We start from the raw sequence: 72089 nt of genomic DNA, 5'->3' as shown, positions 1-72089 counted from the left end.
CTACTTTGTGTCAGCTTACAAAAACAATACTTCCTTTACAGGATGATTTTTGCAACCTATAGAGGGCCACTGTAGTAGTGGCACGCTTGTTTTAAAAACATTTACTCACACAAAGCAAGAAACACTGTGGAAAATTCATTCAGAAGCTTAGCTTGATAAACTTCTTGTTTAAGTCTTCTTGACCAAACCATGGGCCTGAATCATTCTAGAAAGTTAAGGCAAAGTAACTAAGTCAGGCAAAACCATGTGTCATTGGAGGGGTATGTTTTAAAAATGGAGCTTGCTGTTTCTTATGGGGGTAGGAGAGGTCCTAGATCAGGGGTCAGGGAACTTTTTTACCTTTTACCCCAAAATATATTTAGAAATGGCGAAGTTACCCCCATGATTAGAAATTTAGAAATTGACAAAATATTACTAATATTAATAATAGTAATTAAGGAAATCATATATTATTAATTATTTGACTTCTAACCTGTATGGAATCAGCTTCAGCTTCAAAACTTCAGGTTTTTGAGAAATGATGTTGCTTCATTGTTGATACGAGAGCATCAATATTGGGGCATTTTGATTTCAGAGCAATTTGGATACAGTCTTCAGCGGCCAATCAATTTCTCTGCTTTGTTTTTATGTTTAATCTGCACCAACTGATCTATTGTGTACCGACCCGGCTTGTCAATTAACCCTTCTCCTGCTGAGTCCCTGGCTTATCTGTATCAACTGATCTACTGTGTACCGACCCGGCTTGTCAATTAACCCTTCTCCTGCTGAATCCCTGGCTTATCTGTATCAACTGATCTACTGTGTACCGACCCGGCTTGTCAATTAACCCTTCTCCTGCTGAATCCCTGGCTTATCTGCACCATCTGATCTACTGTGTACCGACCCGGCTTGTCAATTAACCCTTCTCCTGCTGATTCCCTGGCTTATCTGCATCAACTGATCTACTGTGTACCGACCCGGCTTGTCAGTTAACCCTTCTTCTGCTGAATCCCTGTCTTATCTGTACCAACTGATCTACTGTGTACCGACCCGGCTTGTCAATTGACCCTTCTGCTGAATCCCTGGCTTATCTGCATCAACTGATCTACTGTGTACCGACCCGGCTTGTCAATTAACCCTTCTCCTGCTGAATCCCTGGCTTATCTGCATCAACTGATCTACTGTGTACCGACCCGGCTTTTCAGTTAACCCTTCTCCTGCTGAATCCCTGGCTTATCTACATCAACTGATCTACTGTGTACCGACCCGGCTTGTCAATTAACCCTTCTCCTGCTGAGTCCCTGGCTTATCTGTATCAACTGATTTACTGTGTACCGACCCGGCTTGTCAATTAACCCTTCTCCTGCTGAATCCCTGGCTTATCTGCACCATCTGATCTACTGTGTACCGACCCGGCTTGTCAATTAACCCTTCTCCTGCTGAATCCCTGGCTTATCTACATCAACTGATCTACTGTGTACCGACCCGGCTTGTCAATTAACCCTTCTCCTGCTGAGTCCCTGGCTTATCTGTATCAACTGATCTACTGTGTACCGACCCGGCTTGTCAATTATCCCTTTCTCCTGCTGAATCCCTGGCTTATCTGCATCAACTGATCTACTGTGTACCGACCCGGCTTGTCAATTAACCCTTCTCCTGCTGAATCCCTTGCTTATGTAGACCAACTGATCTACTGTGTACCGACTCGGCTTGTCAATTAACCCTTCTCCTGCTGAATCCCTGGCTTATCTGCAGCAACTGATCTACTGTGTACCGACCCGGCTTGTCAGTTAACCCTTCTCCTGCTGAATCCCTGGCTTAACTGCATCAACTGCATATAAAACATTATTTTATATGCCATTATTTTGTTTTTCCTGATTGTACATTTACAAGTTTCTACTTTTTACCTGTTATTATTCTACTATTTATATGCCTTTATCTTGTTTTTCCTGATTTTATATTTACCAGCAACTAGTTTTACCTGTTATTATTCTTGCCTATTTCCATTGTCCTTATTACCTCTCCTTCTATTATTCTTTGCCTTCCACGCCCTAATTGGTTATTGTCCTCCATCTTGCTATTGTCTCCCTGCTTATTCTTACCTGTTATCCGCTGTCCTTATTATCTTACTTTTCTGCTATCATTCTTACCTGTCTTCATTGTCCTTATTATCTCACTGTACTGTTGTTCCATGCCCTCCACGCCCTAATTCGTTATTATCTTCCACCTTTTCATTGTCTTCCTGCCTTTGTTATTACTTGTTTTTCACTGTCCCCACTATCTCACTGTTCTGTTACTCTCTCTCCCTACTATGCCTCCCCGCTCTCACTCCATACCCATACTCTCCCCCCGCCCTACCTCTCCCGTTCCTCCCCGCCATCCCCCACGCGCTGCTCATCTTGCTAACCTCATCCCCATTTCCCCCCTCTCCTCTCCCCCTTTCTTCAGTGCCCTCTGGAACGCCAGATCCGTCCGCAACAAGCTGACTGCTATCCACGACCTCTTTCTATCCAACTCCTTTAACCTTCTTGCCGTTACTGAAACCTGGCTCTCCGATTCTGATACTACTTCCCCCGCTGCCCTCTCCTATGGTGGTCTCTCCTTCACCCACTCCGCCAGGCCTGGTGCCCGCCCTGGCGGTGGAGTTGGCCTCCTCCTCTCCTCCACCTGTACTTTTCGTGTCATTCCCCCTGAACCCTCCCTCTCCTTCTCCTCTTTTGAAGCTCACTCCATCCGCCTCTTCTACCCCATCCATCTCCGTGTCACTGTCATCTACCGCCCCCCTGGCCCCACCTCCCTCTTCCTTGACAACTTTGCTAGCTGGCTTCCTCACTACCTCTCCTCCGATCTCCCCTCGATCATTCTCGGTGACTTTAATATCCCCATCGACAACCCCACCTACCCTGCTTCCAGCAAACTGCTCACCCTCTCTTCCTCCCTTGGTCTCACCCAATGGACCTCCTCCTCTACCCACTGCCTTGGTCACTCCCTTGATCTTGTCTTCTCCTACCTATGTAATCTCTCCGACTTCTCCATCTCTCCCTTTCCTCTATCCGACCACCATCTCCTCTCCTTCTCTCTCTCCTCTTCTCCTGCTCCCCTCCCCCTGCCCAAACCTACTCTGTCCATACGCAACCTCGATGCTCTTGACCCTGCCTCTCTGTCCTCCTCTCTCAATACCCTCCTTTCTCCCCTTTCCTCCCAGGCCTGCCCCAACCAGGCGGTCTCCCTCTACAATCACACCCTCACCTCCGCTCTGGACGCGGTCGCCCCTGCCCACTCCGTCCACCCCCGCTGCTCCAAACCCCAACCCTGGCACTCCAAATTTACCCGCTTCCTCCAAAAATGCTCCCGTTCCGCCGAACGTCACTGGAGAAAATCCCGCTCCCTGGCTGACTTCCTCCACTTTAAATTCATCCTTTCATCCTACAGCTCTGCCCTCTCACTCGCTAAACAATCTTTCTTTAAATCCCTCATCTCTTCCCAGTCCTCTAACCCCCGCCGCCTCTTTGCCACCTTCAGCACTCTCCTGGCCCCCTCCCCTCCCCCCACCCCCTCCTCCCTGACTGCCTCTGATTTCGCCTCCTTCTTCTCCTCTAAAATCGAGGCCATCCGACTTGAAATCTCCTCCTCCACTCTCTCTTCCACCCCTCCCACTCTTCTGTCCTCCCCCACAACCACCTTCCCCTCCACTCCTTCCGTCCCACCACCGGCGAGGAAGTCCACTCTCTCATTTTATCCTCCCCCCCACTACCTGCCCCCTGGATCCCATCCCCTCCCACCTTCTTCGCTCCCTTTCCCCCACCACCTGCTCCCACCTCGCTCACCTCTTTAATCTCTCCCTCTCCACTGGCATCTTCCCCTCCTCCTTTAAACATGCTCTCGTATCCCCCATTCTTAAGAAACCTAATCTCGACCCCACTTCTCTCTCGAACTATCGCCCCATATCTCTTCTCCCTTTTGCCTCCAAAATTCTTGAGAGGCTCGTCTGCAGCCGTCTCACCTCCTACCTTTCTGAATATTCCCTCCTTGATCCTCTCCAGTCTGGTTTCCGCCCCCTCCACTCCACTGAAACTGCCCTGGCTAAAGTCACCAATGACCTCCTCTCTGCAAAAGCCAGGGGCCACTTCTCCCTTCTCATCCTCCTTGACCTCTCTGCAGCCTTTGACACCGTTGACCACCCCCTCCTCCTTCACACCCTCCAGTCTTTCGGCCTCTCCGGCCCAGTCCTGTCCTGGTTCACCTCTTACCTTACTCACCGTTCCTTCTCTGTCACCACCTCTGGGTCTCTCTCCCCCCCATCCACCCTTCCAGTCGGGGTCCCTCAGGGCTCTGTTTTGGGACCCTTACTCTTCTCTCTATACACCTCCTCCCTGGGTGAACTCATCAGCTCCTTCGGCTTCAGCTACCACCTTTACGCTGACGACACTCAACTATACCTCTCCTCTCCTGATCTCTCTCCCTCCCTCCTCTCTAGGGTGTCCGCCTGCCTCTCTGCCATCTCCTCCTGGATGTCCTCTCGATTCCTCAAACTTAACCTTGCCAAAACTGAGCTCATAGTTTTTCCTCCCTCTCATACCCCATCCCCTTCTGACCTCTCCATCACTGTCGACAACACCTCTATCTCCCCTGTCCCCCAACTTCGCTGCCTTGGTGTCATCCTCGACTCCTCTCTCTCCTTTGGCCCCCACATCCTCTCTCTTGCTAAATCCTGCCGCTTCCAGCTGCGCAACATCGCTCGCCTCCGGCCCTTCCTCTCCCAAGATGCCACCAAATGCCTTATCCACTCTCTGATCATCTCCCGCCTGGACTACTGCAACCTCCTCCTCACTGGCCTCCCCCACTCTCATCTCGATCCCCTTCGATCCGTCCTTAACGCTGCAGCTAGGCTTATTTTCCTCTCTCACCGCTCCTCTTTTGTCTCCCCCCTCTACCTAGCCCTTCACTGGCTCCCATTCCCCTTCAGAATCCTCTTTAAGCTCCTCACACTCACCTACAAGGCCCTCGCCAACTCCACTGCGCCCTACATCTCCACCCTCCTCTCTATTCATGCTCCATCCCGCCTCTCCGTTCTGCCTCTGACCGTCGCCTCTCTTCCCCCCTTATAACCTCCTCCCACGCGCGTATCCAAGACTTCGCCCGCGCTGCCCCCCTCCACTGGAACAAGCTCCCTCCCTCCATCAGAACTTCCCCTAATCTGTCCAGCTTCAAACGGGCCCTAAAAACCCACCTTTTTCTTAAAGCCTTTCTGTCTCCCACTTAACTTCCTACCTTATCTTCTGCCTCTGTCCCCCTACTCTCCCTCTCTCCCCTGCGTCTCTCTGTCTGTCCACCCCTCCCCTTAGATTGTACGCTCCTCTGAGCAGGGCCATCTCTCCTCCTGTTTCCACCACTTCTAACTCTGCTCTCCAGCTACTTAGCCCTCCTCCTCAAAGGTCCTCCACCCCACGTCCACTTTCGCTCCCTCCTCCCCCCTGGGGGTCTCCCTGTCTTCCGCGCCCCCCTTCTTGGACCCCGTCGTTTTCGGATCCTCCCTCCCCCTTCCCCGCCCTCTCTAGCTGTGCATTGAGCGTACTGAGTTGCTGTGTTTACTGTACTGTGCTGTCTCCCATTGTATTGTGATTTTGTTTGTCTCTGTACGGCGCTGCGGATGCCTTGTAGCGCCTTATAAATAAATATTAATAATAATAATAATAATAATGTTTGTTAAAGTTGAAAATCCTTGTTCGCAAAGGTAGGTAGTGGCAAAAGGCAGCAACTTTTTGACTGCCTCCTCATGTGCAATTTGGAATGCCTTTGCAGCAGTCGACATCCAAAAATTTGAAAGATCTGTTTTGCTTTCAAATGCAATACGTGCTTCATTATTGCATCGAAGTTCAAGAAGTTCCTCTGCCAACCCTTGAGGTTCTTCTGGTACAACATTAATTTTACATTGAAATGGGTCTACAATCCAACCTACAGCATGTGAATCAAGATCTGAAAAGTAATCAGAGAGCCGCTCTTTGAGTTTGGTAAGATGCCTTATAACTGTATCCTTGATGTCTTCAAAAGTAATATTTTCACAATCTTCCAAGAACAAAGTTAACTTTGAAAAGGTAGCTATCTTTTTCTGTTCAGCTTTCTGTCTCCAATATAAAAGCTTTGATCCAAATGCAGAAATCTTTTCTCTGGCTGAAATTATATTTATGTTTTTTCCTTGCAATTCTTTGTTCAATACATTAACATGCTCAAACATATCAGCTAAATATGCGAGATGTGCAACCCACGTGGAGTTTGTAAACTTCTCTGCGAGAACATGCTTTTGATCAACCAAAAAAGTTCAGTTTTGAGAGCCCACACTCTGTTCAGAACATTTCCACGTGAGAGCCACCTCACTTCTGTATGATAAAGTAGGTCTGTATATTCAGCCTCACCATCTTTACATAATTCACGAAATAATCGCGTGTTTAGTGCATGTCCTTTGATAAGATTGACAATCTTGATAACATCATGCATGACGTCTTCCAGTGCAGGTTCCAAATGTTTCACAAGCAGGGCCTGGCGATGGATAATACAGTGGTTTACTTCAACTTTTGGATTTTTCTCTTTCACCAAAGCCGAAAAACCATTAACATGACCCAACATAGCTGGAGCTCCATCAACAGACACAGCAACGCAGTCTTCCCACTTTAAATTGACGCCATTAAAGTATTCATTAACTTTATTGAAGATATCAATCCCACGAGATCGCAAGTTGAGAGGCGAACACAACAACAATTCCTCTTCAATGAGACGTAAACCTTTGTAGCGGACATATACCATCAGCTGCGAATTACTACTAACATCTGTAGTCTCATCAAGCTGAATAGCAAAGTATTTACTCTCTTTTATTGAGGTAATAACTTCTTGCCTCACATTTTCTGCTAAAATAGAAATTCTTCCTTTAACAACTCTTGCAGACAAGGGCACTGAATTTAGTTTCTTGGCTTCATTCTGACCACACATAATTTCTGCCATTTTCAAAGCTGCTGGTTTAACCAATTCTTCACCAATAGTATACAGTTTTTTGTTCCGAGCAATCAACCAGGCCACTTCAAAGCTAGCCTTTGATGCTGAACGTTGATTGAATGTACCTCTCAAGTTGCTGTCCAGTCTTTGTCTTTTGACAGACATTTCCAAATTTGCGAAATATTCCCGCGGTTTTGAACTCAGATGTGGGTGCAAATTATCCAAGTGCTTCTTCAATTGACTCTTTTTGAAAGATTCTGCAGTCAGTACTTTTAAACAAACACACTGTGGTTTCATTATTCCTTTGTCGTCAATTTCAGTAAACCCATAATCAAGGAACTCTTCCTGGTATATTCGTTTTCTATTTGATGTCATCTGAAGGGTAAAAAAGACAGTGATTGGAAAAGTTGTAACCCTTCAGCACACATTTAGAGAGCACAGAAAGGAGGTTCCATAACCACTGAAATTAATTGTAATGCACACTGTACCCCCAGAAATTGATGATATATCCTGCTAGTACGGTACACAGCCTGGCAGCAATTGATGACCATATCATACCACAAAATCTAAAAACGGTTTGGATGAATCTCTTCCAAGAAGTTGTATTTGTAGCTATAATTACGAGGACATTATGTTCCATATATAAAAAATTAAATGAAAATACAATGAAAATATATTTATTCCAATAAAATTCAAAAATAAGTCAGATTCCCTCAAAACAAGCAGTATGAAATTCTCTTGGACAGACACAAAAAATGATCACACTTGCTGAAAGCTGTACAAAATGAACACATGGAAATTGATTTAAGCACCAATGTAAAACAATCCAAAGAGAGAAAAAGACACTAAAGCACCTCTAATAATAATGTAATTGACTATATATATATATGCCTCCATAGTTTGTTTCCCCCTTATCTTTCCTCCCTCACCCTTTATGCCTCTGTTATTTAACTTACTTTTATATTGACTTTCTCTCTTTTCTGTTCATCAACTGTTTTCTTCTGCCGCTGCTCGTCTCTGCTCCTCACTGAAATTGACGTCGGCCGTGATGACATTCAGTGGGAGAGAGCAGGAGAGGGGACTGCTGGGAGCCATGCGGTCAGGTGATGTATTTAAAGAAAAAAAAAAACCTGCTTTGGAGCCGCGGGGCCTAGGAAAAAGAAAAACCCGCTTTGGAGCCGCGGCGTATGGTTACCCCCGGAAAAGTCATTTTTACCCCATTTGGGGTAATTTACCCCTGTTCGCCGACCACTGTCCTAGATGAACTTAACATTTCCGTGTTCAAATAAGCTAACATATATTTGTGCGCTATATTAAGATACAGACAGTATTTAACTTTAGCCAAAAAATGTGTGATAATTTACTACCCTTGCATTATTACATGGTTTCTAGCAGATTATTGTAATAATGATCCTTTGCATTTATGAACCTGAATCAATCTGGCACTTCCTTTTGGACACCACACTGAAATTAGATACTCATTCCTTAAAGAACCTTAATGATTCCGGCCGTGTGTTCGGAGTTAATATTTTGCTTATACTTGATAACAAGTATTGCGTAAAAGAAACCATAATAGATTATGTGTTAGTAAATAAAGAAACACATACTTATATTAATAAAAAAATAATAATTGTGAAATAAGAATACATATTTTTAACGCAATATATGACATAAGGTTTCTTCACCAAAAAACACGATTATTTTCGTTTTGGCTTTTTGTATAGAGTCGGAATGGACTGTGTCCGACTCCTACTTCTTGTCACATGTGATGTAGAGGAGTCAGAGGAACCAGCCAAACCTGCATGGGAAACAGATTGTGTCCGACGAGGTGAAGGTGCAGCCTCATGGACAGGGGATTGGGAAGGGACCACGACAGGGGATTGGCCAAAGCCACGGGCAAATGCTAAACACATAAGATGACAGAAGCTTGGGTCAAGGAGGGGGGACGCAACAGAACCAACAGGGAGGGGGGACGCAACAGAACCAACAGGGAGGGAGGAGTCAGACACAACAGGGAGGTTTGAGCCACCAGCCAACTGGGTATGGTGGCTGGTGAAATAAAAATCTGAACTGCGTGAAGGGAATGTGCCGGAGGTGCGTTGGGAGTGGGCATGCAAGATATCACCCAGAAGTGTTTCGATATGTGACATTGTTCTATTTAAAGTTTCCATTTGGGTGGTGTGTGTGGTCATTAAAGAGTTGTGTATGGTCATTAAAGAGGTGTGTGTGCTCATGAAAGTGGAGAGTGTGCTATTGAGACTGGTAAGTTGTTGATCCGTGTGTTGGACAGTGCTCGCTATTAGTGCCGGGTGAACATTCTGTGCTTCTGTGGCGCTGTAAAGTCTTTGGGATGTGTGTGAGAGTGACCGCTCCCATGCATCTTCAGCTGGATCCACCTGATCCCCCTCCACATCACGGTCAAGTTCTTCAACGGGTGCAGTGGCCTGCTGCTCGGAATCTGTAGAGAGAATAAATACAAACACTAAGATATTATATAAAAACATTTCGGAACAATAATGTTATTTTTACACATATTCAGGTACGCCTGATGTAGCATTGGTCAAGTCTGAAATGACATTTAATGTGCTTGCAGCCCTTCACAGTCACCAAAAGCAGACATTACCACATATTTTTTATTTTACTTACGCAAAAAACTGTATATATAGAGACATTTTTTCTTCAGTGTCTACATTACATTTCCTCCAATCTGATAGGCTAAGACATTGTGCAATCAAAGTGATCCTTCAGACACATCCTGAGAGTTTACACATTTGCTCAGACAGATAGAAACCTTTACAGACATTAACTAAGCACACTCATCATTGTACCTAGTGGACCGGAAACTCCTGTTCGGGGTGGGCTATAGCCAATGTCTATGTCGCCCACCCCAACAATCTCCACCAGAGCAATTGCTGCCCTTGCACACTCCTCAAGGGGGTTCAATGAAATATCCATTGGTGGCCCACCCCCCAGTCCCTTGGGCATGACGGTGTTGCCGAGGCAGCTTGCTTTTGAGTCTTGCTTTATAGTCTGCCCAGCTGCGGAATAGACAAACATTTGGGCGTCAAATATCTGCCTTTTTGATCCAAAAAAAAGAAAAAAACTATTATCCACAATTATTAATAGCACATTCTACACTAATGTCTTGGGATTTTCAATCATGGTTAATGTGCACAACTGATTATGTAAATGTGGGCAAGGGCCATGCTGCTTTTAAACATCACCTAAGCCCCTGATAGGGAAATACTTTATAGACACAAGGCTGGTTTAACATCACAGTTGCCTAAGTAATACTAACACACAATCTACATACATATCTATATCGAGAGAGAGAGAGAGAATCAAAAGCAAAGAAATACTACTCAACACAGTCATTCACATTCTCTAGGCCTTTTGGTCAAACATTGGCTTAGTATCGTTTCTGGACCTCATGCAGTTTTCGAACATGGGGCGAGATGTCATTTATAGCTCTTGTTATGAGCTCCCAATGGCGGTGACGCTCAGGGACAGTAATCTGGTGCTCTTCAGAGTGAAATCTCTGTAATACCTCAGACACTAAAACCTCTAGTTCTTCATTGGTGAAGTTTTTTTTGCGCATACTTGGCCGCCCGGGTGCCTGCTCGCCACTGGGGCCTGGCTCAGACATATTCCTATTGGAAAGAGAATGAGATTAGGTTTTGCCAATGCAAACAGTCAGGTGCCAATACAGATTGTATGCCCATCCACCCCCTTAAAAGGTTTAATTTGGGAAACTACTACCTAGGTATAAAACACATGGCCCTTATTCTAATCAACATTGTTGCTTCTATATTGAACCAACATTGACTTTGTCCACTGTATTTTTACATTAATGGTCGACAAATACTACTTAAACATTCAGCTACTACTACCAGTTGCCACTTTTAAAAGCCTAACCTTGGTTAACAGGTTAGCCACACACCTCAATTAATGATATCACATTAAGTTTGTCCGAGTAGCAAACCCTATATGGTGCTTGCAATATTACTTTTCAAAATCAAATCAGCCACCAACACACTTAAGTGTGTACTACAAATGCAATTTGTTATGTAAGCTTCCAAATACATTTAAACATTTTGATGCATGTGTCCCTCAATGCAATAAGTCAGTTATTAGTGTGTGGGATATGGATAATCTAACAGTAGTTAGCATAGAGTAAGCTACTAATGCATTCTTTCCCAGTTAAATGTGAGGCCAAGCCCACTTCTGGTCACACTCTCATTACAGCTATGACACACATATTTGTGCATACACAGATGGCTAAATGAGCAGATACAAATTATTGGTATATACTACAATATATCTGACCTATTTATACTTACTTTAATATATTTGCACACAAAGATCAAAAGAGGCAAATTGACAGTGTGTAATGCTTGGGGTGGGCTGCAAAACAACAAATAAAGTTAATTAAAATGCAAGGTAAGGTTATGTTATCAACAATGCTAACATTCAATTTTATTGAGTGCAAGATTGATACGGTTAAATAACTTAGCTTATTGTAGGCTAATATAGCATTATTGCCAGGTTACAATGTGATGGCAAGGCCCCTTTTTATAGCAGTTTTATTACAGCTATGACACACATATTTCATACAAAACAGAAGGCTACATTAGAAGATACAAACACATTGGATATATTAAAATCTCTGATTTACTTTTGTACTTACTGTTTGTTGTTTGCTTATTAGGCAAAGCAGTAAGGCTAAGCACAGGTGGGTTTAAATGGAGGTTTGGATGAATAAACCAGGTGTACACTCTTCTTCCTAATTGCAACGCACAGAGTACTCGTCTCATCATAGGGGGCCGCCATGTTCTTGGTGGGAAAGGCACCCATTACACACACAGGTGTGTGAAACATCCGCGTGTGACGTGAGTAACGCCCATAAGTGCTCTGAGAACCAATCGGAGCTCAGATTACTGCTGAGTTGGTTTCTGTGAGGTAAAATGAGGGCCAGCATTTTCTCGAGGCGTGAGCTCCGTGTCCTCACAGAGGCCATGGATAACGTGCCCTCAGGGCGATATGTGAGTAATGAGGGAAAACTGCAGGCATATCAAAGGGTCCGCAGACATTTCCGCCTGCGGTAAGGGATACGCAGGAGCGTCGTCCAGCTCCAGAGGCGCTGGAGCGATCTCCGGCGCCGTCAGCCCAGGCTCCTTGCTGAACTCCGGCAGGAGATTATAAGAAGTGAGTTCTCTATTAATCGCAGAAACCATGTGTACACATATATATTTGTAAATATGTTTACCCTAATTACCTGACATGGTCTACATAACAATGTGCAAGCACACTCTAAAGGACATGCCCCTTCCAGTGCACCCAAAATGCTTTGCCTCCTGTCTCCTACATGTGTCTGCTGACAATTTACTGACCTAAATGTTTTATTGTGAAAAATCTGACCATTAAGGGTGGGTTTTGGAATCAGCCATTCTAACTCTTGACCCGTGTGCTGTAACTTGCTGGTCTAACCTTATAAACATTTTGTAGTGGCAGATGTGTTTTCATTATTCGGCAAAGATTTAAAAGCCAGGTTTGAAATTCCAAACACCTTAGTGTATAGCGGCGGTTCCCAAAGTGTGCGCGGCGCTGTCACTGGGGTGCCGCGAGCCAGACATAAAAAAAGAGAAGACAGAAACTTACCAATCAGCGCGGTGCCGGGACCCAGCAGCCTCCTCAGCTTGTCACTGACGTCTATATTCAGTGACAGCTGCGGGAGAGAGGAGGCTGCTGGGTCCCGGCGCCGCGATGATTGGTAAGTTTCTGTCTTCTCTTTTTTTTATGTCTGGCATGGGGCAGAGTGAAAAGGATGGTGGCACCGGAGGGGGACAGTGTGGCAGCGGAGGGGGACAGTGTGGAAGCGGAGGGGGACAGGGTGACAGCAGAGGGGGACAGGGTGACAGCGGAGGGGGACAGGGTGACAGGTGGCAGCAGAGGGGGACAGTGTGGCAGTGGAGGGGGACAGTGTGGAAGCGGAGGGGGACAGTGTGGCAGCGGAGGGGGACAGGGTGACAGCGAAGGGGGACAGTGTGGCAGCGGAGGGGGACAGGTGGCAGCGGAGGGGGACAGTGTGGAAGCGGAGGGGGACAGGTGGCAGCAGAGGGGGACAGGTGGCAGCAGAGGGGGACAGTGTGACAGCGGAGGGGGACAGCAGGCAGCAGAGGGGGACAGTGTGACAGCGGAGAAGGACAGAGGGCAGCGGAGGGGGACAGCGGGCAGCAGAGGGGGGCAGCGTGACAGAGGGCTGCAGAGGGGGCAGCGTGCCTGGGGGTAGAGGAGGGGGACAGCGTGGCAGAGGGCAGAGGAGGGGACAGCGTGACAGAGGGCAGAGGAGGGGACAGTGTGACAGGGCAGAGGAGGGGGACAGCGTGACAGAGGGCAGAGGGGGCAGCGTGAGAGAGGGCATAGGAGGGGGGACAGCGTGACAGAGGGGGCAGAGTGCCTGGATGCAGAGGGGGCAGAGTGCCTGGATGCAGAGGGGGCAGAGTGCCTGGATACAGAGGGGGCAGAGTGCCTGGATGAAGAGGGGGCAGTGTCCCTGGCTGCAGAGGGGGCAGTGTCTCTGGATGCAGAGGGGCATTTTTGCATACAACTAAATAAGTATTTTTGTCGTGACCTAAATACTTTTTACAATTTTTTGACACAACTACTTCTAAAACAGGACTGCTCAGTAATTATTTTGGAGGGGTGCCTTGAAAAAATTTGGAGACTCTAATGGTGCCGTGAACTGCAAAATTTTGGGAACCACTGGTGTATAGAGTAATTTTTGAAAACTCCCATAAGATGCAAACAGATTACAGAGTGTACTAGATATAGCTAATCAATCTTTATTTACCTGCCTATTTAGACAATTTTAGACTGTGAGGTAGTCCCAACAAAGGGTGATTTCCAAAGTATACTCAACGTTCTAATATTTTGAGATCCATACACTAATTCAGTGGTCCTGAAAAGAGAGAACTAATTGACATCATTACCAGCCCCATGAGAGTTTGCTGACATAAATTTACCAACATTAACAAAAATACTACTGGCAATTTGTCCAAAAAACAAATTACCCGGCCAGTAGTATGTTTGGGGAGTGTGGTAGACAACACATGCAAATATGGAGCAAGCCGGCAAACTCCACACATATTAAACAATAATCAGGGACTTGAACTCATGACCCCAGTGCTGTGAGATCAAAGTGCTGACCACTAGGCCACTGCGAATTTCCACATCTCTATGTAAAAGATAAAAATTTGTGACAGGTCATGTGAAATACTTCCTGTCCATCATGTTTAGCTCCTTGCTTTTGGAGTAGCTAATATTTCTGACTCCTGCCAATTCAAAGTTGATTAAACATGTATGATCATCAGATTTTTCAAATATTATCAGTTTTTTAAGCTGGTGCTTGTGTAAACATACCCTTTTTATAAAGAATCCTTTTTTCAAACAGACCGGGAACGGCGGCGGGCATTGGTGGAGGCGCAGGCAGCGGAGGAGCCAGTGGAGGAGGAGCAGGAGGAGGCAGTGGCGGCGGTGGTGGTGGAGTCCCAGTCGGAGGCAGAGGAGGAGGAGGAGCAGGAGGAGGTTGTAGAGGCGCAGGAGCAGGAGGAGGTGTTGGAGGCAGAGGAGCAGGAGGATGACCAGCTGCGTCTGCCGGTGGTGGTGCTGGAGGAGGAGAGTCGGCAGGAGGCAGCATCGGCCAGGCAAGAGCCAGAGGCCTTTGGAGATAGTAAGTATTTGCTATAAGTGCTGGACATAATTGGATATGATTGAGATGTCCATTATCCTTAAAAAAAAAAACCTGCTTTCACACATGTGGATTTAATGGTAACCTAAATGTCATAGGTTTAAATGGCCCTACACATGTAAATGTCTTTAAGAACTCAAACCACAGACAGAGTCATCGTAACACATGGCCACGCAGGCCAGGCCAACACAAATGTGCCCGATAGCCTTGTGAACGTGTCAGTATATGAATGTTTTTGTTTTTTACTTCAAATGTAAACAAAATTACTGTAGCTTCCTGTGAGTGGTTGTGTAGATAATGGGCCACTGTAGGTAATTGCCTTGGGGCCTATAATGCTGTTAAGACCAGCCTGTCCACGGGCCTCTCCCCGGCCCACACCAGAATGTAGAACATGTACCCAAATGCAACAGCAAAGCCTTATCAATGTCTATTGTGCAGCCAAATGCATTTGTACCTAGAGGCCTAACATTTGAAAGTAATGTAACAGTACACATCTCTAGTAAATCCAGTCTGGTTGACAAAATAGGTATACATGTATGTAATGTTTATTTTCTGATTTGTTTCAGCACACATGGAGGAAGCTGACAATTGGCCTCCCCCCACCAACCTTGTCAGAGATGCGGGTCGAAATAGCTGCATCCTTTGCCAAAATAAAGCAGCTCCAAAAGGAGCAAGAAAAATTAATGGAGGAGCTGGAGCAGAAAATGGTCTATTGGGAGACCTTGTATGAATAGTTTGTTTTTTTACCTTAAGTTTATATGTAAATAGTTTGATTAATTAATGTAAATATGTTAATGTTTGTTATTATATGCCAATTTATATACATTTTCAAAAAAACAACTTTGGTGTGTGTTACTTTATTCATCTAATTCTCCTACATGTGGGTGTAAGGACAAAAGAGATTGTATATAAGAATCCAAAAAGATTAACATTTAAATAAGATGGTTTGTTTTAAAGTCCATCATCATTTCGGTAGCAGAAAAGATTGTGATTTGCTCTTTGCATGTAATCAAAAATAAACATGTGCCCTCCACGAACAAGCCACCCCTATAAGAGGTATTACATCTGTAGGCCCTGTGTGCAAGAAACATTCCAAAAAGGTCAAACGCCCTAGCTAGTTACCAATTCCCCCAAATACATATGTCATTGTAGTGATAGTCCAAGGTAACGTTCAAGTATCAGAGCAAAGCCAGTCACACATTGAAGAGAACCTCTAAAGTGTACCCAGAAGTGGCGTCAGTGGTGTAAGGCAGAAGTGCAAGCGAGGCAAAGGACCATGGTACTGGAGTGTGGAGAGCGGCCTGTTTGGATAAAGCTGAGTACAAGACATAACGTGTACGCCGTCGATCCAGATGAAAGTCTATTTGCTGACAATGTTGCATTTTACTCCAAGGAAGCTGTCACCTACAACACCCCCCCCCCCTCTTAGTCCATTCAGAATACTCAATGTCAGCATGCACCTAATAATGTGCATGTGAAGTGTAGGCCGTGAGGCTTCTCGGATTTTCCCTCCAAATAAAGATTTACTTTCAATAGAGGATAAATTAGAGGGCATATTTTACAATATGGTTGAGCGTGTATAACAAATCCCAAACCCAAAATGAAACCATTGTGTCACATTCCTGCATTTCTTGTTAGGATAATGATTCCAGTTCACACATTAGTTATGGGTATGCTTGGTATTTGAACTCATGTCTGCTGTGTTGTGAGTCCACAGTGCTAACCACTGAGCTACCTGTGAGATTGGTACTTTGTGAGTAATTAGTGTGAATAATGAAGAGTAGTATTAAGTGTGAGATGTCTGTGTAGCACGCATGCTGTATTGTTAGTGTTGTCTGTGTTTTATCACAACTGAGGTTAGGCTAGTGGGTATCTGTGCCACTTTGCATACAGTCATTCCTGATTTCTAATCCAGACAGAAACCCTTCCTCTGTGTGGTGGTTGTATACACTCTTGTGTGTATCCTTTATGGAAAAGTATGCTATGCATTTTGCAGAAAAGGCAAGATGCATTTACACCACATACATTTTAATACATTCGTAATTCATGTTTTTTTAATGTAGCCATGTCCATGCATTTTGCATACTATACGGCAACTTGAAATCCTCAACACAGAAAGATCATGAGCTATGTATTTGTTAAAAGTGTGTATTACGCTAATTAGTAGCAAAGGAAAAACAATCGTTCAGAGTGTTCCACATCATTGTTATTTGTGAGTGATTAATGAGTAACCAGCTATCTGGTTAAAAGAAGCCCCAGACTTTTGTGTTGTGTTATGTACAAACAAACTGTTGGTCCCTCCCACAGTGGGCGTGAAGTATACATTGCTTAGCTTGCCGTCAATCAGTTGAGAGCCATCGCTTATGCGTGTAGCATGTTTAAAGATCCGCAGGTGGGTGTGTTTTCTAACGTTTGCACTGCTTATTTCGTTCACTTAGTTGTAATGGACCACAAGTGGGTGTGTTTTTGCTGTTTAAGATGCTTATTTCACTCGCATATCGGTTTGCGTCACTCAAAGTATGCATAGCAGATGCGTATGCGTTTGCGCACCTTGATGAATCAGGCCCATGGTTATCAATTAAATGTTCTATTAATTTGACATCATATAAAATCCACAATGAAGACATAGAGACTTTTATTAGAAAACACGCAATTGCATTACCAGGCCTTATTTGTTCCATACTTTAGTACTTATATTGCTTGATTGCGCTGTCTTCCTTCATTTACGCCATGCAATTCATCTTATACAATTCACCTAGTTGTCATCTTATATACCAAAAATAGAGTTGACAGAGCTCTACAAATGTATAAAATGGCTTAATTGCAACCATATGTGAGCAGTAGAGACCGAGGGGAAGGTTAACGGCTGGTTATTATTTCCCTTTCCTGTGTACAGGCTCCAGGAATTTTTCACCTAGAGACGTAGATATATGACGTAATGTTAACAGTGGAACTCCATGAGATTGTGAAATGTATTAACAGCATGAGAGCAGATTTGTTTCCTCTGCGCTCTTGCTGATTTCTTAAGTATGTAAGATGACACCATCACGGATAAAATCACTCTGTCTCACAGTACTCAGTTTTGTCCTAGCTGTATAGATTTCCATGTTGCTAAAAAAAAGTTAAGTCTGGACGGCTTAGACTATCACAATTTTTGAGAGTATGATGCTTTGTGTGGGAGTCTCAAAGCATTTTAATAATATCTTGCTACGCTTGAAAAAAATGGTGCAATGATAACCTGGGGCCTGATTCATTAAGGATCTTAAATGAAGAGGTATCTTATTTCAGTCTCCTGGACAAAACCATGTTACATTGCAAGGGGTGCAAACTAGTTTTCTGTTTTGCACATAAGTTAAATACTGACTGTTTTTTCATGTAGCACACAAATACTTCATAGCTTATTTGTACACTGAAATTTAAAGTTGATAAGAGTGTTTCTCAACACTAACCCAGGGCTTAGGCAGGCCAGGGGTAAACCAATCCTTGATCTGATATAACAGGCAAGCAAGCCAGTACAAATCTAAGCTGGGAGAGGCCAGGCCACCTTTTAGCTTGGACTGTGTCATTTTTCCTTTCACGGCTCTGGGTCTTTTACCCTGCCATATTAAATTTAAGGCAACACTATAGAATTTGTTAATAAAATGGACTGAGGCAGGGGATGAACCTAAAGAGATAAGGAATTTTAGGTAGGAGCATTATTTTCACCCCAGCTATCCTGCCCAACCACAGGACTTCATAATTAGCCCACAATTTTTTCAAGGAAGAAAATTGGGTTAGAAGGGAAGTATAATTACAAACAATGGAGTCAGATGGAGTTTTGCATATGCAAATGCCTAAATAAGGTAAGGAAGAAGGTTGACAATTATATCCAAATTTCTCTTTCAATGTGTCCTGGCAGACTACAGGGTAGCAATGACGAGAACTTCAGATTTAAATGTATTAAGTTCATAGAAGGACGCCTCAGAATGGTCCTGGAGGATGAGATGGATAGCCGGCAGTTAGATCTTGGGATCTGCATGACGTCACTGCTGAAAGGGCATAATTTATGGCACGTTTCTCCAATGGTGCTACCTACAACTAAGGGAGATTGTCTAATTTTCTCCGCAAGGGATTCAATTGATAAGGCAAATATAAGTGGAGACAGGGAGCAGCCCTATCTCTTACCATTTGAGGTATCAAAACAGGAGGAAGGAAAACAATTACTAAAGATGTGCGCTGAAGGACCCAAGTATAGAGTGGTTATAGCGCTTAGGAATGAGCCAGTAATAGTGAATTTTGAAAAAACAGAAGATACATATCCCCAATGGATCCTGTCAAACGCCTTCTCCACGTCGAAAAAGAGTAGCAACAAGGGCTGTTGGTGGACAGAATAATATTCAACTATATTAAGCACCCATCGAACATTGTCTGGGGCTTGCCTGCCAAGCACAAATCCCACTCGATCAGGCTTAATCAGTTGAGGGAGGATTGGATTCAACTTTGTAGCGATGAGTTTTGTAAATATTTTCATATCAGATTTAGCAGTGCTATGGGATGGTAATTATGGCAGGATGTAGAGTCCTTTCCTGGTTTGAGAATAGTGATAATTTGGGCTTTCAGCATTTTCTTAGGAAACAAGATAGTAGTAGTGGCATGGTTAAATAATGCTGTATTGGGAAGAGTTAGCTCTGCTTGGAATTTCAGGAAAAAATATTAGTTAAGCCATCTGACCCAGGTGCCTTATCTTTCTTTAAAGTTTTAATAGCTCCGGGCATACGCATCTGCTAATTGGTTCTGCGCATGCGAGAAACGACACTTGAGAAGCGCAAAACGCCACACACGCTACGCAATCACGGCAGATACTATTCTCAAAGTCAACGCACTATAAAAGTCCAACGCAAATAGATTTGAGATGGCTGCTGACCACTTGAGAACAAAGGGGTGTGAATGGGTGGAGAGTAGGCGCGGACTGGGCGGAGATGAGACATCATTTGAGTAAAGTAGGCGTTATGCATTTTCACTTGAGAACAGTAGGCGTTCCCTCTTTCCAGTTGATTGAAACTGACGTCACTCCTGTCTCAAATCCTTCACAAAAGTTAAGAAAGGCCAGGGTCATGTTTAAATCCAAAACACCTAGCGCAAACAACTGTTAAAAGCCATTAGAAGCATACTCCGTGTATGAAAAATTAAGGAAAAAAATGCGAAACAAACACAAATATTAATATTTGGTATTTTATTCAGAAATGTTACAAATAAAAAATATATATATAGCGCACTATTGCTGCTTGCTGCCTCTTCAGTAAAGAGGCCTGGCTTTTATAGGCCTCTACACTGCAGGTTGGTATGCTAGGCAGATATATTTTCTACTATCACTCCCTGCCAAAATGGAGTGCACACTCCATTCCCCGTTCATGACAGTTTCCAAAATGGAGTGCACACTCCATTCCCCATTCATGACAGTTTCCGGAATGGAGTGCACACTCCATTCCCCATTTATTACAGTTTCCAGAATGGAGTGCACACTCCATTTGCCATTTATTACAGTTTCCAGAATGGAGTGCACACTCCATTCCCCATTCATGACAGTTTCCGGAATGGATTGCACACTCCATTCCCCATTCATGACAGTTTCCGGAATGGAGTGCACACTCCATTCCCCATTCATGACAGTTTCTGGAATGGGGTGCACACTCCATTTGCCATTCATTGTGGCTTCCGGAATGGAGTGCAGCGTGCATGATTTAAATTTTTTTTTTTTTTTATAGCACTAACAGTAAACGTTCGCATAAATATTGATGGTAATTCTCTTTACAATCACCACAACCACCATTCTAATTACTGTCAATGTGAAATGGATAATGTGACACTTGTTGGTGGTGCTTTTGCATGCAAAACCACTATGAAGCAAAAGAAAAAAAAATTCATTTTTGCAAATTACACGCATGATATATGCAACTTTAACCAGGAACACTTTCAACATCAACACAAATATGACAAGCATATTAATGATCCCTCAGAGACAAGAGCATTGGTCAGTAATATAGGACAATGAACTACCTAAGCATATCAGACTATATAGGTTCAGGACTATGCCTTGTTTGTCTGTAGTACACTGGAATGTATGTAACACAACATCAGATTTAGTTATTTGTTGAACTCACGCATGCAGGCTTGCAAGGTAGAATAGGTAACTGCTACGCCAATGTACAAGTGATGAAAACAACATGTCAAGGAAATGTCAAAGAACTACCACCTACTTCAATCATGAGTTGTTTTTCATAAAACTTTGTTAAAAGGCCAATATTTAGAAATATTAAACACATACAGATTTGGTACATGCAGAGTGAAAATGTCTGCATATTGAAATGTAGCCATGTATATTAATACAAACCCAAAGTATAATAATATTGCAAGCACTTCCAATTATTCCTTTGTCTCTAAGGTGATTTTGGACACTTAGGTTTTTCCACTTTTGCCAGTAGAGATTTCCTATGTCTTTGCAATCAAGTAATTTGCACCAACTGCTTTTCTCTGTTGTAGCTGACCACACTGTTCAACATGCATATTACACACCAAAACATACTAAAGCACTCTTAGATAAATGACAGAGTGTAATAGATAAAGTGAAACATGGAAAGAGACAAAGTTAAGCCACATACAGGCATCATTCAGGGTTCACACTCTTTACCGTCTCATTTACAGCTCGTTTCTTTAGCCACTAAGGTATAGTTCAGATGGAAATACCCACACCAAACTGCACATGAACTATTTGCACACAAAAATGTCCTTCAACAGAATTAATTGAACACTTGAACACACCTTCTTAGTAACAGACAGAAAGGATCATGTTTGGTGATGTGAAAATCAAGAAAGCAATGTGTAGTCTAATGAATATCAGATATTTATACTATAAGAACTAAACACAAACTTGTTTTAATCAGTATAAAATAAAAGAGAGTTACTCATAACCACCATTGCATAGACCCAGCATCAGATCTCGTCAGCTGATACCTGGCCTATACAGGTGCATACACTTAGCTCATTACAATCACCTATAAAATACACCCTCATGCACACTAAAAGTTTGTTAGATTAGAAAGCAATAGATAGTACTGTGTTTTGCTCCTGCTGATTTTCTTAATTGCATTTTATTTGTATTGAGTGTTATTTAAAGTTACTGTGTTATAGGCACTTTAAATGTTTTCAAGATGTTTGATGTTACACAATAACAGTGCATTTTGTATTGCAGGTTTAATGAGCATTTTAATGTGTCTAATTTGACTATTGATTTGTAATATTTTTTTTTTAGGGGTGTGGTGTTGTGAAGCATTTCAGTCTTATACCTATTATTTAAACTCTTATATGGTATAGCAAAATTTCCATGGTGCATGTTTTTCCACAGATCACCAGCCCGCCTGGACACCTAACCTTCAACATTGATTTGCAAGGTAAAAAAAGCCATCAAATATGGTTTGTCACACTTGGGGTACTATCTGTCAGTCCACACAAACTATTGTATTTGGATTTATGTTAATGGATTTTCATTTTAAGAAACAAATACAAATGTTGGGACCAAATACTTGGGAGGGAATCAAAAGTGTACCTTTGATTTCTGCTAAATCGAAATGCTGCTGGAAGGCCTGTGTGTGGAATTATGGAGCTTATCGGATTTTATAGGCAGAACAGTTTGAACAATAATGTTGATGATTATTGTGTTTATAGCAAAACTAAAGGCTGTGTACTAACAGGCCTTGACTGGGACATGTCTGCCTCACCTGAAAATAATTAATCAATGTGGATTGCAAATGTCCATTGCAACGGACATGGACTTGTAGGCCTTTTTCAGCTTGTAAGTATATATTTATGGTCCTATTATGTTATTTGTGGACTTGTGTTACAGTTAAGATAACATTTTGTAGATTTTAATGCTTGAAACTACAGGTGTGTACAAAGAACACAGGCAATGATTGTTACTTTAAATTGGGCTAAGGTTGTTTGCTTTCTATCTGATATTTGAAACATAGAAGACAGGTATTATGGGTTCCTGCATCAGCTGCCCTGCTACACTTCTAAGCAATGCTTCGAAAGGAGTTGTTTTAATAGTTTTTAATGTTTCAGTTGCTTACTGTAAATGTATTATTCCCATTTATAATGTAGAATGTTTTGGAGATACTCATTCAATTGTAACTCTCTGCTGCTTTGGACACTGATTAACACACTTCACATCCTTCACTCCATTGTCCATCTAGACACAGGTATCTTCTGGGTCAATTGCTACCTAGATAACTGCTCCTGTACTATAGGCATCTGTTGCAAAATCTCCCTTTCAATACCACTCTATTGAGGTTTGGCAAGAATTAATTTTGTGTACAAATGATGTAGATTAATATGGAACACCAGCTGTCCCAATGTTTGGGAGGATAATGTGCCCATGGGGAATGCAGTGGATGAATGAAGGTATCTATAGTGTTTTGAATAATATGTAAGAGTGAAGGGTTGTTGCTGGTCGAAATGTTACTGTCACAAAAACCGTACTTTGGTGAGGTTCATTTGGTGCTGTGGCTTGTGCACAATAGGCAATTTGCACATTTTGTAACTTTATTTTGTGGTGGGACTTTCAAGGCACAAATGATGCAAAACACACAGCTAAATCAAGCTAGAGGAAAAACCCACAAGGCAGTATTGGAGAGTAATTTGTTGAACCTTACAAGACACTTTCCAGGTTACATTACAGGGGACACCTTTATGTGCACCAAGGCATATACTACGTACATTCTTATACGTTGTATGTGATATTATCTTGCTGAAGCAATGTTTTGTTCTTACATTCAACAGGCCAAGCTGGTGTGCCTTTTGGAGTTCAGCAGTTTGTGTGTCACTACCCATTGAAGTATTTCTCCAATGCTGCTTATGTTTCTTGACTTTGCCCAAATTGTCTACTCTTGATGCAAGTAACTTGGGCACACAGACCACTGTCTTATTTGCTATGTATTCTGCTGCAACTATAGAATCATGTTTGTTAACAATAAATGTGACCATGCATGAGTGTCATCAAGCACTCCCAATCAAGTATCTGCTGACTACTACACTGCTGTGTCATACACCAGGATCCATACATAGTCCTTTGGGGCATGTTTAGGCACATGTCTACTTGTTCAATATATTGATGGCATGTTTGGTTTTTGGCCCCTTAGCCACATACTGGTCCTCCCCTGAATTCACACAATATGTAGTGGTTTTAACCTTTTAATATTAGAGATATTTGTGTATTTAGTATAGTCTCTATGGTTGTGGTGCATTTTATAATGTGATATTGTGCACGTTCAACATGGTCTGTGATATAGAGATTTGCACAACACCTCTGTCAAAGTGTTTCTTAAATGTTGATGGCATTGACTGGCACACTTCCTAGGCTAGGACCTGTAGAAGCCAACAGGGCCAAAAACACTTGCAACTCAAATGCAGCTTTGTTTGGAATCGTGGCCACAGACAAATGCTGCACACAAAGTCCACATATTCAAGGTCTTTGAGTCAGATGCAAGTTAGGCATCTGTTAGAGTTGGTCACAACATATTTTTAAATGTCCCTTTTGGACAGCACTGTTGGGTGACCTCATACGCTATTTGTCATATGTTACACTTTCACTATATTGTGTATTGGTGCAGTCATGCAATGTTTCTTTGCAGCAGCACATATAAACATTTTTAAGCCTAGTAAAATGTGTGTGAAATCTAAGGATTTTAGTTTGCACACACCTGTCATATTGTATATTTTGAGGCCTTCAAATTCAGAGGTATAAGTATTATGGATGTGAGCTCAAATGTTTATATTGGTTTGGGTTGTAAGAATTAGTTAAATAATTTGCACTAGCATTTACATTGCTAATGGTGTTTGCAAAAATCTAACCTTAGCCTTAAAAGACAATCATGTTGGGAATATCTGCAAGTAGTGTGTGTTTAATTTCTATATTGGAAGTATTTTGTGTAGAGTAAATCCAATGCCTGCTTTAAGATTTCCAGAGTCCTGGCAAATTATAAAAAAAACAACTTACCAGGCCAGTAGTATGTTTTAGGAGTGTGGTAGACAACACATGCAAGTATAGTGAAAACTGGAATAATCCACACAGATGAACACATAATCAGGGTCTTTGCTCTCACAGCACTGGGGACAGGAGTTAAAGTGGAGACCACTAGGCCACTGAGAAATTCTACATCTCTATGCAAAATACAATCATTTGTGACTGGTCATGTGAAATGCTTCATGTTCATCATGTTTACCTCTTTGCTTTGGTATTAACTAATATTTCTGTCTACTGTCAATGCAAACTTAATAAACATGTATGATCATCTGATTGTCATAATACTATTTGTGGATAAAGCTGGTGAATGTGTTAACATTAGGGTGTTTTACAATAGTTATTTCCAACAGACTGGGAACGCCAGCAACGCCGACGGCTGGTGATAGAGCCGCATGAGCCAGCTGTGGTGGAGGCAGAGGAGGAGGCGGCAGGTGTGGTGGAGGTGGCCGAGGATGAGCACAGACAGGTGTCAGCCCAGGCAGAGGCCTACAGCGAACCCTCACCAGAGGCGGAGGAGCAGGGAGATGGCCAGGAGGAATTTGAGGAGGGCCCCCCCTTGCCTCTGGGGCTGGTGACTGGTCGGTGGAGGAGCCTGAGTCACACGGAGAATTTGAGGAGGCCTTCAGCCAGCTGGTGTTGGGGTCAAGGTGCTAAGGCCATAGTAGATAGTAAGTGTTTAATTTTAATTTGATACCACTTAAATGTAGTTATTTACACATTGTAACTAATCACTGCTTGAACACATGTGGAATAAAAGATGACATTTATGTCACAGGTTGCAATGATAATGGACATCCAAATGTGAGCTTGTGTAAACCAAAAAAGATCAGCCAGAGCCATCTTAACACATAGGTACACAGGCCAGGGACAACACAAATGGGCCCAAGAGCCTGTTCAACTTGTCAGTATTGTTGGTTTGCTTGCGGATAATAAAATTGATAAGAAAATATTGATTGTTCCTGTGAGTGGTTTGGTAGGTACTGGGTGACTGTAGTGGTGTGGCCTATAATGATGGTAAGACAACCCCGTCCACACCCCTCTCCCCGGGGATCAACAGAATGTAGTACATCTATCAAAATGCTACTCCAAAGCCTTCTCAACATCTAATGTGTGTCCAAATGGTATTGTAGCTAGAGGCCTTACATTTGAAAGTAATGTAACAGTACACATGTATAGTAAGTCCAGTCTGTTTGGCAAATTAGGTTGGAATGTATATTTATTATATTTTTGTTTGTTTCAGCACCCGAGGAGGAATTTGGGGAGTGCCAACACCCACTGTGGCCCAATTGTTGGCCCAAATGGGCCACTTCATTGGCAACCTGGAGGCCAACATCCAGCAACTGGGCCAAATGGTGGAAAATTGGAAGGCCACATTGGCCTACTGGGCTTCGTTGTACAAATATTTTTTATTTTTTTAATTTATTATAAATTGATTTATGTACATAGTTTAAGCCTTTGACAAATAGACATGTTTTGTTTTCAAAAGTGTGTGTGTGTGTGTACACAACATGTGGGTGTAAGGATAAAAGAGAATATATATATCATAAACCGAAAAGAGTAACATTTACGCAAGATGGTTTGTTTCAAACATCAAATCACTAGCATAAAAGGTTTTTTTTATTAGCTGTTTGCATGTCATCCAAAAGGAACATGTGCCCTCCACCACCAATCCACCCCTCCAAGAGGTAGGCCACCCGTAGTAATAGCAGACATATAACTAATGTGCCCTGGGGCAAGAATCATTCCAAAAGGTATATGTCTAATGCCGTAGATCATTAACTAGTTCCCCAAATCATTTGCCATTGTAGTGATAGACCAAGGTTAGCTTCAAGTGTCAAAGCAAAGCCAGTCAAACATTGAAGAGAACCTCGAAAGTGTACCCAGAAGTGGTGTAAGGCAGAAGTGCAAGCAAAGCAAACGACCATGGCACTGGAGTGTGGTGAGCGTTGTGTTTGGATAAAGCTGAGTACATGACTTAACGTGTACGCCGTGGATCCAGATGAAAGTCGGTTTGCAGGCAATGTTGCATTTAACCCAAAGGAGGCTGACCCCTACCCCCCCCCCCCTCCCCCTTAGTCCATTTGTAGTAATAAATGTCAGCATGCACATAATAATATACATGTGACGTGTGAGCCCTGAGGCTTTTCTAAAGTTTACCGGAAAAAATAATTTACTAACAATACAGGAGACATATGAGTGCATTTTTTTTGAATGTGGTTGAGTATGTATAACAAATCAAAATGTAATAAAAAAATACATTGTGAGAAGTTCCTGCGTTTCTTGTTAGCATAATGATTCCTGTCCACACATTAGTTTTGGGTATGCCTAGTATTTGAACTCATGTCTGCTGTGTTGGGAGTCCAAAGTGTTAACCAGTGAGATGGGTATTTTGTGAGTAATTTGTGTGAATAATGAAGAGCAGTATTAAGTGTGAGGTGTCTGTGTAGCACGCATGCTGTATTGTTGGTGTTGTCTGTATTTGCTCACATCTCAGGTTAGGCTAGTGGGTAGCTGTCCCACTTTGCATACAGCTATTCCTGAGTTCTAATCCAGACAGAAACCCTTCCTCTGTGTGGCGATTATGTCTTGTGTGTATCCTTTATGGAAGAGTATGCTATGCATTTTGCAGAAAAGGCAAAATATATTTACACCACATACATTTTAATGCATTCGTTACTCATGTGTTTTTAATGTAGCTAGGGCCATGCATTTTGCATACTATACGGCCACTTGAAATCCTAAACACAGAAAGATCGTGAGCAATGTGTTTGTTACAAGTATGTATTACGCTAATTAGTAGTAAAGGAAAAACGACAGTTCTGAGTGATGCACATCATTGTTATTTGTGAGTGATTAATGAGTGAAGAGCTATCTCATAGCTCAGGCATTTGTGTTGGTGTTATGTATAAACAAACTGTTGGCCCCTCCCACAGTGGGCGTGAAGTATACATTGCTTGGCTTGCCGTCAATCAGTTGAGAGCCGTCGCGTGTGCTTGTAGCATGTTTAAAGAGCCGCAGGTGGATGTGTTTTTTTAACGCTTGCGCTGCTTACTTCCGTCACTTAGTTGTAATGGACCACAAGGGGGTGTGTTTTTGCTATTTGAGAGACTTATTTTGATCGCAAGAGTGCTTGCGTCACTCAAAGTGTGCAACGCAGATGCGTGTGCGTTCGCATTCCTTGATGAATCAGGCCCTCCATCCTCATCTTCCATCCACAGAAAGGAGAGGGCATCTGCCAAATCTGGGGGTAGGGAACAAGGGTGAGGGAATCCAAAAAACATTGGTCTCTGCTATCGGTGTCAGGCGCCGTCCTGCTGCCTCCTCAGGGCGGCCGTCTGTGTCATCATCCCGGCGCGGCCATCTGAGCATGCGCGTCCAGTTGCTAGGCAACGGGACGCTATTGGTCTAGCACAGCAGTGCTAATCATGCTGCTGCCTTTACGGGACACTATTGGATAGTGCTGTAGCGCTAATTAGTTGCCGCCCATCACTGCTATTGGTCCCCTGGGCTTTATAGCACTTCCTGCCCTGACTCCTGTGCCAGAGTATCAGGTCTTCCTGCCTCCAGCATATTGTGTGTGTACCAATATCCTACTTTGTTCCTGACTATTCCAGTGCTGCCTGTGACCCTTTGACCCAGACCGTTTTGACCACCCCTTTTGGATTCTCCCTCTGTACTGCGCTACCTCAACATTTCCGACCCAACTTGTCTCACCAATCTCCTGGACATCCTTGTGTACTGTGAACTACCAGAACGTTACTGACCTGGCCTGTCTGACACATCCTTGTATCTCGCTGTTGACTCGTCGAAGGACCGCGACCTGCGTGTCCCTGAAGCGAAGTCCATACTTCCTTGCGGGGGTTCCTGGTGAATACCAGGGGCACGTTAGACTCCGCACCTTCCTCCGAGTTGCGCCAACAATAGCAGGTACGCATATAATTGTGACAATCAGATTGGCGATTATTAGAGATGAGCGAGCCCGGATTTCACTAATCCGAGCCCACCCGAACAGTGCGGATCCGACGGGATCCGAGCACTGTTCGGGAACTTCCGGGCGCCAAATGAAGCCAAACCGAGGCTATGACATCCAAGTCTCGCGTCGGATCTCGCGAGACTCGGATCTCATAAATGCCCCGCTCTGGGCCGCCATCTTCATTCTCCCTGTGGTTAGTGAAGAGGGAGGTTGATGTGCTCTGTCCTGCTGATAACTTTTTACTAAAGTGGTGCTTTGTCCTGCTGAGTGAATTAGTAGTTTGTCCAGTGCTCTGTCCTGCTGATTCCAGTGGTGCTTTGGCCAGTGTCTGTACTGCTGAGTCCAGTGGTGCTTTTGTCCTGTATTTGTTTCTGATAAGTCCATATCAATTTGTTAAATAGCCCAAAATCTTTTAAAAAATAAAATAAAAAAAATATAAAAAAATAATTGAAAAAATATTATAGAGCAATATATTCTTGCAGTCCCAAAATAGAGGACCTGCCATTTCTAGTACTACATTCATTATTTCTGTAGTTCCAAAAAATAGGAACTACCAGTTCTATTACTACGGTCATTGTTTTTGTAGTTCCAAAAAATAGGAACTGCCAGTTCTATTACTACGGTCATTGTTTGTGTAGTTCCATAAAATAGGAACTGCCAGTTCTATTACTACGGTCATTGTTTGTGTAGTTCCAAAAAAATAGGAACTGCCAGTTCTATTACTACGGTCATTGTTTCTGTAGTCCCAAAGTGTGTGTGGTTTAGGGGTACGCTCTCTTGTGCTGCATATAATGGAGTACAAAAATTTTGAGGATAAAGTAGGGAAAGATCAAGACCCACTTCCTCCTAATGCTGAAGCTGCTGCCACTAGTCAAGACATTGGCATAGACGCTGAAATGCCATCAACGTCGGCTGCCAATTGCGATGCCGAATCTCATAATATAGGGTATGTAAAATCCAAAAACCGAAAGTTCCCAAAAATTTGCAAAAAAAGAAAATTAAAATCATCTGAGGAGAAACGTAAACTTGCCAATATGCCATTTACGACACGGAGTGGCAAGGAACAGCTTAGGCCCTGGCCCGTGTTCATGACTAGTGGTTCAGCTTCACCCATGGATCTAAGCACTTCTCCTCCCCCCCTCTAACAAATTTAAGAGACTTAAGCTGTCATCAACAACTAGTCCAAGTCCAGCGAGTCCAAGGGTTTTTGTGGTTGCGAAGCCTGACCTTCCCATCACTGTACGGGAAGAGGTGGCTCCTTAAACCATTTCCAGCACACCCTCTGCATATGCTGGAAGGATCACCCACAGTCCAGTTACAGATTTGGCTTATGAAGGTGTGAATGTTGTACATCGGGAGGAGGATATTGATGTAGCTGGCGCTGAGGAGGAACTTGACGAGGAGGATGCTGATGTGGTTATCATAAATGAGCCAACAGGGGGGAAAACAGTTGTTGTCCATGGGATGAAAAAGCCCATCGTCATGCCTGGTCAGAAGACCAAAAAATCCACCTCTTCTGTCTGGAGTTATTTTTATCCGAATCCGGACAACAAATGTATGGCCATATGTAGCTTATGTAAAGCTCAAATAAGCAGGGGTAAGGATCTTGGCCACCTAGGGACATCCTCACTTATACGTCACCTGAAGAACCTTCATAATTCAGTGTTTAGTTCAGGACCTGTGGCTAGGACCGTCAGCAGTCCAGGGACACCTAAATCCCTTGGTCCTGTTGGATACATACCACCAACACCCTCCTCGTCAACTTCCTCCACGATCTCCATCAGATTTAGTTCTGTAGGCCATGTCACCAGCCAGACTGAGTCCTCTTCAATACGGGATTCATCCGAGGAATCCTGCAGCGGTACGCCTACTACTGCCACTGCTGCTGTTGCTGCTGGTAGTCGGTCATCTTCCCAGAGGGGAAGTCGTAAGACCGCTATGTCTTTCACCAACCAGTTGACCGTCCAACAGTTGTTTGCCCTGAGCACAAAGTACGACAGTAGTCACCCTATAGCAAAGCGGATAACTATGGTGGTAACTGCTATGTTGGTGTTAGATGTGCGTCCGGTGTCCGCCATCAGTGGAGTGGGATTTAGATGGTTGATGGAGGTATTGTGTCCCCGGTTCCAAATCCCGTTGAGATTCCACTTAACTAGGCAGGCGATACCAAAGATGTACAGAGAAGTACGAACAAGTGTCCTCAGTGCTCTGAAAAATGTGGTTGTATCCACTGTCCATTTAACCACGGACATGTGGACAAGTGGTTCTGGGCAAATGAAGGACTATATGACTGTGAAAGCCCACTGGGTAGATGCATTGCCTTCCGCAGCAACAGCAGCAGCTGCATCAGTAACAGCATCTCCGCAACGGCTGCTCGTGCCAAGGCAGGCAACGTTGTGTATCACAGGTTTTAGTAAGAGGCACAACGCTGACAGCCTCTTAGAGAAACTGAGGGAAATAATCTCACAGTGACTTACCCCACTTAGACTCTCCTGGGGATTTGTGGTGTCAGACAATGCCAGTAACATTGTGTGGGCAATCCATATGGGCAATTTCCAGCACGTCCCATGTTTTGCCCACACCGTTAATTTGGTGGTGCAGCATTACCTCAAGAGTGACAGGGGTGTGCAGGAGATGCTTGCGGTGGCCCGCAAAATTGCTGGACACTTTCGGCATTTTGCCAGTGCCTACCGCAGACTCGAGCAACATCAAAAAAGGCTGAACCTGCCCTGCCATCACCTCAAACAAGAGGTTGTGACGCGCTGGAACTCCACCCTCTATATGCTGCAGAGGATGGAGGAGCAGCAAAAGGCCATTCAAGCCTACACAACCACCTATGACATAGGAAAAGGAGTAGGGATGCGCCTGAGTCAAGCGCACTGGAGACTGATTTCCGTGTTGTGCAAGGTTCTGCAGCCGTTTGAACTTGCCACACGAGAAGTCCGTTCCGACACTGCCAGCTTGAGTCAGGTCATTCCCCTGATCAGGCTGTTGCAGAAGCAGCTGGAGAAAGTGAGGGAGGAGCTGGTAAACCATTGCGATTCCACCAAGCATGTAGCTCTTGTGGATGAAGCACTTCGTAGGCTTTGCCAGGATCCGAGGATGGTCACTCTTTTAAAGTCAGAGGAATACATTCTGGCCACCGTGATCGATCCTCGGTTTAAAGCGTATGTTGTGTCTCTGTTTCCGGCAGACACAAGTCTGCAGCGGTGCAAAGACCTGCTGGTCAGGATATTGTCCTCTGAAGTGGACCGTGTCATGCCAACAGCTCCTCCATCATTTTCTTTCACACCTGTGACTGCGAGGAAAAAGCTCAGTTTTCCTCAAAGACCCGCTGGCGGGGATGCTGATAACATCTGGTCTGGACTGAAGGACCTGCCAACCATTGCAGACATGTCTACTCTCGCTGCATTGGATGCTGTCACAATAGATAAATGGTGGAGGATTATTTTTCTGACACCATCCAAATAGACATGTCAGACAGTCCATATTGTTACTGGCAGGAAAAAAAGGCAGTTTGGAAGCCCCTGTACAAACTGGCTCTATTTTACCTGAGTTGTCCCCCCTCCAGTGTGTACTCGGAAAGAGTTTTTAGTGCAGCGGGAAACCTGGTCATTGAGCGGCGAAGGGAGGTTGCTTCCGCAGAATGTTGAAAAAATGATGTTCATAAAAATGAATTATCAATTTCTCAATCAAGTACAGCACTGGGCTCCAGATACTGCAGAGGGACCTGTGGTTGTGGAGTCCAGCGGGGACGAATTGATAATGTGTGAGGATGAGGAAGTACACACTGAAGGGGGAGAGGAATCAGAGGATGAGGATGAGGACGACATCTTGCCTCAGTAGAGCCAGTTTAGTTTGTACAGTGAGAGATGAATAGCTTTTTTTGTGTGGGGGCCCAAACAAACCAATCATTTCAGCCACAGTAGTTTGGTAGGCCCTGTCGCTGAAATGATTGGTTTGTAAAAGTGTGCATGTCCTATTTCAACAACATCAGGGTGGGTGGGAGGGCCCAAGGACAATTCCATCTTGCAACTCTTTTTTTGGCATTATGTGCTCTTTGGGGCCTAGTTCTATCTCCATCAGAGATATTCCTGCAGGCAATGTCACCGGCACAGCTATGTTGGTTTTAGACGTGCGTCTGGTGTCCGCCATCTGTGCAGTGGAATTTAGACTAGTTGAAGGAGGTTGTCTTTGTTTTTATAGTTCCAAAATAGGGGAACTGCCATTTCTATTACTATGTTCTTTGTTTTTATAGTTCCATAAAAGAGGAACTGCCATGTCTATTACTACGTTCTTTTTTTCTGTAGTTTCAAAAAAGGGGAACTGCCATGTCTATTACTACGTTCTTTTTTTCTGTAGTTCCAAAAAAGGGGAACTGCCATGTCTATTACTACGTTCTTTTTTTCTGTAGTTCCAAAAAAGGGGAACTGCTATTTCTATTACTATGTTCTTTGTTTTTATAGTTCCATAAAAGAGGTACTGCCATTTCTATTACTACATTCTTTTTTTCTCTATTTCCAAAAAAGGGGAACTGCCATTTTTAATACTATGTTCTTTGTTTTTATCTGTGTAGTGGAATTCAGACTAGTTGAGGGTGATATATTGTGGCCCCGGTACCAATTTGGGATAGATGCGTATAAGATATTAAACTACATTCAGTGTTGGGGCCAAATCCAAAATTAATGAAAATGACCTGTCATTGTCAAAAACAAGAGGCATTGACACGCTCGAACTACACCCTGTATATGCTGCAGAGGATGTAGGAGCAGGCAGCTGTGCAGTGGAATTGAGACCATTTGAAGGCGGACGTATTGTGGCCCCGGTACCAAATTGGGTACCGGGCCCACTCCACTACGCAGTCCAGAAAGCTAACTCGGTGCAACGTTTTGGACTAAAAAGAATATTGTGAGGTATGAGGTGTTCAGAATAGGGATGTGCACCGGCCACTTTTGGTGTTTTGGGTTTTGGGTTCTGATTAGCTTGATTTTTGGGGTTCTGATATGTTTTGCCAAAACACCTGACGAAAGGTTTTGGTTCTGATTTAGGGTTTTGGGTTCTGATTTATTTTTAAAAAAGCATAAAAAGTGCTAAAACCAATTTTTTTGTTTGTTTTTCACTCCTACGCTATTATTAACCTCAATAACATTCAATAACAATCATTTCCACTTATTTCCAGTCTATTCTGAACACCTCACACCTCACACCTCACAATATTGATTTTAGGCCAAAAGGTTGCACTGAGGTAGCTGGATGTCTAAGCTAAGCGACACAAGTGGGCGGCACAAACACGTGGGCCATCTAGTAGTGGCACTGCAGTGCACTGCAGGCTTGAATGGCCTTTTGCTGCTCCTCCATCCTCTGCAGCATATAGAGGGTGGAGTTCTAGCGCGTCACTACCTCTTGTTTTCGTTGATGACAGGGCATTTTCATTCTTTTTTTATTTGGCAGTAACATTGAACGTAGTTTTATATCTGATACTAATATTTCTGGACTTTAAAGACAAGGACAGATTTCCCTTTGCTATGATTTAGAAACTCTGCTGCTTTATATGTCCATCAGGTTTAGATAGGTGCATTGATCAACAGATTATAGTCACCATTGTAGGTAGCATTTCGGAACCCTAGAAGATAATGTATCCGATTATATAAACCTTAAGTGATTTCAGCTGTTGAGAGCCCAGTCATTAGAGACTCACAGGATTATTCCCTTATGAGAAGGGGAATCATTGTTACGTTTACATCACTTAACATATTGTCTCTATTAGGGAACCTTATACAACATACTTTCCCTATATGAGTCTCTAACCGTTACATAACCTGTTTTGGCACGTTATCAATTAGATGAGTATAGTCTCTAGTAAGGAGACCATATTAGAAAGATATATATCATACATATTAATTGTGCTGTGACATAGTGAGCATGGTTTCACAGTAGCGGATTTGATATCAGAATCTGCTACTATAATTATCAATTTTATTCTCCATTACCCTATATTGAGAATAACATCAATTATACAACTTATTGGGGATACAAACTGGCAGGCGCGGTTACAGCAGAAATAATCTTCACGCTATATATCTACGAATTTAGTCCTAAGAGTGCCCTATTCACACAACTTATTCTCTCCTTTCTCTGTAAATATTTCTGGACTGCAAGAAGAGTGAGCGTATTTTAATTGAGCAGTACTAATATTTCTGCACTGCAACAACAGTGAACGTAGGTAAATTGAGCAGTACTAATATTTCTGGACTGCAACAACAGTGAACGTAGGTAAATGTAGCAGTACTAATATTTCTGGACTGCAACAACAGTGAACATATTTTAATTTAGCAGTAATAATATTTCTGGACTGCAACAATATATTGCTCTAGAAATTTTTTAATACTTTTTAAATATTTTTTTTATATTTTTTTGTAATTATTTTTGTATAATTTTTTTTATTTTTTGTACATTTTTTTATGATTTTTTTAATATTTTAAAAATAACTATGTACTCAGCAGGACAGAGCACAGGACAAAAGCACCACTGGACCCAGCAGGACAGAGCACTGGCCAAAGCACCACTGGACTCAGCAGCACAGAGCACAGGACAAAAGCACCACTCAACAGGACAGAGCACAGGAGAAACTAACTAACTAACTAACCACTGGACACAGGAGCACCACTACACTATCTACAACCTCCCTCTTCCCTGATCTCAGCCCGAATGAAGATGGTGGCGGCAAGCGGGGAATTTATGCAATTCGAGTCTCGCGAGATCCGACGCGAGACGTTGTCGTCAGAGCCTCGTTTTCATTTTTTTGCCCGCCGGAAATATCCCAACAGTACTCGGATCCCGTTCGGATCCGCACTGTTCGGGTGGGCTCGGATTAGCGGAATCCGAGCCCGCTCATCCCTAGTTCAGAATAGACTGGAAATTAGTGGAAATGATTGTTATTTAATGTTATTGAGGTTAATAATAGCATAGGAGTGGAAAACAACAAAAAAACAGGATTTTAGTGCTTTTTATTCTTTTTAAAAAATAAATCAGAACCCAAAACCCGAAATCAGAACCAAAACCTTTCGTCAGGTGTTTTGGCAAAACAAATCAGAACCCAAAACCTCAAGCTAATTAGAACCCAAAACCCAAAACACTAAAAGTGCCCGGTGCACACCCCTAGCGATTTATATATATATTTTTCATAGTAGCTAGAAAATCTATTAGCAATGTCAAAAGGGTTGGAGACACCTCACCCTCTAGAGTCCACAAGGTATTTAATACAATTAATCACATTCTCCCTCTCAGTTTTGGAGCTAATAATTGTCTGGCTCTATTCCCAAGAGTGTAGATTTTTTGCTGAAAACAGGCAATGGCAGTATGGATATGGCACATAAACACAGACTGCAGTTAGTTTCGAAGTTCGGTTTATTTTGCCTTAATCTGAGAATTATGGGGAGTGTTTATGCTGGGCTTACAGTTGCGCTATTTGGGTTTCAAAAGATTTCTGCAATTCTATGTTTCTAAATTTTAGCCTGGATGCAGCATGTATCGCCAGCCCTCTCATAACAGCCTTCAGCGTGCACCAGTAGTTATGCAAAGACGTATCTACTGGATTTATAGTAGAGATGGGCGGGCTCGGTTCCCCGAGAACCGAACCCGCCCGAACTTCAGGTATCTCGGCTCGGTACTCTCCCGCCTATTCCGAATTGAAAACAAGGCAAAATGTCATCATGACGTTGTCGGATCTCGAAGCTCGGTTCTCGCAATGTTTCAAATGCATAAATATCCACCTTCACAGCAATCCATTGCCATTTGACAGAGGGAGAGAGAAGGGTTAGGTCGCAGGATTAGAGCAGGGAGAGAACGCTTATTACAGCACTTATTACAGCACTTATTACAGCAGGAAGAGAGCAGTTATTAGAGCAGAAAGAAAACAGTATAGAGGAGGCATTTTTGCAAACATTACAAACTGTTTGGGGTGTCATATTCCCTCCTAAAGAAACTATTTTCTGCCTGCAGAAATTGTAATATACCAGCACAATTTCCTTCTGAATTTGTACTACAAGTGCTTAGAGTTTAACATATTGTCCTGTTCCAAAAAAATCTATTTTCTGGTTTTGAAATTACTATATACCAGCAGTATATATTTCTGAATTTGCACTACAAGTGTTTGGGGTGTCAGATATTCCCCAGTTCTAAAAAAGCTATTTTCTGGTTTTGAAATTACTATATACCAGCAGTATATATTTCTGAATTTGCACTACAAGTGTTTGGGGTGTCAGATATTCCCCTCATTGAAAAAAAACATTTTTCTGGTGTTTAAATAATTATATACCAGCACTATATCCTTCTGAATTTGCACTACAAGTGATTTGGGTCTCATTAAAATGGATTCACAAGAGTCCACATATGAGCAGGATCAGCAAGCAGCTGCTGGCACCAGTCCTGATGGTAGTCTTCTCTGTATGTCATCTGGTAAAGCCTATGTAAAAGTACATAGTCTTTTTAAGTCAGGGGAAAAAACACACCTAAAAAAACCTTATACCGTGTTGAAGAGAAAAAGAGCTGTAACTGATGAAAAGTTAACTGCCAAGAAATTTTTTTTTGCTAACATGCCATTCAACACACGCAGTGGCAAACAAAGAATGAGGCCTTTGCCTTTCTCTATTAGTGTGCGTGTGAAAGCCGAGCAAGAAAAAGGCATTAGAGAAAAATGTATGCTCAGAATCAGAAATTACACCAATCCCTGAGGAGAGTCCATCCACCAATGGTATGTGTAATCGTGACCATTCTGATAGTGTACCATAAAGAAGGGCCCTTTCAGCATTTCTGCTGATGTGTGCCTGAACAGCCCGAGTGTAGCCGGTGATACACCAATTGAGGATGCCACTTTTGAATTAGAAGAGGATGAGGTGGAGATTTGTGTAGGTGATGAGTGCGCTATGGAGGAGGTTGATGAGGATGAGGTTGTTTGTGTAAGTCCGACACCAGTGGCAGCAGTTCTTGCACGTGACAAGTAAAAGGCCATTGTTATGCCTGGGCATAAAACAAAAAAAGACACTTCTTATGTGTGGAATAATTTCTACCAAAATCCGGACAACAGTTGTATAGCCATTTGTAGTGTATGTCAAGCCACAGTCAGTCGAGGGAGGGACCTTAACCATCTTGGAACCTCATCCATTTTACAACATTTGACAAGAGTTCATGGCAAGGTTTTGGTAAAAGCTGAGAGTTATGGCAAAAAAATAACAAGCACTTCATCATCAGCTAGGACCCTTCTGTCACCTACATTACGACGGCTGCAATTGACACTCACAACACCGTCCTCCTCAATATCCTCAGTAGTGATGGGAGTTAGCCCTGCATTAAACTTGGTAAGGCTCGATTGATTCCTCTGAAGAATGTTTAAGTGTTAGTCCCATTGCTGCTGCTGTTACTGCTGCTGTGGGTGAATCTTCCTCCCATAAGAAGGCCAAGAAGAAGAGCACTACTACTTTACAACAATTAACTGTACAAAAATCTATTGCTAGAGGAAGCAAATATGACAGCAGTGACCCAGTCACCAAGTGGATCACAGACGCCATGGCTACTATGCTAGTGTTAGATCTGCATCCAATATCCACAATAAACGCAGCTGGTTTTTCACAGTTAAGTGATGTTTTGTGTCCCCGTTACAAAATTCCATCGCAACACCATTTTTCCTGTAAAACTATTCCACAACTATACCAAAAAGTTTGTAAAAATGTAGTAATTGCGCTCAAAAATGCCATTCTGCCCACTGTAAACTTAACCACAGATATGTGGACAAGTGGAAGTGGGCAAACCAAAGACTATATGACTGTGACATCCCACTGGGTTGGTCATTCGCCTTCACAAGCAGGAGCAGCAGCAGCATGTAAATCACTACGTAACATTTGTCACAGGCAGGCTACTCTTTGTATCACCGGCTTCACTAACAGGCATACAGCAGATAATTTGTTACGAAATCTAAGGGATGTCATTGATACGTGGCTTATACCACTTGGACTCTCCCCAGGATATGTCATTTCTGATAACATCAACAATATTGTGCGAGCATTACAACTAGGTGAATTTCATCACATTCCCTGTTTTGCTCACACAATAAATTTGGTGGTGCAGAGCTTCCTAAGAAATAACTGTGAGGTGCAGAAGATGCTTTCGATGGCCCGTAAAATTTCGGGACATTTCCGGCATTCTGCCACAGCATGCAGGAGATTGCAGCAGCTCCAAGAACAATTTAACTTGCCCTGCCACCAACTTAAGTAAGAGGTGTTAACAAGGTGGAATTCCATCCTGTACATGCTTCAGAGGATGGAGGAACAGCGCAAAGCCATCCAAGCGTATTGCACAAGTTATGACATTGGGAAAGGAGGGGGAATGTATTTCATTCTTGCACAGTGGGGAATCCTTTCTGTGCTGTGCAAGGTGCTGAAACCATTTTAAGTTGTGATGTGTGAAGTGAGTTCAGACTCTGCTAGCTTGAGCCAAGTTATTCCCTTAATTAGACTATTGGAAAAGCAGCTTGACAAACTAAAGGAGGAGATGAAAGAAAGCAATTCCGCAAAGTATGTTGGCCTTGTAGATCAAGTACTTAATTTGCTTCGCAATGATCCAAGGGTTATTAAAATATTGAACTCGGATCACTATGTTTTGGCCACTGTGCTTGATCCTAGGTTTAAAACCTACATTGATTATTTGCTTCAAAATGACCGAGATGTGAACCTTTGCAAGGAGCTATTGGTCAGCAAGTTGTCAGTTGAACTGGGCCTTGGCTTGACGACGTCTCCTCCTTCAGTTTCTCAAGCAGCTGCTGATCAGAAGAAATAGAACTTTCCAAAGCAAAGCAGGGATGACGCAGGGGGCAGACCACAACAGTTTGACATCTGGCCTGGTTTGAAAGATTTTACCAAAAAAAGTGTGACCTTGCCCATAACTCCATCCAATCCTACTATTAACATGCAAAGGATGGTGGATGATTATTTTCAAGAGGTAGTTGTTATGGAAATGTCAGACAGTCCCTTTCCTTACTGGGAAAAAAAACAAGCCATTTGGAAACCCATGTACAAACTTACTTTGCAATACCTAAGCTGCCCATCCTCCTGTGTGTACTCTGAAAGAGTATTCAGCATAGCCGGAACCCTTGTCAGTTATCGACGTAGGAGGTTACTTCCGGAAAATGTGGAAAAGTTGATGTTCATCAAAATGAACTACATCTTCCATGAGGAAGGCCTTTTCTATCAAAGACATCCAAGTACTGACAGTTGGTGGGTTCAAGCGGAGACGAATTAATAGTCTGTGATGATGATGTACACACTGATGAGGGTGAGGATGATGCTGAAGATGATGACGACAACATTTTTTTAAAACTTTCACTATAAGTGTAGGGTGTAATCTACCCCCAAACAGAAAAGGGACTTGGGGCATTTCTATTTAACGTAGTCTTTAAAGGCTGCTGTTTGACACCCTACACTTATAGTGAAATTGACAATACACAGACAGACACCAAACTGCCTTTGGCCATTTCTATTTTATTGTACAGTCTATGCAGGCTGCTTCTTCTTCTATTTCAATTTTAATCTATGGTAAACATCTAGACCTAAACAGAACATCTGCTTTGGGCATGTCTATTTTATTGTACAGTCTATGCAGGCTGCTTCTTCTTCTATTTCAATTTTAATCTATGGGAAACATCTAGACCTAAACAGAACATCTGCTTTGGGCATTTCTATTTATAAAATAGTCTTTCTTTGCAGGCTGCTCCATTCTATTTAACTATAAGTGTAGGGTGTAATATACACCCAAAGACGATGGCTACATAGTCAAAGATGGAGAGGAAGACAAGCAGGCTTGTCTGTAGAATTTGCAGGCAAGTGTTACATTACATTGAATAAATATGAATTTTTATAGTTCTTTTTTACACCGTTGGCTGCCACCATGGATTGGTGTGTGTAGCTCTAGAATTAAGGACGGCCTACCAGGGATTAAACTGTATTTTTCCTAATTTGCACTAATAAAGTTTGGGTGTACACTACAGTTTTTGCAGACTGCTTTTTTTCTATTTAACTATTACTGTAGGGTGTAATATACAGATAGACACCAAACTGCCTTTTATGGTATGAATTTCGATCGTTTTTTTAAGTGCGTTGTCTGGCACCCTAGATTGGTCTGTATCTGATAAAAGCATACACATACATCCTGTGGGAGGGGCAGCACTCGTTGACATTTATTAGCTGTAGAATTAACTCACTTATCCAAGAAACAGGTGGAGCACTAAATTAGGTTATTTTAGCCCAAAAAAATTACATTTTTTAACAAATTGCAAAACCAAACCAAACCAAACCAAAACCAAAACATGCAAGGGCGGTTTTGACAAAAACAAAACCAAAACACGAAGGTAATGCAGATCCAAAACCAAAACACGGGGGTCAGTGACTATCTCTAATTTATAGAGAGGGGTTTCCATGCCACACCACTAGTGGGCATGACCAGCATGCATGAGGGCGTAGCTATAATTTTAGACAGTGCTTGTCTGCTCTCCAACTCTTCCTATCCTCGTCATATACAAGGGCAATGCTGCGTGCATTACCATTTGGTGCAGCTCTGCCTTTTCGAGCAGAGCCGTGTGAAGTGGGACATACCTCCCAACTGTCCCTACAATCAGGACAAAGTCCTGACTGAGAGCTTCAGAACAATTGGCAGACTGTCCTGCTCTCTCCTACCAGTTCTTGCTGCTTTCAATACTTGTTGCTGGTGCGCATGTCCTAAGCTGAGTTGCTTCTTGTCTGGATCCTGGGATGTTGGGTCCCTGTTTGGAAAAAGGACAGGTACATGATATAGAAGTCCCAGCAATGAGTGAACACAGTAGGCCTCCCTCCCCCAAAGCAGCCCAATATTAAATCAAAAGCAACAACGTTTAATAATTAGGTCTCCCACCAACCAACCTGGCCACTAAATTAATGTAATTCACCTTTAATAAAAAGATCCATTTCCCCCTAAACAACTCCAACATTAAATTAATAGTATTTACATTTAATAAATAAACCTATTTCCTCCCAAACATTAAATAATTAGCATTCACTTTTAAGAAATAGCTCTCCTTTTCCCCAAACTCACACATTCAATCTATAGCACCCAAACCACCCCAGCATTAAATGAATAGTCCCATCATCCCACCATTAATAGGTCTGTAATATCCCCACTATTACATTAAATATGCCCAACCTTCACCCTAGAGAATTGTGGGATAGAGGAGATAGAGGAGACATGGTTTTCCTGGACAGCAATCATATCAGCTTTTTGGGTGGCTAGTTATCTTAGCACTAATCTACATTTGTTTGGGGAGTTTAACCCTTTGGCGTTAAATGAAAAAAAACAAACCATTGTAGGAACAAAAGTAGAGGTGAGTTGAAGTGAACTGAACTTGGGAGGACCAACTTTGGGTCTAGCTCTTAGCACTATACAGCATGGAGGGAGGAGAGGAGGGTGAAAAAAGGGAAAGAAGAACCAGAGAAAAAATAGGAATAGTTTGCATTACCAGAAACTAAAGATTTTGCTAGAAGGACGGTGTATCAAAAAAGTGGTTAGTAAAAGCTGGGTGAGGCCAGGGTGGCCCCGCCTGACAAGCAAAATACGAACACATAAAGAGACCAGGATTATTGAACATCGAAAACTTAATCCCAATTTACATGAAAAAAAAAGGAAAAAACGTGTAGCATAATTAGCACAGATGGCAATAAAAACAGTGTCAGCCAGCGCTAGCTAACATTTTCAGTATACACTTTTACCAACATCTATGCATACTATAGCAGTGTGATAGAAAAATCATACAATGTCAAAGATAATGTACAAACACTTGCAGAACAGGTGAGTGACAAGGGAGAAAAATCATGAATAAAACAAATGCAATACATGACGTCTGGAGTCCAAGTTGTACAAAAGGGCAAACTTGCATAGCTTGACTAGGGCTAATCTAAGAACATGGAACTAAATGGTCATGGAGTCCCCTAGGAAGGAAATGATTATCAACAAAGCAATTCAGACTAGCCATGGGAACATCCAGTTCGGGCAGCAGTCAAGAAGTCAAGTATTTGACCTTAGCTCATTCTCTCTGTATGACTTTGGAGATGGCAGGTCAAGGAGCGTCCACTGGAATATTCCAATCCTTCAGCAAGGAGTGAGCAGAGTTCGGGGAGGAAACAGATTCTCCATTCCAGTGGATAATGAGGCGTGTCTCATTATCCTCATTTATATTAGATGTTGGCCTCACGTAGGGCTAAAGTGATGGGAGGAAAAAGTCTGCGCTTCTCCAGAGTGGCCAGTGATATATCAGAGATATGTTGTAGATCGTCCAGAAGGCCATGGGTTGAGGCTGAGGGAAGAGCTGCTCTAAGGATTTGCTCCTTGATATGAAAAAAATGAAGAGGGTTTCCTGGGGGTAAGAAGCCAGAGCCAATTTAGATTTCAGCAGTCTGGGAACCTGGTCGATGAGGAGGTCCATAGAGGAAGCGTAAGGGAGCAATTTACTAAAGAAGGAGGGTGTGAAAGCATAACAATCAGCATTAGGGACTGACTCAGGGATGCCCCTTATTTTAATATTATTGTGTCTGGGTCTGTCCTCCAAATCAATGAGTTTCTATTTTTAATGGCCAAAACATCCTCTTGGAGAGCACCGTGAGTGGAAATTAAATCGCTATGTGAAGAGACAAGTTCTTCCATTTTGGTTTTGATATGATTGTTGCAGGCTCCCAATCTGCCACTTCCGACTTTATCTCTTTAACTGTCAACCTGAATTCAGATGTAATATCTGCATTTTAAGGAAAACTGAAGAAGTTGAAGAGAACGTAAGTTAACTGGTCCATCTAGTTCCTGAGAAGGGATGATATCCAAGGGAGAAAGCTGGTCTATTTTTGTCACGGAGTGAAAATCGTCCACCAGGTGCAGTGATTTGGAGACCTGATGAGGCCATGTAGGCCCAGATGTGGATTGAGCAGCCACAGGACTGAAGAAATGAACAGCTGATTTGGGAGTTGACTCTTTTTTGGGCCCATAGTGCCCAGTGATAAGGGGGCTGAGTGGGACCCAAGACAAATGAATATGGGATTAGATAAGTGATCACAGGTGCTTTGTACTCAGGTGCTTATACACATAAATAATGAGATATTAAAATTGTCAGACAAAAAAGTACAAAACACCATTCAAACATACATGTTCAGGCCATCAATGCATAGGAAAGTCTGTCTGTGGCTGAGAAGCCCACACAGAACATCATGGTAGGTTAGGAGAATAACAATAGGTTAGGAGAATTATAATTCCAAGTGGCTGACATGCAGTTTGAGGCAATATGTAGTGAGTGGTACTGGTGGGTCAGTTACTGATTATAGGAAGATGTAATCTAGAGAAAACACAGAACTTTGTGCCCAGAGTCACAATGTCCAGAGACAAACAGAATTTGTGAAAGTTACTAACGGCCAGTTTCAGCTGCAGATCAATAGGAACAGTCCACGCTAGATGGGAAAGCAGGTCTCTCTGCTGGGCCAGTGACTGACTGTAAAGCAGCCTCTCAGGTTGGACACATCAGGTCACCTGGCGCGCTGGTGGAGGAGGACAGGTCCTGGCACAGTAGTCTACAGAGCCACGAGAACCACTATAGGCCGCAATGGAACATGCGTGGAAGGCCGGGCAGTACTGACTCCATTTAAGATGGCCGCCGGGAGCTGCATGATGGAGCAAGCGAAGCCACATCATTGATGGAGAACACGGTTCATCACTGCCACCTGGTCTGGAGGCACACTGTGGAATCCAAACTGCTCCAAGAAGCCATGCAGGGGTCCAGCAGGCTGATAAAGTGGCAGCAAAAGTGCTGGGACTCCGAAATGGCGATGTTAAGGAATTAGCTTAGAAGTTCTTGGGAGCTCAGCTCAGGCACATCCAGCTGCATTCGTAGCTAGCCCACGTCCCACAAATAAATGTTTAAATGTTAAATTTTTAAACCTGTGTGTGAGTTTTATTTTATTTTTTTTACTGGTGCATTACAGGTCCCAGTGGGCTCTAGGTGCCAGGGCAAGCTTGCACTTGTGGTTCCTGAAGTGCAAGCATTGCCTGGGGTATGCTAGTTCTTGTAGGCATGCCAAAACATTTAATGGCAGCCTGGGCATGCTGATACCTGTAGTGCACCATGGACAAAATGTTTTTTTATTCTATTTGTATACTATTACCTGACACCCACTACACCAGGATTATTGGAGGAGCCTTAGCGCTTTTCAACACAGGGATGTGGGGTGAACATTTTTTGACGGTCCTGATCTCCCTAGGGAATGTGGCCTCATGCTGACCAGTCTAGGTTTGGTTTGGCATTATGGCAGGGGGCCGTAACGCTGCAGATTTCCCAGCTATAGTGCCACCAGCCCTGGCTGGCAAAGCCTAGTTCTGGTACTACTAAATTCATTGGGACCCCATGCTTATGTCCCCCTCATTTTACAGGTACCAGCCTAGGCTGTGTGATGGGAGAGCAAGAAAAAGTGTCTTTTATGGTACATTAAGGGTTAACAGCTAGTTATACTTAAATCAGTACTCTGATGTCATAATGGAAAGTACCTGCCATGACAATAAGGTACTTTCCGTGCTTTAACAAATATAAACTGTTTAATGTACACAGTAACCAATATACAACTATTCATGTTTTATACCTTATACTGTATGTATGATGTATCCAGGCAGCACATCCTGTATCTAGTTTTAAAGCCTAAAAGCTGCATCACAGCAGCAGCCTCATGCACTGTTGCCCGCAATAACCTGACCTCCAGCACTGACAGTGACAGGGCTCCTGGGCTCCAAGTTGTCTTCGTATTGGAAGATAAGTATATGATTACTTCTTATCTACTCTCAATAATTTCTTATATTTGATTGAGACTTGTTTACTTGTGTTTGTTATTTAGCACTGTGTATCCAAAGTACCTGGTTCCACTGGGAACCTTATTCTGGCATTACAAACAGGATGCAAGGGGTTAACTACACACACAATGATTAGAATACATCAATGGTTCAAGGGCCAAGCTATATGGCAACACTATACTTTATATGGTGTGGTAGATCTGGACCCTATTGCACCGTGATGGAGGAGCGTTGTAAATATATTCAGCCTGTGCAATGTGGTTATCCTTTTGATGCAATACAAAATATTGATTTGTCTGTATATAGTAAAATTGAAGCTTGTGCAGCTGCTGTTGTTCTGAACGTCGCACTGATGGGATAGGAGGAAACACAAAAAGAACTTCTCACTGACAGATCAGTGTGTTGTTCTCAGATCGTGCCTCAGAAAGCAGACATTTAGACACTGCAAAGGCAACTTGAGGCATATGTTGTGAAAACTGTGAACAGTAAGCAAAAATCAGAGGGGGCTTAAAGATGTTAAACCATACTTGCCTACTCTCCCGGAATTTCCGGGAGGCTCCCGGAAGAGTAGGCAAAGCTCCCGCATTTGCCGGAATTCACGGCAGTGAATGGATAGGGGGGGGGGCTTAATAGCGTCATTAAGCTCCACCCCCTCCATTCAATGCCGTTAATTTCGGCTTTATATAGTGGGGCCGGGGCTATGGTGACGTGACAATGTCACCACAATCTTAAAAGTTGGCATGTAGGTGTTAAACCAGCCCATATGTGTACTTTGATTGTTAAGCAGGATTAAAATCATTTGCAATTATTTGCAATTATTGCAATTATTTGATGTAAAGTCTTCTGTTGAGGAAATAGAGTACACTGTTGGTGAATCAGAAAATCAGGATCACACACACACGCACAGCAGTCTACTTACTAGTGAATCTGCACAAACTGCACGGAAGTGGATAGAAGAGTCCCAATCATACACTGCAGATGAATTCCACAGTTAGGAAGGAGCAGACATTGTGATTTTAGATAAAACAGAAGCAACACAGATGGGTCCCATGCATAGATCCCTGTGTACATAAATCCACCAGCACACTCTGTGAATCTGAAGCAGTGCCACATACATGGGGGATATAAAGAAATCACACAGACAATAAAATCTATTTTAAAAGCTGGAGTATTTAGAGAATTAAGTTGCCCCTACAGTGCTCCAGTGTTTTCACCTCCAGGGTTTCCACTGAAGAAGCCACATGGCTCTTACCGGCTCACGATTGACTACCAGGGTCTGAATAAAGTTGCTCCCCCACCTGCGGCTGCAATACCTGATATGATTACCATACTGGAGAGAATACAAATCACATTAGGAGAGTGGCATGCTGTGATTGATTTAGCAAATGCTTTCTTTTCAATGCCAGTAGCAAGAGAGTGTCAAGACCAATTTGCCTTTACATGGGATGGGTGACAGTTAATACCAACTGTGGTACCACAAGGCTATAAACATTCTACTACAATCTGTCATGGACTAGTCTCCAGGGACCTGGAGATGGTCACCCCGAAGTTACAGTGTACAGTCATGGCCAAAAGTTTTGAGAATAACACAAGTATTGGTTTTCACAAAGTTTTCTGCTTCAGTGTTTTTAGATCTTTTTGTCAGATGTTGCTATGATATACTGAAGTAAAATTACAAGCATTTTATAAGTGTCAAAGGCTTTTATTGACAATTACATTACATTAATGCAAAGAGTCAATATTTGCAGTGTTGACCCTTCTTTTTGAAGACCTCTGCAATTCGTCCTGGCATGCTGTCAATCAACTTCTGGGCCGCCCATTCTTGCCTCCAAAAGTCTTCACCTCACTGTGCGGGCAGATGCACTCACACCTGCCTGCTGCCATTCCTGAGCAAGCTCTGCACTGGTGGTGCCCTGATCCCGCAGCTGAATCAACTTTAGGAGATGGTCCTGCTGCTTGCTGGATGTTCTTGGGTGCCCTGAAGCTTTCTTCACAACTATTGCACCTCTCTCTTTGAAGTTCTTGATGATCTGATAAATGGTAGATTTATGTGCAATCTTACTAGCAGCAGCAATATCCTTAATTGTGACGCCCTTTTGTGCAAAGCAATGGAAACTGCACTTGTTTCTTTGCAGCTAACCATGGTTATCAGAGGAAGAACAACGATTTTAAACACCACCCTCCTTTTAAAGCTTCCAGTCTGTTATTCTAACTCAATCAGCATGACTGGGTGATTTCCAGCCTTGTCCTCATCAACATTCTCACCTGTGTTAACGAGAGATCCACTGACCTGATGTCAGCTCGTCCTTTTGTGGCAGGGCTGAAATGCAGTGGAAATTTTGTTTTAGGGATAAATTGTCATGGCAAATAGGGACTTTAAAATTAATTGCAATTCATCTGATCACTCTTCATGACATTCTGCAGTTTAAGCAAATTGCCATCATAAAATCTGAGGCAGTATACTTTGTGAATAATAATATTTGTGTCATTCTCAAAACTTTTGGCCATGACTGTATTGCCTACCATTACATTGATAATATCATGCTGTCCAGACCCACAGTAGAAACAGTGGGTGAAGAGTTGGGCACATTCGTCCATCATATGGAAAGCTGTGGCTGGGCAATAAACAAAGACAAAGTTCAGGGCCCAGTCCAAACTGTAAAGTTCCTGGGAATGATATGGACCAGCCCGAAGAGGACTATCACAAAGTTTGTGATAAAGACAATAACACAGATAATGACTCCTACCTCAGCTAAAGAAGCACAACCAGTGCTAGGTACTCTGGGTTACTGGAGGTCCTTTGTGCCCCATTTAGGCCTCATCCTTTGACCTTTCTACAATGTGACAAGAAAAAAAACAGAATTTGTTTGTACTTCAGAGCAGGAAGATGCATTTAAAGCTGCAACGCAAACTACACAGACGCATAACGCCCTGGGTTACTCCGCATTGAAGAAGACTCTGCTTGCAGCGTGTACAGTTCTGCAACATGTGGAAGCACTACTAAGCAACAACATGTCACAGTAAGAAAATCTGCCTGTGGCTGGATGGGTCAGAATAGGAGGGCTCAAAGTCCATACTGCTGTAAAGAAACAGAACTTGCAGAAGTAGAAGTTGTACATGTCTGAAAGAGGATGAGTGTCCAGAACCCTCACAAGTTTCCACCAACATTGCTGATTTGGTGAACTTTTAAAACATGAAAGCAGAGTTACCCCCTCTCCAGACAGGAGGAGGCCATGTGCAAGTGGCTGAACCATATACACAACTGACACCAGCTGAGCAAAAGTATACCTGAAATACGTGCTGTAGTGATGACATAAACCAAAGGCTCTCTCATCACCTACACCAACAGTTGATTGGTGTTCCAGGGGCTCACTACTTGGATGCCAACCTGTGAGCAAAACAACTGCAAGGGTCACAGCAAAGTTATCTGGGGAGGAACAAAGTCTTAGAACATGATCTGGGAAGCCTGTAATGAGCGGCCTGTGTCTGTGGGTCATGTTTAGGCCCAGACTAGACAAGAAGGCAATGAGGCAGTGGATGCGCTGGTGCAAATCAGAACAGCTACCCTTTCTCAAGCTGAAGAAACAGACCTCTACAATCGGGGAAAATTGGCCCATGCCCAATGTGGACAAAGAGGAGCAGAAGACACATATGCTTGGGATCAGAGGAAAGGAATTCCCATGATACATACATCTATGTGGAGATGTATGTGGGGTCAAACATGTGTTTTCTGCACTTAGTGAGTTTTCACAAAGTGTATGAAATGCACTGTTAAAAAACACAGTTAGACAAACATTGTTCAACATCTGAAGACATTCAGGAATGAGCTACATCGGCTGCGGTCTAACTCTGCACTACTTCTCTAACTACACTGACCATTGCAAATATGTATTTCTTTAAATTCCTTCAACTTTGTGACTTTTTACTCTTTATTCAAAATGTTTAACAAATTGCTTTTTTTTACTCTCTTTTCATGGCATTATCTTTAGGACTATATCATCTTTCACCCTTCCTCCAACACAAACGTTTGTCCACATTCCACCTTCATTACTCCACTCACCTCTAGTTAACACCCATGTCCTATTTATTATCTCACAGCCTCCCCCTGTCACCAAAAAATAAAAGGTCACACATTTTACAATCCTCATACCTTTCTCTCTCTCTGCTTATATTAGCTGGTAATATATCACCTAATCCAGGTCCCACACATTCCTCACACATACATACAGTATTTCAGAACTACTGCAATACAGCAAACCTTAAACACAATACCTGTCTCCCCTCTCTTTCAAGTCCTTTAAATGTGCTCTTTGGAATGCACGTTCTGTTTGTAATAAACCTGTCTCCAAACATGACTTCTTCCTCTCAAACACCCTCAACCTTCTAACAATAACAGAAACATGGATCACGCAATCAGACACTACCTCACCTGTAGCATTTTCACATGGTGGCCTCCATTTCACCCACACCCACAGACTTGGAGGCAGACAAGGAGGTGGGGTTGGACTACTTCTCTCCCCACAATGCACATTCACAGCTCTACAAAATGTTCCATCACTTATGTTCACATATTTTGAAGTACATGCTATTTGGAGTTTCAATACATTCTCTATGCGTGTTGCGGTGATCTATCACCCCCAGGGAGTGTACCAACAATTTCTTGAGGCTTTCCTTGCATGGCTACCTCACTTCTTATATTCCAACATCCCCACCATTATGCGGGTGATTTTAACCTCCCCATTGATATTCCACCTTCCAAAGCTGCTTCAAAACTACTCTCTCTAACCTCCTCTCTTGACGTCTCCCAGTGGGTTGAATCATCTACTCATCAGGAAAGCCATTGCCTTGATCTTGTTTTCTCTAGACTATGCTCAGTTTCTGATATCTTTAACACACCTTTCCCCCTCTTGGATCATCAGCTTATCAGCTACACGCTCACCCCTACTGCTCTAAACTCTTTGCTGTCAAACTCCACCAGGCCTCCTCATACCCACAGAAATCTTTACTCTACTAATCTTCAACAGTTTTCCACCTCTCTCCAAAACCTTCTTCTCTATATTCTCCTCCCCTGAGAGGGCAGTACCTCATTTTCACCAAAACCTAGCAACAGCCCTTGGTCAAGTGGCTGCATGGACTCTTCATACTACACATTGACTTTGATGTCAGCCGTGGAACACTAAAGTAACACAAAATCTTCAAAAACTTTCTTGTAAAGCAGAACATCACTGGGTGTAAATCTCGTACCTCTAATGATTTCTTCACATATACTCCTATCTATCTCTCCTATCGAAATGCTCTGGACACTTCAAAACAAACATGCTTCCAATCTCTCACCTATGCTTAGGTTTCTAACCCCAAATGCATTTTTAGCACGTTTAAATCTCTTCTCAATACTTCCACCTGAAACCCTCCATCTACCATCAGTGCCCAGGATCTTGCTTCCTACTTCATGGACAAGATGGATAAGTTCAGACTAGAAATGGTCTCACAAATGAAGATGAAGTATCTACTCTCTTCTTATCTTCCTACTCTACCTCCTGTCCTCTTGATCCTATTCCCTCACAAATTGGTAGATCCTTGTATTCTATGCTCATTCTACCTATAATTAAAATATCTAATCTCTTGCTCTCTACTGGTATATTCCAATCATTATACAAGCATACTAGAGAGACTTGCCTACAGTCACCTCATATGTTTCCATTCCACAAACAACCTATTAGACCCTCTTCAGTCTGGCTTTCGCTCTCAACACTCCATCGAGTCTGCATTGTCAGTGATTTGATCACTGCTAAAAATAAAGGCCATTACTCTTTTCTAAATCTCGTAGATCTTTCTGCTGCATTTACCATTATTGACCACTCTCTTCTCATACAAAAACTACAATCCCTAGGTCTTCAAGACACTGTCCTATACTGATTCTCATCCTACCTTTCTAACTGCTCTTTCAGTGTTAATTTCTCTGGATCCACCTCTGAACCTCTTCCTTTATCAGTTAAAGTACCACAAGGCTCAGTGCTAGGTCCTCTACTGTTCTCTATCTATACCACTTCTCTTGGAAAACTAATAAGCTCCTTTGGATTTCAGTATTATCTCTATGTGGCTGATACCCAATTTTATCAATCCTCTCTTGATCTCTCAACATCTGTGTTGTCCCGTGTTACTGACTGTCTTTCTGTCATTTCATCTTGGATGTCTTCTCGCCAACTCAAACTCAATCTTTCCAAAATAGCGTTAATAATATTCCCACCAACAAAAGCATACCTGACATTTCTATTTCTGTTGACAACATGTTCTTAAACCCCACTCCTCAAGCTTGCTGCCTAGGTGTGATCCTTGACTCAGAACTATCCTTGGTTCCCCACCTCAATTATATATCTAAATCATATTACCTATATCTAAAAAATATTTCCAGAATATGCACATATCTTACACAAGACACTGCAAAAACTTTAATTCATGGACTCATCATCTGCCACATTGATTATTGCAATTCTCTCCTTACTGGTCTTCCCCTAAACAAACTCTCACCCCTACAATCTATTTTGCACGCAGCGGCCAGATTGATTTTCCTTGCAAATCGTTATTCCTCTGCTGAATCACTCTCTCTGTCTCTACACTGCTTGCTTGTTTTTTACTGAATCCAATATAACATAATTTTACAAACCTACAAAGCCATCAACAAAGCGGCACCAACATGCAGCTCCTCACTTGTCTCAAAATATCTCCCAACTCGACAACTGCGTTCTGAACAAGTTCTGTGTTTCTCATCCACTCTCATTACATCCTCCCATTCCCATTTACAGGACTTCTTTAAAGCTGCACCCACTCTATGGCATTCCCTACTTCGCATAATAAGACTTTATTCTCGTCTACAAACCCTCATTTGCTCTCTGAAGGCTCACCTCATCAGGAAAGCTTATAATACTCCTCAAGTACCTTCTTAACCTCACTAGAATACCACCCGTTACACAATACAAACAATACATGAACCGTCACCATGCTGTGTGGCTGGATCATATAACATACTAATCATTTTTGTTTGTTTGTTTTTTACCTTTGCAATCTGGCTGGTTCGAAATGTAATATGTAGATCTAACCTCATCATGCATCCAACTCCCATTGTCCCATAGCTTGTAAGCTTGCTAGCATGGCCCTCTCACCTACAGTTTTTTAACAGTAGGCATTATGCTTCTATCGGGAATGTAAGCTTCGGACTCTTTATATTGGGCATAGTACTGTCGGGGTTTGCATTATTGTGATAGTGAGTACCACCGATTTATTTCGCCCCTGTTAGAGAGATTATGACAAATTTTACCTGGAAAAACTCTGCAAAAACAATGACACTGAGGAATTTGTAGAACTTCTGTTTATATATGCACAATTGAAACTGGAACAGAGACAACCTGTTGGGTCTTTGCTAATAATGCCAAAATCAGAACACATCTCACAATAAATTAAATATACCATATTTGTTGGGAAGGTATGGATTCTTAGCGCTAAAGAAAAAGAGACCGCACTGGGGCACTCGAATGGACCAATATATATCTGAAAATACTGTTAAATATATCTTTATTGATTGAACTAAAATTCTAATAGCGAAATATCAAAAATTGTGTGTGGAATACAATTGAAAGAAAAAAAATTCACTGATAAAATAGACAATGCTAATTGTCAAGCCGCGTCACTGCTAACAAAATTATAATTAGATGCCATATATTTGGCCATGAATACAAGTCATTGAAATAATCAAATGATATTTGATTAGAACCCTCATATGTTTGGGATCTATAATCTTAGTATCTAATCCATTATGGTAGATCCTTCACACGTGGATTCAAATATTACTTATGAGCTAAAGTAATAGTCACTGCTGGTTTTCGGTGATACATAAACAGTATGTGACTCATGCAGTTACTCACTTGCTAGCAATATATGATTAATCTAGGTAATCATATGTACGTGTGGGAACCTATATACAGTAGTGATGTATCATTTCTTAATAACCCCATTTGTTAAAATAGCCTAGTAATGAATATTACTGCAGTGAGTTAGGGGGAACACTGTTAGCTGTTCACATACGCACAGGCAGCATAGACATCTATAAACGACATCATTACTAGGTTATTTTAACAAATGGGGTTATTAGGAAATGATACATCACTACTGTATATAGGTTCCCACACGTACATATGATTACCTAGATTAATCATATATTGCTAGCAAGCGAGTAACTGCATGAGTCACAAACTATCAAAGGTATGGATTCTCCCAGCTGGACAGTAAACTAAAAAGAGAAAGGGAGAAATTGTGGTGGCATGTTTAGGACAGACATATTGGGCCTGATTCATTAAGGAAAGTAAACAAAAACACTGAGTAGCTTTGCACCTTGGCAAAACCATGTTGCATTGGAGGGGGAGGCAAATTTAAAATGTGATCGCAGATTTATAAAGAAAGCTATCAAGTATTTGTGTGCTACATGAAAAAACAGCCAGTATTTATCTTATGTGCAAAATGATAAACTAATTTGCACACCTTGCATTGTAACATGGTTTTGTCCAGGAGAAAACGTACTCATTTTTTTGCCTTACTTTCCTTAATGACTCAGGTCCATTATGTATTGCTGAAAGGTGATACTAATACTGTCTATTTTCCCTCCCACAGACTGTACCCTAGGTTGACTTAGTGGCGTATCTCAACTTGATAGGTCTCAAACCAGACAAGGGATTGTGGCCGCGCATCCTTGTTCCCTGTGAGCTGATTATCATCATTGATTTGATATTGTGGATGACTACGGGTGCCCAAATTGAGACTTCTACCCAAAGAACATACAGAGAACTGCATAATGTGCTAAACGAAGACTGGGAAAATTGGTTTATCCACATGCATTATCGGTTGATAGTAGATATTAAAATAACCGATTGTTGAACCTGCACATACTCACCAGTATCTGCAAGAACTTTCTGATTCTGCATATATATGGGAATCCGGATTGTGCTTTGGATAATTAGTAAATGTTGTACCACAACTGAAACTGCCAAATTTTACCCAGTGAAGAGAAAGGGTTCCTATACCTCTTGTAACGCCATTGCCCCATAAAAGCCAATGGTGGTTTGTGAAGGGAGATCAAGAAAAGGTGTCTTTTATGGTACATTAAGGGATAACGGCTAGTTATGCTTAAATCAGTACTCTGATGTCATAACGGAAAGCACCTGTCATTGCAATAAGGTACTTTTCTGATTTAGCACATATGAACTGGTTAAGATGTTTTGTTTTTATTTGTGGGGGGGGGGCACAATGTGTTTTTTAATATTATTGATTTAATTAATTATTTCCTCACTACCGCAAGCTTCATGCTGATGATGATCATTATCAGTATTGATCTTGCTTTTGGTGGGAAGCTACTGCAACAGATACATCTCCTAGAGGCGTATCTATGTGTAGTTCCCCCTCAGCATAGTACATAAGAGTGTTAAGACGCCCAGTACCCCCATAACATTGATGGTGTATGCTTGTGCGCGCTCGTGTGTGTGTGTGTGTGTGTGTGTTTTTTACACATCTTATTATGTTTTTATCCACCTAAGGAGACCTTTTATTTTATTTATTTTTTACTTTTAGTAGAAATAGCATGTTTTCATATATTTACATGCAAACATATAAGCTTAGATTTTAGTGATATATACCCTAATGTTGCAGCATACTAAGGGGCTCATTTAGATTTGGACCTTATACCAAACGTACATAAGTAAAAGAATCAGAGAAAAAAAAGAAGAGTACTTACAGGCATATAATGAGTCAGACACTTCTCAAGATATGCCCAGCTCAAAAACAGTGGTATTTACACCTGATTTACATCAGGGAATAACAACATAATGGAAGGGAAGGGAAGAAAATACTTATGTCCTATGATAACATAAAAATGTGACTTGTTAGTAGGAAATGTTAAAGACCCATTACCCTTTTTGTACACAATATAATAATGTAATGATTCATAGGAGAGAATGTTGTCTTGACAGGTGTAAACTAATGCAAAAGTTGCATTTTCAATATAAAATACAATTAAATAATAATACCTCCACAATTGTAGTTTTCAAAAAGGAAATGAGAATCTTTTCTCCAGTATTAGACCAAATGGAAAACGTCAATTAATTAATACAAACACATGGCAGCTACTTTATATAATATAACTGCTTGATTTAAGTTCTATCAGGTGAAGGGGTCATTTTGTAGTCAGCAGCTAAATAGTGCTGTTTATTGTCATTAATATCATTGCCTATCATTGTACCTTCCCGCCAATACCAACAAGATATACGGCTCCAAAAGGCGCATCTGGGGATGTTATGTGAACAACTCCTGTACTGTACTCAACTTTTTCTTGCCGCTGCCTGCCTCTGTCCCACCTCTCTGTATGTAAGGGGATGTACGTTAAAGATACGGATGCGTATATATGAACATATGTGTAAACATTTTGGTGCTCATGTGCAGTCCGGAATTGAAAGAAAAATTATGTAAATCTCACTCTAAATCATCATCATTTATTTATATAGTGCCACTAATTCCGCAGCACTGTACAGAGAACTCACTCACATCAGTCCCTGCCCAAATGGAACTTACAGTCTAAATTCCCACACACAGACAGATAGACTAGGGTCAATTCGACAGCAGCCAATTAACCTACTAGTATGTTTTTGGAGTGTGGGAGGAAACAAAAGCACCTGGAGGAAACCCATGCCAACACAAAGAGAACATACAAACTCCACACAGATAAGGCCACTGTCGAGAATCGAACTCATGACCCCAGTGCTGTGATGCAGAAGTGCTAACCACTAAGCTACCGTGCTGCACCAGTCTAAATGAACCCCTAAACATTTTAACACTAGAGGAGGTATCTAGAAAGCATCTACATATTACTCGACCAGGGGCTCTCCCCCTATAGAAAAACTGGTAATGACATTTCCAAGGTTTCTGAGGAGGAAAATGGGTGAAGCATTCAATACATGTACAGCATTGAACACTGTGTTTGGGCAATCTAACAGCCAGAAACCACTTGCTATGGTTCCTATAAAGAGCAGAAGGCCAGAGCCAGTGAGTGACCAGTAACCTGTGTGGGTGAAGTTCTGAGCGAAGCTCTGTTGGAATTGATCATCAATAGAATTGTACTGCTGGGTGCTAAATACACAGCACATAAGAGAAGACATTTACATATATATATAGTTCCATTATTTCTTATGCATCTGATCTCTACTGATAAAAAATAAGTTCCTGTTTAGAATGTTTTGTAAAGAATAGGTTTGCAAAAGTCCAATTGCAGGAAGTAGATACTGTTTTTTAGTCTTTGCAAGGATAAAATCAACAATTTTGTCTTTAACAGTGCGTTGCAGTCTGTTATTTTCTTAGTTTCTGTCTTTATCTTATTTCCATATGGTTTTGAGAATGTTGACACTAAAAGTACATGCACTAAAAGTACATGCCAACATTAAACTGTTCCATAATGACTTCTAGAATGTGTACCTTTAACAATTATGTATTTATTGCTAGTGAATTGCAAGAGTACTGCTTAACCTCTTAATACTCACTTGCCAAATATTTATGGCAGATGCAACTAGGCATCATTCTTACCCACTAGCAATATGTTGAGATGTTTAAAAACACTTTACTATCTCTGACATTTTGCATTGACTAAACTATTATGAATCGCACGTATATGGTGTTAAAATAAAAGGATAATATTCAAACATATAAAATATATATATATATAAATATATATATATATATATATATATATATATATATATATATATATTATACAAGTTAACCCGTGCATGATACTCATGCATTCTAGTCAAACCAAGCTACTTAAGGTGTTAAAAAGGTTCTTGTCATGCATTTGGGCCATAGCCCAGGCCTCAACCACCAACCACTCCCCACTGTCACCCCCGGCAACCACCAACCACTCCCAACTGTCACTTCTCCTTCAAGAAATATATATATATTTTTAAAATCTTTATAAACACTTTTAACAATTAACAAATTAAATTAACAAATTAAAAACATCTTAGTATACCAAATTTCAGCCCTTTCTGAATTTTTTTTTCCACACACACTAAGAATTTAGTAGGTCAGTGTATAACTCCGCCCAGTGTATAACTCCGCCCAGCATTTATATTAGATATATATATATATATATATATATATATATATATACATAATGGAAAAACAACATATAGATAAATATCTGAATAGTACTTTCTGTATTATTTCTTTAGATTACCTTTTACATGACAGTATGCATACTGTAATTTCCAACATTTTAAAATAATTTCCAAGGCCACATCTACTATGCAGTACATATTTTCTCCATTAGGACTTAATTTAGAATTTGATCTATGGCCATTCCTGAATTATACATCTATATTTAACACTTTTAAAAAATATATATATTTTACATTATATATTTTTATTCAACATTTTATCCATTATTCATTTGATATATTTATCTATGCACAAGGATTTAATATGAAATAATTCTCATTTTTCTCATTCAGCATTGTAATCAATGCAGTTTTAATTTTTTAATCTTTTAACTTTTAAGAACAATTGTCAATAAAGTTATTTGAAGTTTTAGACTATATAAGGAGACAAGAGGTAGTCAATACTTATCCTTGATAAAGTCCAACAGGACGAAATGCGTTGGGTAGAGGCTACATTGAGGCTACATTGAGGCTACATCGAAATCTTTTTGGTTCACTCAGGCTTCCGTCCTTACAGGAAGTAGTCTGCCTTCCACCTGCGTTCCAGGAACTTCCGGACAGAGGGGGACATCGCGACTGAAAGTTTGAGTCGATATTGCAAATACCCTCCCGAGAAACTCCATCCACAGGCAGAACTAGCCAGGAAGAACCAAGGATTTAACACCACGTACACTCAGGGAAAGAGTAGGGTAAGAAATCTGCCTGCGTTTCCACTGCCGAGTGACTCAAACCTCATAAATCTTACCAAAAGAGTTATAACATTATATATGTTTGTCTCAATTAGTTATTTTACACGTGTGCATAGATCTAGTTCACTCAGTATCACTTCTTGGAACTTATCTTTTTTTGTTTATTAGCAGCAAGGATACTTAGGAGAAGCGCTGATAGTACCTGTTTTGTTTTTACATATTTCTTTTATGCCAAGTTTATTGATCTTAATTATAATTCATCTTTTTGAATTTTAAATACTGTGCTTCACTACAATAAGTATTAATTTAGAAGAAAATAATAAAGAAACATTAGGAATAACATCAAACATGCACAGGCTGGAATTTGGTTCTAGGTTTCAGTTGGTCTGGATTGCAGTCAAGTGAGAACAGATGTCCAGTAGATCTTTGTTGCAAGATAGAATAGCGTAAAGTGAAAGGGATAGCTGTCTGAACCCTTATACCTATCTGTTAGTCGGTATTACCCAGTATTGTTTTATTACTCTGTTTGCTCCCAATTGTAAAGCGCTACGGAATATGCGGGCGTTATATAAATAAATGTTGAAGATGATGATAGCTAAGGTTGGGCAGGTAGCAAGAAATATAGTCTGTAACGAAATTCTAGGCCATTAACTACAGTCAACCACTGTAGATGTTCAAACCATGAACCACTGCATGTGGAAGAGGTTATTGCTTTTGCATTCAACATGTACCATTCACCTGTATGGAATTTAGACAGCGTGTTAAATTAGGTTATTAGGAAATGTGTAGACCTTGAGCAGGGCTACAATAAAAACATTAGTGGGTCCAGTTCAAAAAAATCACATTAATGGGGTATAAATTTTCTCTTAAAAATATGAGGGGTAACTTGCAATATGTCATTCCCTAGGGTCAGGAAGTGGTGGATTCTTAGTGTCAACCAAGATTAATGCTGGCAGAATAGAGGTGCGAGGTCTAACAGACCCCATGGTATTCAGCAAGACCCCCGTAAGGAAGTTTGGTTCAGCTGCAGGGATTCCACAAGTCAATCTGCCCCTGACAAGCTGGTTTTGAAAGCTGAGCGTTTAAAGAAAGCATGAAACACAATCAGTATTCAGAAGAATGGTCAAACAAGCTGAGGTCTGTCTACACTGGAAACTACAACCGGAGCACAATCAGGAATCAGGAGAATAGTTATAAAAGCCGGGGTCTGTAACATCGTAAAACAACACTAGAAACAAGAAGGATGGATCAAGGATGGAGTTTTTTACTCTGGCACTGAGAAATGCTCATAGTGATTTTTAAATACCGGCACCTGCTTGAATTCGGCACTCAATGTCAACTGACTGTAACTCCAGGAAGAGGATAAGAAAATGAAAGAGACAAGTGCCCATTACTATGCATCTATGCTGTGCGAACAGCGGTGGCTCAGTAAACTAATAAGATGAGCAGAGTCCTGGTGGACCCAGAGCAGATGACCCTTCTTACTCAATCTTTAAAAAGTCTGGTTTGTGAGTAGAGATGACTAAATTTAGCTTAGTTACGGGCTATTGTGCAGAAGTGCTGAGATTGGGCGATACAATATTCAACCAATACACACAAGGGGGAAAGCAAGGGGTGGGATGGTGCCATAGGGGAATAGATGCCCCAGGAAAATGGGCACCGAAGCCTGTTTGACTGGCCTTGCATATTTCATGTTATTATAAACCAATAACACCGAATCTAATATTGAGATCACTCACTATACGGTCTCCAAAAGTGGTTACACCTGCCTTTTCTCCCAACTGTGCCAGCTGGCTCATAAGATAGCAACAATTCCCATGCAGTGCAGGATATGAGACCTGAGAAAAATTTAAACCAGTCTCTTATTGCTAGCTAGAGGAAATCATCATAATAAGTTACCTTTATAATGTATGTAGTGCTTGAAATGAGATATTGATGATACATCACTAACTTAGGTGAACTCACTAACACACTGGAATGCAGATCAGATAAATTAATGTGAACAACGAAGTCAATCTACAACAAAGTTAGAAAGAGACTACTGTGCCTTCACCAAAGCATTAATAACAAGGATCACAGGTAGAATATTAGCATCAGAGGGTATCAGATTCAATATAAAATGCATATTTAAAGCACTATTTTGTTACATTATTTTGTCCTTAACCAACCGGAGGAAATGTGGAGCATAGACACTTCTCACGGGATCTGAAAATGTTAAGAATTGTCTTAAAGATGTCATCCTTTGACTTTATTATTTTGAGTTAAATAATCCATTTTAATGGCTGCAAGCAATGACAGTTTATTTTAAATTTAGATATGGATAAGCTCAAACTGTATTCTGTATTGCAGTCATTGGTTTTCTTATTTATTGCCACCAGACTTCCGGAAGAGCAAAAAATAAATAAATATGTGTATATAGAGTCAAAGGAAGTGGAATGGCTACAATAGCATCCAAAGATAAAAATTGATTAAAAAATCAAGTATAGAATAAAAAATGAAATTAGAGTTAAATAACTTTATCTCTTTTGCAGTGACCCTGGTCACATTCTGGGTATCTGTCCTAAAAAGACTGGGAAATTACTTGGCCTAACAGGTACAGGAGAGGTCTCATTAGGTTCTCTTACTTCCTCTGCAGCATATTTTTCTTTCTTCTCACCCACGGCCCCAAAGCTATCATTCTATCAGCATTTGTGGACTTCAAGTCATCCTCGACTGTTACTCGTTTGGCCCTTCCCACTATTCCTCTGGAATGGCCTCTTCACCTTACCACCATTGATGGCAGTAGAAATTCAGGTGACATCATTCGGATTCGTACAGTTCCCTTAACTATGCAAATTGAATCCCTTCATAGTGAGGACATCTTTTTTCTTGTCATCTCCAGGGCAATCAATCCAGTGGTTTTAGAGCTTCCGTGGCTTCACCTGCATTCTCCTGTATTTAATTGGCACAATGCTCAAATTCTTTCCTTGGGCTCCTATTGTTTCTCTCATTGTATCCAAAAAGTGGTTCCTCCACTCTAACTCTCAAAATCTAGTCTTTTCCCAGATTTATCTATACCACCCCCAATTTCAGGATTTCTCCAATGTATTCTGTGAACGAAAGGGAAACTGCCCATCCTCCACACCAAGTCTGGAATTGCGGAGTAGAACTCATACCTGGCAAATCCCCTCCTCAAGGTCGTGTGTACCCACTTTTTATCCCTGAGACCAATGCCATGGCGAAATATATCCAAGAATATTTAAAATGTGGATTCATACGAATGTTCTCCTCACCAGCTGGGGCTGGTTTCTTCTTTGTTGAAAAGAATGATGGTGATCTACATCTAACTACCAGGGCTTTAATGCTATTACAGTGAAGAACAGATATCCAATACCTTTAATTACCGAACTGTTTGACCAAATTAAGTGCGCCACCATCTTTTCCAAATGAGACATTCGTGGGAGTATAACCTCATTCGGAAAAAGGAGGGTGCCGGAAAATGGCCTTTAACACCAGAGATGGTCACTTTGAATACTTGGTCATGCCGGCCAGCTTATGTAATGCTCCTACTGTGTTCTATTTTATTAATGACATTTTTCGAGATCTCCTTTATTAATATGTAATGGTGTATCTAGATGACATCATCATCTTTTTCCTGAATCAACAATCTCATCGAAGGCATGTGGTTGAGGTTCTTACTCGGCTCAGGGCCAACCACCTTTTCTGCAAACTTCAAAAGTGTCTTTACGAACAGACCCAATTGCCCTTTCTGGGCCACATCATCTCTGGTACCAGACTCTGTATGGGCCCCACCAAACTCAAGCCTATTTCTGACTGGTCTCAACCCTCAGGCCTGAATGCTATCTAGCGGTTTTTAGTTTTTTTAAAATATTATCACCAATTTATCAAGGGTTACTCTGACTTGTAACGTGCCCATCACCGTGTTAACCTGGAGAACATCTATTGCCAAAGAATGGCCCAAGTAGGCAGTGCAAACCTTTAACTCTCTCAGCAGGCCTTGACCTGCTTGAGAGTTCCTCAACCTACTGCAAAACAAATTGTTAGCGTTCTTCCCTTCTTGAAGTAGACGCATCTTTTTTCGAAGTTGGGTCTATCCTCTTTCAGCCTGGCTCTTCTGGGAAGCTTCACCCCTGTGGCTTTTTCTCTCACAAACTTCTTCCTGCTGAAAATAATTATCGTATAGGCGATAAAGAGCTTCTATTAATCAAAATGATTCTCTCTGAGTGGAGACATCTTTTGGAAGGTGGTTTGTTCCCAGTAACCATTTACAATGATCACAAGAACCTCCTGTATTTGCAATCAGCTCAGTGCCTGAATCCCAGCCAGGCAAGATGATTTCTGTTTTTCTCCAGGTTTAACCTCATACTCACTTATCGACCATGCTCAAAAAACAAGAAAGCAAAGGCTCTCTCCCTATTTCTTTGAACCCTCTGATGCAAAATGTCCCGAACAAAATAAAATGTATTGTTGACCCTAAAAGCATGTTCCCAGCCACAGAAGTTCATCCTGCCTTGTGGCCATTCTTTGTGAATACTGGGGGACCCGTTAGACTTTGCTCTTCTGTTTGGCCAGTGCTAATCCAGACTAATACATCTATCCATCAACCCAGAAATCTCCTCCTGAGACAAGCGTTACACTCTGGGATTAGGATATAATGTTTATGTTATTATTATTATTATTATTATTATTATTATTATTATTATTATTATTATATAATGTATTATATTTATTTTACTATAGATTGTCTTGATTTAATTTAAGGGGAACATATATATTTAAGTATGTTTAATATTGCATATTGCTTAAAGTAGACCAATTGGATCTGATTGGTCTATATTCACATAAATAGTAGCCCGTCTCAAAGTAGCAACATTTTTTGAAAAGTCGGCCCTTCTAGAACTAAACGCGTCAGAATTGTACATACCAGGTTGTAGACATCTATGCTCAACTACGCACAGACGTTGGTAACTTGACCGCATCTTGGAAAACCCATACTAACAATACACAGCAACTGGAGAGGACATGCATGGGACCTTATTAAAGCTTAAAAAGGTTTGAAAAATTTATCTAAATAGTAAACTTGCCACTTACTTTACAAGAAAACTTTTGTTGTGATATATACTGTTCTTGCATATATTTCATACAATATATTACTATTATATATGAGGTATCTCAGCATGGATTCCTTCACTTGTTTTTACAGCTGTTAATTAGTGCAATCTTGATCTGAGCTTATTTGATATAAGAGTGGATATCCAATGGACATTATTTTGCAGGCTCCATGGCCACCGCGAAATGGAGTTTCAACTCTACACTTTGGATTGTGGATACTATAACACATAAAAACTTGTAGTAATCAACTATATAGATTCCATTTTGGGACTGTGCAAAAGTCCAATGATAAACATATTATGGATTCTCAGTTTGTGCATTGAGCAAGAATAAAAATAATTTCTTCTACCTGCAGCTGCTAAAATAACTTTGTGCATTTATTAATGCAATCATATGTGATATATAATATTGTTTAGGTTTATTAATGTGCATAGACTGTTTCTATTGTGTAATAAATTGATATTTATAATTACCTATTTCAGTGTGTGAATTCTGCCATATACTAATTGATATAATATATAATTTTTTATATATTACCGTATTTCCCCATGTATAAGACGCACCTTTTCCCCAAAATTTTGGATCTCAAAACTGGGTGCGTCTTATACAGGGGTAGTAGCGCTTACCCTGTCAGATGATTCCTCTGTCCGGTAAAGTCTTCTTTCTTCTGTCCATTCTGATCCTGATGCTGGAAAGTCGCTTAAGGTCCTCTTCGCAATGACCAGATGTGGGGGTAAATGTATCAAGATGCGAGTTTGCAACTCCAGCGATTTTCTCAGGAGAGTTGAAACTAGCCGATGTATTAAGCTGAGTTTTCATACAAAATCGCCAGAGTTCTGCTTCTGTCAAAATCGCTACTTGCAAAATCGCCAGAGATCAAACTGACCACTGTTTGCCACTGCAGCTATAGAAGTCTACAATGTATGAAGCTGCGAGTTAGCAAACTCAGGAGAGTTTGCTTCTAAACACGCCAGATACAACACGCTGCTTGATAGCAGCGTGTTGTATCAACACATCACAGTTACACTGCCCTGGCAGTGTTAAAATGTTAAAGACGTATAAAAATAGTCAGGTTCTGGGCGCTTGTAAAGGAAAGATATATCAATTTAATATGGATAGGTCCACAATACGCTCCGGCCGGAACAAGACAGCTTAGATGTGTTAAACAATTAACATGCATCAATTGACACTGCTGAAAACAATGATAATGGTAAAAAACACTACAAACTCAGTGTGATTGCAAATATGGTTAGAGTGCACTTGCAAGCTACTAAAATATGAAATGACAATTGATATGAACCGCAAAAAGAAAATGTAAGGAAATATAATGTCCAGAGTTGTAAAATAAAAATAAAAATGTTGGTGATGATGAAAAATGCAAGCAAAAATGAAATTGGTAGCCGTTACTCACATGAAGCAGGGATGTCTGGCTGTCTATAATGCAGACAGGCACTTAGTAGCGGTCCCAGAGTCTGTGCTGATGAGGTTAGATATAATGTTGATTTCAATGATAAAAAGCACCCAGCAGAATGCCAATTATTAAAACAAGAATGAGGAAGAAAGTTCTTCTAGTTCCTAAAAGGAAATCCTCTCCTTCTTGTTGAAAGAAAAAATGATCCCGCTCAAATAGCGTGTGCACGCTGCGGGATATCTCCGTGTTGAGATTAAATGTATGGATATCAAAATGCCTCTAATAATGGACAGGTACCCAGCAGAATATAGGTGGCGATGATCCAAATGTAGTCCTCCTAATCCCCAACGTAGTCTCTCTCTTTCTCATAAAGTTGAGGCTAAACAGGGGAATCGGTAGTGCCGCTGCGGATGAGCGCATACACGCTACAGGCTGGTCTCCGATGTGGATGTAGTCCTCCTAATCCCCAAACGTAGTCTCTCTCTTTCTCATAAAGTTGAGGCTAAACAGGGGAAGCGGTAGTGCCGCTGCGGATGAGCGCATACACGCTACAGGCTGGTCTCCGATGTGAATGTCTGTATATGGTAATGTCAGATGCTAGCATGCTAGTAAGTTGAATAAAACTGAGTTGAGGGACAGTCACCAACGCGTTTCGCCCGGTGGCAATGGCCAGTGGGCTTCCTCAGGGATAGTAATGTCCAACTGGTCTTCCTAGCCAGTTTTTAAAGAGATCCGGATGTGCCAATCAGCCAAGAGGCAATGGAGTAATTAAGTAATTAGTGAATAAATCTGAGTACTGGTGATTGCACAACAATCCAACAGGCATGATGGAAAAAAACAAAAGAAAACAATAGTGCACTAGTTGCAAAACAAAAAAGAGCATGTTTGAACTTATATAGAAAAATATATATAAATAGATCTAGTTGCATAAATATTAATGGGTGATGTACATGGTATATATATGAAATGAACAAAAATAAATAAAAATAAAAATAAAAATAAATAAAAAAAATAAGAAAAAATAAAATTAAATAAATAAAAATAAAAATAAAAATAAAAATAATAAAAAAATATAATATAAAAAAAAATAATAAAAAAATAAAATAAAAAAAAAAAAATTTTTATTATTTTTATTTTTATTTTTATTTTTATTTTTATTATTTTTATTTTTATTTATTATTTTTTATTATTTTTTTATTATTTTTTTATTATTTTTATTTTTATTTTTATTTTTATTTATTTAATTTTATTTTTTTTTTTATTTTTTTTTTTTTTTTATTATTTTTTTTTTATTTTTTTTTATTTTTATTTATTTTTGTTCATTTCATATATATACCATGTACATCACCCATTAATATTTATGCAACTAGATCTATTTATATATATTTTTCTATATATGTTCAAACATGTTTTTTTTTTTGTTTTGCAACTAGTGCACTATTGTTTTCTTTTGTTTTTTTCCATCATGCCTGTTGGATTGTTGTGCAATCACCAGTACTCAGATTTATTCACTAATTACTTAATTACTCCATTGCCTCTTGGCTGATTGGCACATCCGGATCTCTTTAAAAACTGGCTAGGAAGACCAGTTGGACATTACTATCCTTGAGGAAGCCCACTGGCCATTGCCACCGGGCGAAACGCGTTGGTGACTGTCCCTCAACTCAGTTTTATTCAACTTACTAGCATGCTAGCATCTTACATTACCATATACAGACATTCACATCGGAGACCAGCCTGTAGCGTGTATGCGCTCATCCGCAGCGGCACTACCGCTTCCCCTGTTTAGCCTCAACTTTATGAGAAAGAGAGAGACTACGTTTGGGGATTAGGAGGACTACATCCACATCGGAGACCAGCCTGTAGCGTGTATGCGCTCATCCGCAGCGGCACTACCGATTCCCCTGTTTAGCCTCAACTTTATGAGAAAGAGAGAGACTACGTTGGGGATTAGGAGGACTACATTTGGATCATCGCCACCTATATTCTGCTGGGTACCTGTCCATTATTGGAGGCATTTTGATATCCATACATTTAATCTCAACACGGAGATATCCCGCAGCGTGCACACGCTATTTGAGCGGGATCATTTTTTTTTTCAACAAGAAGGAGAGGATTTCCTTTTAGGAACTAGAAGAACTTTCTTCCTCATTCTTGTTTTAATAATTGGCATTCTGCTGGGTGCTTTTTATCATTGAAATCAACATTATATCTAACCTCATCAGCACAGACTCTGGGACCGCTACTAAGTGCCTGTCTGCATTATAGACAGCCAAACATCCCTGCTTCATGTGAGTAACGGCTACCAATTTCATTTTTGCTTGCATTTTTCATCATCACCAACATTTTTATTTTTATTTTACAACTCTGGACATTATATTTCCTTACATTTTCTTTTTGCGGTTCATATCAATTGTCATTTCATATTTTAGTAGCTTGCAAGTGCACTCTAACCATATTTGCAATCACACTGAGTTTGTAGTGTTTTTTACCATTATCATTGTTTTCAGCAGTGTCAATTGATGCATGTTAATAGTTTAACACATCTAAGCTGTCTCGTTCCGGCCGGAGCGTATTGTGCACCTATCCTTATTAAATTGATATATCTTTCCTTTACAAGCGCCCAGAACCTGACTATTTTTATACGTATCTAACATTGTTGGGAGTTTAGGGGTCCCCCATACACTCTCAGGTTCGCATTTGGCTGCTTCATATATTTGGAGGAAGCGCAGCCTATCCCTCTTTTTCAACCTTAAAATGTTAAAGAAAAGATAAAAGTTTTAAAAAAAAAAGCGTGGGGTCCCCCCGTTATTTATGCTTAACCCTAGTGCTGCCTGACTAGTGCTGGTCCCGTGAAAATCGGGGAAAAATTTTGCGTGGGGTCCCCCCGATTTTCACTTTACCAGCACTAGGCAAACCAGGCAGGGTTGGCGGCACTATAGCAGGGGGACGCGCGGCAGGGGTCCCCCTGCCATAATGACTAACCAACCCTAGACTGTTCAGCGCTGGGCTGGATTCCCTAGAGAACCACAAGTGCCAACATGCCCTGACATCCCTGGCTTGCTGGGCCCTGTAGTTCCACAAAGAAAAAAGTTTACAAAGCCACAACACCCTCTTATAAACCACATACATTTATTAAAAATAAAAACCCCACAATAAAGACACTAGCCACCCTCTTGTTAACCACCACTATTTATTAAAAATAAAAAAAAACAAATACTTACCAATGATGACTTCTTTCTTGATGGCTTGGTCCTGTCCTTAAGTATTTGTAAATCCATCTTGCCGGCTTGCCCCAGTCCCAGCCATTTATACCTCCATAACGGAATCTTTCCCAACAGGAACTCTTCGCCCAGAAGGGGCACATATTTGTAACATCCCAACTCTTTAGGCTTGATTGAAGTTCCCAAAAAAAATAAACTTGAGGCGCCGCAAACACCTCCTACCTAGTAGTAAGTCCTAGCCGCAATGCTCTTACGCTGTTTGCGTAAGAGCTAACTACTGTATTATGGTATTTTCCCACGCTAGTGGGGAAATCACATATTACAGTATCTAGCGCTTACGCAATTAATGTAGCGCATTGCGCATGCGCTACGCTACTTGCCTATTTAAATAGGCAGCAAAACAGAATATTAAACCCCTTTGCCTACTTTTGCACTTTTTGGGCTGGCCACATTCCAACATCAATATCAGTAATTTGTTTATGCAGTACCCACACAAATTATACCTTTTTTTAAAATGGCTTTGAATTTTCAGAAAGTACCATAAGTTTGCTTAATACTACTTTTATGGCAAAAAAACTATTTTTATTGACTAAGCACAGCTCAAATGTATATATTTTTTTCTAGACACCACCAATAGATACTTTGTGGTTCTTGCTTTGGAATCATCCTATCTTTGCAGAACAGGGAAAAGCTTTATCCTTCACACAGATTTTTATAATAAAATCTGCACTTGAAAATCATAATGCAATGTTTATTTTTTTTGCCAATATGCGCAATCTTTAAAGAAATGCATAAAATGAGCAAAAATAATTTTGGAGCAGAACTAGGCTTACTATTTTGACAACTAGACAACCAAGTGCATCTAATCAGTATACCATTGAGTTTATTGAAGCCGAAATGGGGGAGATCTGGACATTATAATGCCCCATCTCTAGACTTAACACTTTCTGTAGTGTAGGATGCTATTGTCTGGATATCACCAGCAAAGGAGTACCCCATTTAAAACAGGGTATTTTTATTGTTCAAAAAAGTTACTCTATCTAGGTCCCAGGCTGGGGGAGATCTACCAAACCAAACCTCTCCCTCATAATGGGTTCCTTAAAATTTCTGTAGTTTTGGATGTTTTCGTCTGGTGATCACCAAACAATGTTTATTAAGGGGCCATATGATTTGAAAGAAACATCTCAACTATATAAAATAAAAATACCCTGATTTTTTTAAAAGCCAGGATGAGGGAGATCTATGCCCATCACTAGTTTATAGTAGAGATGCTCAGGCTCGCTTCCCCGAGAACCGAACACACCCGAACTTAGCAGATCCGAGTACCGAGCCAAGCCGGCTCGGTACTTTTGCTCACTCTCGGAATTGAAAACGAGGCAAAACGTCATCGTTACGTCGTCGGATCTCGGATCTTGCGAGTTTTGGATTCCTTTTTAAGATCCAACATAACGGTGGGTGGGAAGGAGGGCGGTCCCAAGGAAAATTTCATCTTGGGAGGGAGGGCGGTCCCAAGGACAATTACATCTTGCACCATTTTTCTTTTCTGCCACTGCTGTGTGCCAATGTGTCCTAGATGTGCTAGGAACGGCCATGTGTTTGAGTCATTGCTCTGTCGCTTACCATCCAGCCAGGTTGCTGCAGTATTTGTCCGAAAGTGTATGAAAATAATATTGTGACCTGTGAGGTGGTCAAAATTGACTGCAAATGACTTGAAATTAGTGTTATTGAGGTTAATAATAATGTAGGAACAAAAATAGAGCAAAATTATGTGATTTTAGCATATTTTAGAATTTTTTCTAAAAAATCAAAACCAAAACCAAAACACACGAGAGAGATTTTGCCAAAACCAAAACACGAAGCTAGTCCAGATCCAAAACCAAAACCAGTTCACGGGGATCAGTGAGCATCTCTAGTTTATAGTCTGGTGATCACACATGATCGCCAGACAATAATTATAAAATGGGCATCTTGTGTTAAAGAGTGGACTCCCCTCTTTCAATCAAGGGTGTCCCTGATTTTCTAGATGCCAGAATGGGGGAGATTTTAGTGGTATCTCAGCCATTACCTGACTTTTCATTATTTTTCTGTAAGCAGTGATTGAGGGACAGCGCTTAATGACATCAACACATATTCAAATGTGTTTCATCTGTAGGAGAGATATGACATAAGAAAGTGACCCAGAATATCTCCAGCACAATCAACAGACAAATCTAGAAGAAATCTGGAAGAAAACCATATTTTTCTATTGCAAAACACTGTCCTTCATTAGCTTTCTGCAGTCTAGGACCTGAGATTGGTTTTAGCATAACCTATACATTCTTTCTTAATGTAGACCTGTTTCTGATATGTTAAACATTCTTATTGGTTCATTTACATATTTTAGGCAATTATTGTTTTGATATATCTGTCATTTAGTTAAATTAATTCACACAGACTTATCAATTTATTTATCATATTTGCTCTTCGTCTTTAATATGTAAGGGGTTACAACCACTGATAACATGGCTTTTGCAGGAGATTTCCTCACCAGTGTTAATGGGAAGCCTATTTATCACAACACCTGTCCTGATTGCTAGGGATCAACTGGTTGCTCCCTGCATCATTAATTTCAACTAGTCCTGAGCTATAGTGCAGATGTTCCTACAAATAACTGATTGGTGAGCTGCACTATTTAAAACCTCTACTGCTTACATACCTTTGCCAGTGATAGTGTTGAACATACTAGCTTCCTGGTTCCTGTACCTGTGTTCTATTTGTCACTGACCTAGCATCTGTTGTTCCTGGCTGTGCACTTAATTGTAGCCTGATACCTGGATTGCATCATGCAAGTCTGCTGGGTTTTGGTCTCTGCTTATATTTGTGTCCTGGCTCCTGTTTTCTGATCTGCATTTACACGCTATTATTATAGCTCTACTCAGAATCCCCTGGCACGGACAATCTATTGTTCTCTTGTGGGGCTTACTAGACTCTGTGTAAATACGGATAGCATTGCTTAAGATACATAGTTTATATCTAGCATTGCCTCCGACTCTATAACCTGCACCAGTATTTCTTCAGAGATATCGTTTATATCTGTGTTGCAACTAAATATTGTATTACTACTGCATGATCCGTGCATTACATTGTGGCTTATTACTCATATCTGCATTACCTAATACTTTTTTGCTACAACATAACCTTTATAGTACTGTGATTTCCTAGCACTGAAAATGCCATCTCAGAATGACAGCTAAAGAATAGACTGAAAAAAAATAATTTATTCATGTAATTAATAATTTATTTCAGGCGGAAGCGTTTTAAAATTATTATAGGTATTTCCCAGCACCTGGAAAATAAATAGAATTTTTCATGAGTAGTTGGGAAACATAAATAGAAAAAAAAGAAATATATATATATATATATATATATATATATATAGTAAAAGGAAAAATCATTGAAGGTTATATTAGCCTGGCACACCCATAGCCGGATTAAGGGGGGGGCACAGGGGGCACGTGCCCCGGGCCCCCCTATCTCTGAGGGCCCCCCGCCGCCAGTATGACTTCTTCTACTGTCAGTTGACAGCAACTGACAGAAAGCGCACCAGACATCGCTATCTCCGCCGGCGGGGGGGGCCCCCCGCCGCCCGCATTGCCTCTGTAGCTGCCCAGCTGTCAGTTGCTGTCTGACAGCAACTGACAGAAACTGCACCAGATATCCCTCGCTCCGCCGGCGGGGGGGGGGCCCTACCGCCCCCCGCATTGCCTCTTTAGCTGCCCAGCTGTCAGTT

The sequence above is a fragment of the Mixophyes fleayi genome, chromosome 12, assembly GCF_038048845.1.
Source record: "Mixophyes fleayi isolate aMixFle1 chromosome 12, aMixFle1.hap1, whole genome shotgun sequence".
NCBI classification, from domain to species: domain Eukaryota; kingdom Metazoa; phylum Chordata; class Amphibia; order Anura; family Limnodynastidae; genus Mixophyes; species Mixophyes fleayi.
Note: the sequence above shows the minus strand (reverse complement) of the source record.